General features: G+C 35.7%; 1 protein-coding gene across 2 annotated transcripts; it reads right to left on the bottom strand.

Moving 5' to 3' along the window:
* Positions 1-17,662: 17,662 nt before the first annotated feature.
* On the bottom strand, positions 17,663-56,683 carry LOC150093855 (uncharacterized). Of its 2 annotated transcripts, none has more exons than XM_090413207.1 (4): positions 56,065-56,683; positions 25,313-25,452; positions 23,163-23,294; positions 17,663-17,796 (listed from the first exon to the last, which is right to left on the bottom strand). In XM_090413207.1, exons 1-4 carry the CDS (start codon positions 56,075-56,077, stop codon positions 17,746-17,748), a joined length of 336 nt encoding a protein of 111 aa, XP_090269333.1. In that variant the 5' UTR covers positions 56,078-56,683; the 3' UTR covers positions 17,663-17,745. The 2 variants fall into 2 exon arrangements, with proteins under 2 accessions (XP_090269333.1, XP_090269334.1); XM_090413208.1 differs by lacking the exon at positions 56,065-56,683 and adding an exon at positions 25,843-26,057.
* Between the last annotated feature and the right edge of the window lie 15,406 nt (positions 56,684-72,089).

Raw genomic sequence — 72,089 nt, forward strand, 5'->3', positions numbered from 1 at the left:
AAGATGCCAAGCTATTTTAAACCCTGTTTTACCCCATTTCCCAAGTAAGCAAACAGACAAATAAGTCAAGTTTGCGCCTGCACGTAATGCAAGTCTAGGTTACCCCCAAAGTAGTGCAAGTCTAGGCAACTCGTGGTAAAGGTGGAATAAGCTCTGATCACTATTCTTGATATTTACCCTTAATGCAAAGCCCATCTCCTTGAGGAGAATAAGGTCATAGCACACCTTATGGTAACTCGTTTTGGTGAAATACTTATAAGCTCTGTATTACTTAACCTTGGTATTTCTAAGCCGGGCTCCCACTGGTGAGACCTCAATAAAGGTCGAAACCGGTCTGGGTAGTGGCCCCTTGCCTTTAATGCATAGCATCATAGATCTTCTCAAGAGATGTATGATGCTATGATCACTATTAAGAATAGTGATCAGAGCTTATTCCACCTTTACCACTAGTTGCCTAGACTTGCACTTCGTGCAGGCACAAACTTGACTTACTTGTCTGTTTGCTTACTTGGGAAATGGATTAAAACCAGGTTTAAAATAGCTTGGCATCCTTAACATATATTATACCCAAAGTAAAAAAAAAAAAAAAAAAAAATATATATATATATATGTGTGTGTGTGTGTGTGTATTTAATACTTAAATAAAGAAAGGGTAAAACCATCTTAAACTGTACTGTTTTACATTACATTTCTAGTTAATTCAAATACGAAATTCATCCTTAAAATGATCGATTTAATCTGTGCTGTTCCTGCATATCTATAGAGTGATATTATTTATCTATTTAATTACTCTTTTATTTTGCATTCAGTAAGTGATTTTGTGGTTTCCAAGTAAAAATTAGATAATCTGTCCTCCTTTTTTGCACTTCCGAAAATATTGACAAATAAACCGATAAAATGCTGCCTCGAAATGCTCGCCAGATTTCTCCTCTGAAAACCAACAGTCGTGAAGAGATTAATCCTATCGGAGTTATTTCGTAATCCTCATATCTCCTACAATGTGATTCCATAATATATTCCGACATGACAACTCACTTGACCAGACGTCGACACTTACGAAAACTTACGAGTGGATTCATTTGCAATGGTAGAAAGAGAAATAACCAAATAGCCTGTGGACAGGAACAGTGATGAAAAAATATCCGAGAAACCGATTTTCTGATGAAAGAGAAGGTGAACGAGTCAAACAAACATTCAGAAGAAAACACGATCCTGTTATGATTTCATCTTAGAAGATAAATGTTATGCGATTGTATATTTTAGGATAAGATTTATACAGTTTCGCAGAATAATATGGACGAGAGAAAAAGTGTTTCATGAATTACAGTCGATTGAAATCGATTCATGTTTAGAGCACACAGTTCTAACAAAGAATAATTGAAAACGCATTAAAATTGTAACAAAGTTGTACAGCTGTTTGAATCGTACTATCATTTGCTTCTCTATATTCTTTGGTTATCATTTGAATCACTTTTCCTTAAAAAATATAATGCATGTAACAGTAGTGGTATAATGCTGATTGTTATAGTGGAACTAGATTGTATTAAGCTGGTATTTTTGCGTTACTTTTTTTTTGTTATTGTTCTTAATTATTACGGTATTACTTTTAAAGGATAAGAATTCTTTGTTCTCTGGGGAAAAGTCGAAAACCTTTAACTAGTGTAAAGTACTTTACGCAAGTTCCTCCATCGTTATTAGAATAAATGTCCAGTGATTATTAATTACAATTTATAAGAGTAACGATTCACAATAATTAATGAAGTATGTTAATTGATTTTAAGAAAGAAGCTTATAGAAGGAGAGCGACAGCGAAAGTATTCACAATTTACACTACGAGATACTTTGAATAATTTTAACAATTATAAAAACATTATTTTAATGCTTAAATAACTATACATTATCTTAATAATAGTCTATTGAACTGAACATGGAAATTAATAATAACGTATTCTCTCAACAACATCCAAATACGACGATTTCTGGAGTCGTAGGAATTTGGAATAATGGAATTAAAGAAATTTACTTTCCATGGCTTTTTCAACAATTATTTGAATGGCATTTAATCTCATGCTTTGAGCGTGACACATTATTCGTGGAGAAAATGACATCAGTCCGATAATGTCGAAGTAATGAAACATCTGTAGATATAGAACAGCTTCTTCAGTTCATTACATTTCTTAGATCTGGTTTCCGAGATATTTGTTCTGATTGTAATATCAATGATGTTGTTTCTTGGTGACCGATTTCAATTTCCATTTTATTTACATCATGAATTATTATTATTATTATTATTATTATTATTATTATTATTATCTGAGACCTCCAGGGAGTCAAGGACTCATCGAGGGAGGCTTTAAATTATCCAACCCAACTATCATATCTTCCCTTAAATTCATTTACACTAGATGCACTCACTCCCCCTAAGGGCAAATCATTCCACTCACTCACTACTCTCTGAGAGAAAAACCTAGCTCTTAACCCTTTCTTGACTGAGAACAACCTTAACTTCCATGGATGTCCCCGTGTTCTCTCTTCGCCTTCCATATGATGATGAAAAATTTCATCATTTGAAATGCTGTAACACCCATTCAAAAGTTTATAGACCTCTATCATATCACCCCTCTTTCTTCTGTTAACCAGAGTCTGTAATCCACATGCTCGCAATCTGTTCTCATAATCTAAATCCCGTGATCCGGATATAATCTTTGTAAATCTTCTTTGCACCCTTTCCACAGCTTCTTTATCCCCTTGGATCCTGGAAGACCAAATCTGCGCACAGTAATCCAAGTGTGGTCTTATAAAAGCCTTATAAAGAGGCAAAATTACTCCCTTCTCCTTACATGTCAAGGTTCGCGTCAGCATAGAAATTATCATTTGAGTTGTATTTGCAACTTTTGCTATGTGACCTTTGAACTTTAAATTCTTATCCACCAATACACCAAGATCCCTTGCCTCTTCAGTTTCTTGTAGCATAACCCCGCTAATATCATATGTCGCTGGATCTCTAATCACGCCAAAGTGCATAACTTTACACCTACTAACATTAAACTGAGAGCCATTTTCGTTTGCCCAGATTTCCAGTCTATTCAAATCATTTTGTAATTGCTGAATATCAGTAGCATCGCTGATTGCCCTGCCTATCTTCACATCATCAGCAAACAATTGCAAATCTGATGATAGACCCTGCTTGAAGTCATTATTTTATAGATTGAACAATAATGGCTCAAGGACTGAACTCTGAGGTACACCACTGGATACCTCAAATCTGGCAGATTCACACCCACTGTATATCGCTTTTTGTTATCTGTCTGTTAACCATCCCCTGATCCAAGTCAATAGATTATGTTCCAATCCCATATTCTCCAGTTTACGCAACAGCCTATCGTGTGGTATCCTATCAAATATCTTAGAAAAATTTAACATTATCATAGTATATCCATTTCCTTTATCCAACTTGGCAGTAACATTGTTATAAAATATGAGCAAATTGCTAAAACATGACCATCCTTTAGTAAACCCATGCTGTTCCCTGCAGAGTATAGAATGCTTGTCTATCCATTTCTGTATGCGAGTTCTTACTAACTTCTCTAAAATCTTCACTACCACACCAGAAATACTAATAGGTCGGTAATTAGACACATCAGTTTTTGCACACCCTTGTGCAATGGAACTATATTACATTCCTTCCATTCCTGTGGTATCAATCCCGAACTGAGACTCAAGTTATACAAATGTGTGAAAGGCCTAGCCAATTCATCTGAACATTCCTTTAGCAAACGGGCTGATATTCCATCTGTCCCTATTGACAAATTCCTATTCAAGTTATGCAAGAGTCCTTCAACCTTATTTTTATGAATCTCTAACTCTTTGTCCGATGTAGCAGTAGCACTGTGCAACATGCTACATACACCTGGTTGATATATCTTAGCAAAGTGAGCACGCATTAACTGAACAATCTCCTTAGCTTCCGACACTCGTGTAGCATCTGCATTCAATAAAGTTATTCTTCCACATTCATTCTTTCTTTTGCTTGCGGCATAACTATAAAATTCGTTTGGATTGCCTATAGCTTGCATGGCCAATTTCTTTTCATACTCCGTTTTAGCTTTTCTCACAATACTCGTTATTTTTCTGGCTTGAAAAATTAGTTTTGACTCTTTTTTTCTTTTATTGGGTACCAATCGATAATCTCGCTGCGTTTCACCTGTCACTAAACTATAATTATACAGAGCAATACAGGCTATGCCATAGATACAAAATGAGCATGACAAAGGAGAATTTATCCAGTCGTACATCTTGTAGATCTTTCGTTAAGTTTTGCATGTAAGAAGCCATTGAAAGTATGTTTGCTTTCTGATACCATCTCAATTTACGGTCTAAAAGGTTTCTGATGCACTTGGCCATCTACAAATCAGGACCATTCTCCTCTAATAGTGTAATGCTACTTTTTCGTTCAGATCGAATTTATAATAATAAAATTGTAACGAGGGAGCAAATGCATAGTATTGTATAAACGGAAAGGCAAAATAAATTAGTATCTTTTTTAAAAATTAATTTGATCTAAAAAGGGGTTTTACCAAAGCTCATGTTAGTTTTTCGCGATCTTACGTTTATGAAATTAGAAAATAATTCATTAATATCTAATTAACCACATACCTTGCTCTCAATAGCAATTTGGCGGTAAAATCATTCGTCTTTTTTCAGGAATACTTCATCTGGTATTTTTTTTTTAAATTTTTAATAATAAAATGATAGTGCGAAAATGACAGCTTCCCATTTGCTCTGCTGACAGGAATTATCAGCAATATCATTGGAGCAATACTCAAATTTTGGAATGATGTTTCAACGAATGTAAGTGTGTCATAAGGATTATGAAATCATGTATTGTATTTTAAAGATGTGTAGTTCATACAGTTCGAATGCATTGATGACCACATTATTCCTTAAGATAATAGTTTATCTAGATACTCTTTTCACTGAAAGCTGCATAAAACAATAATAAACGGAACCATGGATCACAATACTTGATATATCGCTAGTGTAATGCGATTTTAATTACAAGGATTGATTAAAAGGAAATTCGGTAAAATTTGCACAAAAGAATGCATTATTCCAAAATAACTAATTGAGCAAGGTTAACTGATAATTGATTCTTTTTTATTTATTTTATTTATTTATTTATTTATTTATTTATTCATTTATTCATTTTGGATGTTTCTTAATTTCGGTAGCAAACTCCTCCATTACTTATCCCTCTTACCGTGTTGCACCGGCCCTAATAATAACAACGAATGAATGAGGAGTTCTAAAACTTGCACCAAGTCCGTATATAATTATACAGAAAAGCACTGAATTCACAGAACCTCCGATAACTGTAGCGTTGCTTTTCATTGCTATAGTTATTGGAGATACTATAGTTATATACATGAGTTTCATAATTTATTTTTCAAATTAATCTGCTACAATTGCTTTGAAAGAAGTCAACAAACACCATATGATGAGGAAAAAACAGTCATAGCTCCCACCTTCATAAGATATAGGACCTCTTTTCACCGCGATGACGGTAGCAATCCTGCGGTGTATACTTTCCACAAGCGTACGATAAAGATCAATGAGAATTTTGGACCATTCTTCCAGTAAGCATGTAATGAGGTCATGGACTGTTGTGCGAAGAATGTCCTTTGATCTCCCCCAAAGCTCCAGTTCATCAGATATTCAATAAGGTTGAGATCAGGGCTCCGTAGAGACCAGTCCAGTGTGATGACAGTAATGTCCACAAACCACGAAGTTACAGCAAAATCTTTTGACACGGTGTATTGTCTTGCTGAAAGAGACAATCACATTTCCGTAGAAACGTCACAAAGTAGAAAGCATTTCAGTGTCCAGAAAGTTCAGAAACCTCTCGGAGTTCAATTTCGTGGCACCACAAACGGAGTTCTAAGGCTAAACAACGAACAATAGGGTCAAACCATTACACCACCACTTCCGAATTTCATAGTTGATGTTATGCCTTCTGGTATGACACATTCGCTGTTCACCTGTCATCTGCGACACCCATCCATCTGCTCGACAAAGGGTATAACGTGATTTGTTGCTACATATTCCAAGTATGCTACAAACTATAGTTTTCCAAGCTTCCACATCTTACTGTAAACGCTTTTTTCACCACTGAAGATGACGCTGCATGTTGGTTCGGATAATGTGCAGCTTGTATATTGCGGTCCTATCATGAAAACCCATGTTGTGAACCTGGGGTCTGAATGTTTTTATGCAATTTCGTGTTCCAGTCAATGCCCGGAATATCCAGCAGTGGACGATCCACCTTTCGTTCGTGGGTCGTCCACTGCTGATAGCACTTGCAGTCGACTCCCTACGCTTCCATCTCAGTATGGTATCAATGATTGTTGTACTGGGATGAACCAATTTTTGAACAATTTGCAACAACGAGAAGAAATTCTGGACCTTGCTCATCACTTCATGTAAACGCTACTTAAAGTTCTTTAATTAGCATTGAAACCTTCTTCCCGTATCTTACCATAGAGTTTGTGAAAGAACAAAAACAAGTTATTATCCACTTTCCGAAGCGATGATGTCCTTCGGTTGGAAAAAACATGAATTAGAATTTCGTTTAGCAGGCGAAGAAACATTTATATTAAGCTTCCGATCTCGTACGGAAGTTTTACAGTTTTACTTATGCATGACTTGATCAAAAATGAATAGAATCAAGCAGAATACAACAACAAGTCTCGTAGGTTCATCTCCTTTTGCGTATGCTAAATAGTCATCAAACCCATCTGTTTCTAATGGATAAATATTTTTGCAGGTGGACCGTCTCCATTATCTATGGCTCCATCTAATCGACTGTTATTCAGGAATACAATGACCAACGCAGGCTATGAGATGAATAGATCATATCTATTTAATACATATATTCTCTAGTCCCAGAATGACTTTGGTATGACAACACGACGTGAACTCAGTAACTTTGAGTGGAGTGTTATCGTGGGCTCTCACATTGGTGGCACGTCCATAAATGCCATTGCCGCTCAACTGGAGCATACAAAATCAACGTTTGCGATTTGATCAACAAATGGAGACGTTATGGCATCACTAGTGCAGGAAAACACCCAAGGCGGACGTCGAAAATGACTGACAGAGACAGCACGGTGTTAAAACGGGAGGCAAGCAGAAACTGGCTACAATTGGCACAGACCATCCGTGATGAGTTCCAGAACGCCAGTAACACCATGATGAGCAATAATACTGTACGAAAAGAACTCCATTTACGGGATTTACCCCCTGAAGAACAGCGGCACACAAGACGAACAAGGTGGCTCGTCTGGCCAGGTGCAAAGAGCGTATGAAATGGACAATTGACCAATGACAAACGGTACTCTGGAGCGATTAATCAAGATTCACCTCTTTCTAGTCTGGTGGCAGGGTGTGGGTGTGCAGGCAACCTGGTGAAAGCTTGATTCATCGCTCCAGAGTACCACACTGTGTTGTACCCACAGTAAAATTTGGTGGTGGAAGAGTAATGGTGTAGGGTGCATTCAGCTGATTTGGAGTGGGACCAGTGGTCGTTGTTCGTGGTTCCATGAAGGCATCTCAGTTCCTTGATATTCTGAATAAACAGGTGCCGCCTACACTGTGAAGTTTTTATGGAACGAATCCGTGTTACTATCAATGCGACAATGCCCCATGCCACAAAGCTGTTATGGAATGGTACGAAGAGATGGGTGTTAAACGACTGCCCTGGCCTGCTCAGAGACCTGACCTCAATCCCATAGAACACCTGTGGGAAAAAATTGGAATGGCGATTGAGGTCCAGAGCAGCCCGTCCTCGATCTGTCGTTGAACTCAGTGCTGCTTTGATGGAAGAATGGAGAAAATTTTCACCTGATGTGTGCCGCATATTGGTTGAAGGCCTCCCTCAAAGGGTGCAGGAGATGATCAAAGCCAAGGGTGGACACACCCGATATTAGATTTCGTCTGCAGATATCAATTGTAAATTGCTGATATTAATCCAAAGAGTATAATATCTGGGTTATGTTGTGTATAGAATTATTATAATAAATATAACAATAATAATAATTATTATTATATAAATAATAATAGAGTTTAAGGATCTATCGCTGGAGCACTATACACTACACATCTCACACGCCGTCTACACTGCTACTCTGCCTATTCCACCATCTATACACTACATAACCCATCATCATCATCATCACTGATTCATCTACCGTACTTTAATAGTAAATTTGCCTGTTAACTGCATGTGTTCTATGGCCGATTTTCTCCTATGTGGGAAAGACTTCTGCATCCGTATATGAAATCGGTTAACTGAGCCTCAGTTGTAAAAGTTTATATAAAGATTCCTCTCTCCATGATGAAACCGAGCTCAGGTCGTTTTCACTCAAAGGGCATGGTCTCCGTGGTTGCACGGCATTGGTACATTAACCTTATTAAAATTCGCTAATTATTATTAATTAGGTCTATATGCATATATTAGAACTGTTCATTATGTTAATGAATTATAAATAATAATCTTCACTCATATATACATTGGATTGTCTGACTTATAAATGTTAACTGTCAATGCAAAAATATGCAGTCATAAGCGGACAGAAATATTCATCCATAGTAAATATTCTGTGCATTCCTCATTAATTGTGTATTTTGGCAATAGATCACAGTACAACAACAACGATTCCAACAGGAATGTATTAAATACATCGCTTTAATGTATTAACCATTAAACATTCATATGAGTTCTGAATCCCATGTGGATGAGACTTCTAAAAAAATCATTCTTTACAACATAAGCTGATAACTTCTGTTGTAAAGGATATAACATTTTGTAATAGCTTCTGTTGTAAAAAGATGATTATAAAGAAAGCGGAATAGTTTAGAAATGCTTCTAAAGGAAGATAATTATTCTTTCTTCAGAATAATTATCTTCTTAAAGAAATGAATTTTAATTGTTCAAGTAAGTCCAGGGGCTAGTACACTGATCTAGTTGTTATATTAGCAAATATGAGTAGTCAAACGTGTTCTCTATCTTTTGTTGGTATAAAACGCAATCCTGAGACTTCTCTGATTCTGATATCATGCATTTCGGTTACTTCCATTATTCTTTAAGTTGGAATTCCGTCACTATTCTTTTTAGTGACGGAATTCAATTTAGCTAATTAATGTAAAGATGGATGTCTCAATCATTAAAACCATTTGATTTCTCACGCTGAGTAAACTTGTGACCACCCTAAAGCAGAAACAGAGGCATTAAGTTAATGGATAATTGGAGAAATGGGTAAAGATGAAGGAAATCTAAGCAGAGTGCAGGGGGGGAAAATCAAAAGAGGAAACAAGATAATTTGGCAGAAAAGTATGAGATAAAAGGTAGTAATATATTCTAGGATTCGTCTTAGAATTATGCAGGACCATTCCATCTCGCTTCAAAAGTCTGCATAAATTCCATAATGCATGAATAATTCAAATCTTACTTTTTCTAAGGTGACATTTGAATTCCTATTCTAAGGCCACCCCTTAATTACATAAAGAGTACCTCATAGCCTTAGCTCCTTTGGCTGTAATTCCAAAACCACAATCATGTTTAAAGTGAATCTGAATTTAGATAACCAGATTCTTTTCTGATATATGATTTTTACTTGCTGTAGGTATGCAACCATTCGCAAGTACTATGCCTATGAAAATCCGTTAATGGAAGCAATAATGGACGCAATAATAAGGGTTTTGATAGAGTACCTCATGATAAATTGATAGTCAAACTAGAGCAGATAAGGTTGGATATTAGAATTAGTGCATTGGATTGGAGACTGGCTATCTGATAGGTATCAACAAGTTGTGTATGGGGAGCGATCTCCAGGTAAAGGAAAGTCACTAGTGGAGTGCCTCAGGGGTCTGTTTTATGGCCATTACTGTTTAACTTGTATATTAATGATATATTTGAAGATTTGGATGGAGATATTCAGTTGTTTGCAGATGATGTAAGGTTGGGACGAATTATGAAGAGTAGTGAAGATGTTGTGGCCTTACAAGAAGACTTGAATAAATTGAGTGGTTGGGCAGGAAAATGGGGATGTGAGTTCAATGTTGCAAAATGTAAGGTTTTAAAATTTGGAAAACAAAGATGGGAGCAGAATTTATGCTTGGTGAGGATATATCACTGGAGGTGGAAGACATAAGAGATCTGGGGGTGATGGTCGATAAGGATCCGAAATTTAGGGTACACATAGCCAAAATTGTGAAGACAACACAAAGGAATGATGCGGAGGACACTGACGTGTAGAAGTAGGGAGATTCTTGTTCCGTTGTATAAGGCTTTGATTAGGCCACACATGGTGCCCAGATTTGGTCACCTGGTTTTCAGAACGATGAAGAGATGTTGGAAAGGGTCCAAAGGCGATTGAAGATAGTTTCTGATCTCCGGAATGTATGAGGAAAGATTGAGAAGATGTAATTTGCAGAGTCTGGTGGACAGGAAGAAGAGGGGAGACATAATAGAGACCTACAAGTTGGTAAGGGGTTATTATAGGATCAATGCTGGAGAAGTTCTACAGAAAATAGTGGGAGATCAGGGGAAAACCAGAGGTCATCCCTGGAAATTATATAAAGAGGGTGCGAGTAGGGGAGTGAGAGGCAGGTTTTTTTCGTGCAGAGTTGTAAATGATTGAAATGCCTTGCCTGAGAGTGTGATGTCTGCAAGGAGTTTGAATGTGTTCAAGGTACGGTATGATGAGCTGTGTGTGTGTGATAAAAGGACCTCCTAGATGAGTCTTTGACTCCATGAGGTCTTGGGGTACTAATAATAATAATAATAATAATAATAATAATAATAATAATAATTGTGGAGCTTGTTTTGCAGTGATTCGCAGTGCAATTATTAGTTCGGAGCCTGAAAAATATCAAGTTTATTTTGAAGTATTTTTTTCCGTATCCATGAAAGAAAACCGTTTATTTATTTATTTTTATAAAAGGGCGAATTGTTATGTAATTCAATTTGAATATTTCTGCAAAACATCAGCGACAGAATATTTCTAGAATGTTTAACGATTGGCATATGGTTCAATGAATCTTAGTTATCTTTACCTGGTACACTTTATACCAAACATGTGAAATAATATTGTGATAATACATGCATATATAACTACACAAAACATTAAAAAACGATTCGACATAGAATAAACAATTTGACAACTGTACACGTCTTCGGTTCACACAGAAACAAACAAACAAAAAATACATGGTCTTCAAGGAAATAAATGAATAGAACTTCTCCAGAAAAGCATTTGTATAAACATCGTTTGATCTCTGTTGTGCCTTAAAACGATTTTTCTAAAACCATGTTTCACTTAGGATTTTCCTTCATTTAAAGAAGTTAATGCAAATATTATGTTAAAAACAAACAAAACAAAGAATTTTGCCGTTCTGTGTGTTTATTTGTTTGTTTGTTTTTCCCATTCAGGAACAAGCGAAAATGATTCTAAATAAAGCAATGATCAGTCAGATCAATGAGAAGTCCGTTCTTCTTGAAAGAAAAACAGACTCCTACCTTCTTGGTCTGTCTTTTCCTTTCATGTCATAGTGTAAATCTAACTGCATTATGTTTATTTTGAGCTTATTAGTTAGCCGTAATATTTATCAGATACTGATTAGTTAATTAAAGGTTCTGTTAGTTCTACTTTAGTACCAGAAACGTCTAATTCGTTTATATTTCAATGTATTATCTTTGTTATTCCTAATTTGACTTTTATATTCAAGGAAAATCACTGATTTGTATTCGCTTGTGCTTGTTTATTTCGGGTCTTGCCACAGACAGAAAGACACGAAAATGCAAAATGCAAAACACGAATATGCAAAAACATAAAACTTCTGATGTTAAGAAATGAAATTCATTGATCAAATAAGTCAAGGGATCAGTAATATACTGATCTAGTTGTCATATTAGCAAATATAAGAAGTCAAAGGTGTTCTCTACCTTTTGTTGGTATAAAACGCAACCCTCAGAGACTTCTCTGATATCGTGCACTTCGGTTACTTCCATTATTTTTTAAGTTGGAGCTGGGTAAACTGTTTTTTTTTTTTAGCGACGGAATTTAATTTAGCTAATTAATGTAAAGATGGATGTTTCAATCATTAAAACCATTCGATTTCCACGCTGAGTAAACTTATGACCACCCTAAAGCAGAAACAGAGGCATTAAGTTAATGGATAATTGGAGAAATGGGTAAAGATGAAGGAAATCTAAGCAGATTACAAGGGAAGAAATCAATTATTGAAATGTGGTTTCATTAAAATTTAAATGTTATTTAAAAATCGAAAACATGTTTCAGTTAATTTCCCTTTTTTTTCTTTAGAAAAAAAAAACATTCAGTGATTTAATGGGTTCTCCTGACCGAAATAGAGCTTATTCGTGACAACAGCACATCAAAAGTAACTAAATTTCATCCTCTAGCATTTCTTTATTTTTTTCTTCTCTTCCGGTTATAATGTCACAGATTCGTTTCATGCAGTGTATAAGCTAACCAGGTTTGATGGTGAGTAAACTATACAAGAGGTTTAAGAGTTAAATACGTATATACGGTTAGGAAAGCATATAAGTGCTAAATTGGCAGCTTGATTAGCTGAATGGTTACCGTATCCGCTCTTCGACCGTGAAGCGGCGATTCGAATCCTATTGGGCATGGAATTGCCATTAAGAGGTAGATAAATTTCATCACCGATGTGAGAGTACCGTCCCGCTTATCGGAGACTTCAAGCGGCTTCAAAATCTGTTTGTTCTCTAGAGCAAGATTTCTGGGTTATATAAACGATAAAAATATATAAAATTAATAGATAAAAAATTTATCCCGCTCATCCAGTATTAATGTACTATAGCTTTGCAACCTCTCGTGGGGAGTAATCACATAAAATTTCTAATTAGTCCGAGTGCATATTTTTCATCTGCAACGATTAGAGAAAAAGCTTCGTCCCCTAATAGCACTGTTTCCAAGCGATATCCTCGTATTACTTTTTCAGATAGACTTGGAATTATTTTTACAATCCAACTTTTATTATAATTCAATTTGCATCTAAAAACGAGTGCTTTTGATTTTCTACACATCTACTTCATAAAATATTAAGCTTTATTGTAAATTAAACATTTCCTAAGTTATACATCATTTGCTAAAGAGAAGATTGTGTGAATCCCTTATAACAGATACTCTTCATTTTGTGCAAATATTTTGCGTTATCAAAACGGTAACTAAATTGCAGTTTAATGATTTTGCAGCTAAGGTTTCAGTTTAATATCATTTTGTTGATAATTATAGTCTTTTTTATCACAATGTATATTCATTGTTTTAATTTTCTCATTTGCCTAAGTAATCGGTTAGAATGAATATTCCACTGTTTAATTATATGATGGTTACATTAATTTGTAAGTTTTAGCATAATTTGTTCAATTATTTGTTTTCCTCTGGAACTAATAGATTTCGCGATATTTCATTAATATTCGAGGAAATGAAAAATTGTTTTCTCCTGATTTTCCTGAAAATTTCGAATTACGTGATACTTCAACTGTACTTCAAATTTCTGTGGAGGTATTCTTTATCCGATGTCGATTATCAACCAAGTTTGATTTTTTTAAATGAAAATTAATCACTCTTGTTACTACCGTGGTCAATTCTTTTGATTGCTCTGGGGAGTAACGAATCTCTCAATTATTTACTCGAAGACTGAATCAGGCTGTGATCACGAATGGAAAACTTGATCGTGTGTGGAGGGTAAAACGTCAAAAGGAAGTGTGAATGCGGTGAATGGTTGCAGTCAGTTTGTAAATGAGAAAAAGGAAATTTAGAAAATAAAAAAAAATATAAAGAATGACCAGTGAAAGCGGAAGCATTAGCTACAATTTATAAATTTCTGATCAAAAATAAAAAAAAGCAAAAATCCTACTGACTGCGCCTGAGACTGGGTAACTCACCTCCAAGTGAAAAGCTCTGATAAAGGAATTTCAAAGGGTTTCGTCTATCCCGAATGAGCTGCTATTAGCGTTCTACATTTTTAATCGTTTTATCACAATCCAACCTACCAAAGGTTGGAAACCTTAATAAAGATTAGTACCATGGATGAGCCAAGAATGAACTAGTTTGAAAATTGTAGACACTAAACATTTTTCTCTTTTCATATTATTTTGGGCCACTAGTAACTAGATAGTCGTGTCACACCACGCGGTGAAAACTTTTCTCTGTTGTGCTGAATATCGAGAAACTTGTTTCATATTTTAATTCAGAACTGTAATTTACCGTTTTTAGGATAAAAAAGGTCCTTAAAGTAATGCTTTAACACCATTGGGTGTTAAAGCATTAAAACTTTCATTGGGTGTTCTGTATTCAGGACAACGAATTAAGTGACTGGAAGGAATAGCTTGCTCACTATCTTCTTGGTATGTCTTTCGTGTATTTCGTATGCTACTTTGCACCCGACCCTGAAAGAGCGGCATCGTCAAAAATTATTAAGCCAAGGAGCAAATTTTAATTCATCCTTGCTTTTTCACCCGATTTTCAAAATGCATGTAAAAACGCTGCATGCTCATTTATTTCAACTCGTCTTAACTTTTTTCTTGTATAAATAATTATATTTTTCGAAAGTTTTTGATAATTCAATGGGAAAAATGAATAATTTTCCACCATGTTAGAATGATCCCGCGTTGAATGGGGATGTGTAAAGCAAGGATATACTTTACAAAGTAAAATCGCTCTTTTGTATAACTGATGTAAATATTTTCAAGGTTGAGTTCATGAGAATCTACTTTGCTTTCCGCTATCTATGTGGGTTCCGTGAGGTGTCACACAGTGGCGCTGCGGAGTACGAGAAACGACTTAAACTACGAGCCTCGAATGAAGTGAGACAAAATGCAGCCTGGTCACTAGCCAATTCCTCGCACCGCGAGAGGGTGACGAGCAGTAGCGTGCGCTGGGTTCATTCTCTTCTGACTTCAGTAGTATTGGTTACGGTCCGAACACTACCGCTGCTGACTAAAAGTGTAACGTAGGTTCGAAACAAATGAACCTTATTGTTTCATATTCACACAAAACATTTACTCTTAATTAGCAGCGGATTTTGTGTAATTGCATTTTATGTAGAATATTTCATGTATATTAATTTTTTTTTTCGATCAGCGAAAAGAACGAGAAAGTACCCTTTAATCATAATGAATGCTTCCTTTAGTAGACTTATCAAGTTCGAGGCTATGTTTCACGGGGCTACCATGCTCACATCATTTCCTATACACGTTACTGTGTTGAAAATGAAGCTAATAATCTGTGGCTGTCAGTTATTTCTACTTGGTGGATTTAGTTTTTGAATGTTGCGCAAAAAAGTACTGAACAGCCGATAATTGGAAGCAAAAGCAGTCAATTACGCGGTTGAGGACGGGGCAGATTTTTTTTTTTCACCTCGTCTTCTAAATTTAAAATTATCTTTCCTTTTTTATAAAGTTTAGTATTCTTTGTACTTGTGTTCTTTTTCTCCTCTACTTATATTTAAAATTGCTAGAATAGAATACAAATATAAAATGTGCACATTTTCAATGTATATTCCTAAATAAGCAATGCTGTTGTGAAAATTTGTTTTCATCTTTCATTTCATCTTTAATTATTGAAGAAATTAGTGACAAAAATAGACTGGCTGCGAAGTGGTTTGCATAGAATTCAGCCAAATTTGGCAATGTTCTCCATTAATTGCTCCAGCACATTAAACTGTCCCAGTTTTACTGTTAATGATCATGTTAATCACCATTAGGTTTGCAGTAGGAAAGCAATTTGGATTCACTTGTCAGGAATATATAGGCTGAAGGTTCAGCTTTTTGTTTAAATATAAATTGCAATAAATTCTCCTTTATTTGATGATGATGATGATGATGATATGAACATGAATCTGAACTTCAGTTCAAGTCAATGAGGAAATGCAGAGCACAGAGGTGCATTCTGCAATTAGCCAAACAAAGATCTAGTAGGGGTGCAGAAATAACATACATACGTATCTGTAAATAAAAAAAGCTGGTAATTCCTGTAATAAATTACAGGAATCACTAGAATTTTTTACAGCTTAATTATGGACTGTTGGGTTAACGAGTATGTTAACTGGGAACTAAAATTCAAAACGGAGAATTGCATGTGTTTGAATTATGTTACATGAGTGATATTCAATTCTTCGTTCAAGAGTTCATTATCAGATTTTGAATTCCAGTCGACAATGAATTCACTTTAAGAAAACCATATTGGTTAAACAACCAGAAAAGCTCATAGTATTACTAATTTAAATGAATGTAACTTCGATCAGAGCTTTTTTGGACATGAGAATTGTCGCATCCTTCTAGTTTGCTTATTTGGTATATATTGGTAGCTTAGTATTGGAATGAAATTTATCCTATACAGTGAAAAGGTCAACATACACTATAATGCATAGTCGCAAACCAAACAAAGCCAAAAGTTTTATTATAGCACTAAATACAGTCCTGGATGTATGAGAAGAACCTTGCTCGAGATAAAGCTTGATGTGAAAGTATTGACATACAAATACGAAATTAATTTAATTTTCTAAGATAAGTTAAAATTCTATATAGCAAATATCTTAACAACAGACGTAGTGAAAAATGAATACTAGATATTCATTTTTCACTACGTAAACGTATAAATAATAAATGAATATTATAAATTTGTAAATGCATCGAATCAGTATGTCATATGTATCTGTAAATAAAAGAATAGTATTAGAATATAAGGGATGATGAGAGGCATGGGGGAAGAGGATATGTGTTTAGTATGCAGTAGCCTAAACTAAGGCATAACTGCTGTAGTTGGGTCAGTCTTCTTGCTAGTGCTCAGTTTTCACAACCATAAGACTAGCTTAAATTTCGTCTTCTGGTTTAATGCCGTTCAACTCTTCTGATATTTTTTCAATAAAAAAAAGTAACTGATTCATGAACTTTCAGCAAATATAGTTGACTTCGACGCCTGCTTTGTAGCAAGTTTATATGATCGTTTACAGTGAATGTTTCGTTTCGTTTTCATAGTACATACATCACGCAGTTGCGCTTAGTGTTTGACTGTGAAAAGCCGTATAGATCCACTTCGTATGATGTTGATTCGTACACGGTACACGCTATTTTATGCATTGTCATCTTATTTAGTTTAACTCTATCCAGAAAGAATAATAAATTGTGTATCATGTCTCTGTTGTGACAGTATCATGGCGCCACTTGTATTTTATAGTTTCAATTTGTTTTAATTAAGGAGTCCTTGAAAGGCCACCTGGTTATTTTCTAAATCTATAGTTCCATTTGATCGCCGAAATGGATAAATTCATATTATGCAAATTTATTTTTGTGTGTAATTCATTTTCAAGGTGTAAGAATTAAAAAAATTACGAATCATATAAATACAGCTATTTATGTAGCTCTAAAATGCTACAAAAACATAAGACGTTTTTTTCTTCTATTCGTATACGTGAAGTAATTATAGTACACCACTGATTTATTACTGGTAATCCATAATATGATGACATTTATCATCTTTTTAATATTTGTTGTCTCCTTTTGTGCAAAAAAGATCTCTCTTTCCCCCCCCCCCCTAACTTTTCCCAATCCAGTATATGCAAGATGAGGATGAGGAAAGCAGCTTCAATCACTTGCCTGACGATACTTAACATTTATTAAAAGATTGATAGCGTTGCACCGAATCAATATCCTTGATTCTTCGGATTGTAGTGTCTGCTTTTTGCATGATTATCCTGAAAAGATAAAAACACATGTTTTTTAGCATAAACAGTGTTTTTAATTGCAATAGCGTAATGAATTTCAATTTGACATTCAACACTTATTGAATTATACATGAAACTTTTAATTTGACATTTTAACTGGTAAAAGTCACGCCTTAATAAGTTTTGCAAATGTGATAATGAATAGTAATAACAATTAATAGTAATAGCACTATTGCCTGTGTTAAAAGCGCTTATATTGCAAATTACGGATAAAAAGTTAAAATTATGGATAAAAAGTGAAATAAAAATGATCACTTGCATGCGTCATGAAATGACCACATTTTCATTCCACTGACTAAATCTAAATGCTGAAAGGGATGCAATATCTAATTCGTTCATACATCTCTCTACAGTCAATAACTAGGAAAGAGTTAACTTTAGATAAAGAAACAACTGAAAGGTTTGCAACTGACTATTGATTAAAATGTTTTAAGATGTTGATAAGAATCCCACATTCGAAGTCAGTGTCTCAAGACAGTTCACTGTGAACTTTTGAGTCGTTTCTTTATCTAAAGTTAACGCTGATGGTTTAAAGGATAAAGAGCTTATAGTAAGGAGACTATTCAAAAGAAATAATGCACACTTTGAAGACAGTTGCAGAATACTATAGGCCGACAATGTTGTCAAGATGGATAGCTTCATAGAGGTTTTCAAGGTCATTATTTTAAAGTGAACTAGCCGATCAGAACGTACCGATAAAACGCAGTTTGGTAAGTTTGTTGTGTGATTATTTCATGAACATCCTTCTTCGAGTGGGAAAAAGAATAACAATCTAGATGTAATCTTCATCTTTTTACACAGTGTGTGTGTGGGGGGGGGGTGTAGATATATATATATATATATATATATATATATATATATATATATATATATATATATATATATATATATATATATATATATATATATATATATATATATATATATATATATATATATATATATATATATATATATATATATATATATATATATATATATATACAATGGATAAACAGATATTTAGCGTCTGTCTTTTCTCAAACTCTTGTAAAGCTCGACAACCAAGATAAAACTACAACCCAAAATACCACGAAATTCTCACAGTATGTTACCAGAAGGACATACGAAAAATTCTAATTTACTTGACACTAATAAGTCTCCCGGTCCTGGCCGCATCCCTCCAGTTCTGCTCAAAACTTGTGTTCCAGAATTAACACCCATCCTGCAATGCCTATATGAGCTATCATACCCAACAGCACGGAAGCAAGACTTTATCGAGACTGTACCTGAAAAGGAAGATAAAGTCAGCCTTAAGATTATCGTTCCATTGTCTTCATCTTATATATGTCATGAAGATTGCCTTCTCCATTATATATGATAACGAAGAAGGCAATCATCAATCAGCTTCAAGACCCATCAGTTAAATAGTTTGTATTGTAGAACGAGAATGATGGAATATGAATCTCACCATTGTCGTTAGTAGAACGAGATTGGTATTCATATTCCACCATTCTCCTTCTATAGAACTGCTAACCTTAACCACTTTTGGACACAGGCGTTGAAAAAATTTGGAGAAACTCGTATGGTCATTATTTTTAATCAAGTTATTAATTGTGTATGGCATCAAGGCCTTCTCAACAAGCCACCATCTTATGGTCTGCCTCACGCCCTTTGTTATCTCCAATGTTATCTCCAATATCAATGATCTTCTCTCTCTCTCTCTCTCTCTCTCTCTCTCTATCCAACTTAAAAATCCTGTTCATCCTGTTCATAGTTTGTTAATAGGGTGCTCTTCATTCGTATTCTTATTCATTCGGGAAACTGTACTACTGAAATCATTCAAGATTAAACGACTCTCCTCGCCATTCTCAAGATAATCTTATCCGGATTGGAATAAAGTACTGAATTTCAATACTATCAAGACTTGTTTGTTTAATCGATTTCACTGCTTTTGATAATGTTCCAATTTTCACTTCTTGGGTTGAGTCATTTAGCTTATCTTAGAATAAACCTATCGAATCCATAACCGCTTCGGTCTTCAAAACTTCTTATTTGTTTTTGTTCAAAACTCTACGTCTCTTCTGTTCAACTCTTTAGGCTTTATAAATCCAAATCCCAAAACCCCAAATGTGCGAGAAATAAAATATTTCTCCCACATTTGAGATGGTAGCACCCAAATCTCCCCTACAAATTTTTGAATGTGTTCAGTAGCAGAAGGCAGTGAACCGTATAGGTCAGCGCTTCCCAAACTGTGGGGCGTGGCCCCCTTGGGGGCCGTAAGTTTTGTTGAGGGGCCGTGAAATAATGAAAACAAATTTAAAATGTTTTAAGACTAAGTAGATTTTTTTTATTTTAAAAGAAACGTATTTAACTTTTATTATTTCTTTTTTGTTATTTTTTATATTTTAATGGAAAAATTCACACATTGGTGTTGGTTCACAAACTTTGATTCCTGCGTATTTCGGCGCTTAATGAATATTAGTAAATATTGTTTATTCATATGTTTCATTTCAAAGCAGTGGTTAATTGTATTTACTTCGAATGCTCTCCAGGGAAGCTCCAAATCTTCCTATCCCTTTCATTAGGCGTTCCTAATCAGGGACTGTTGATATTGACTTTATATACATATCAAAACTCGTTTTATATTATCACTGTCATCCGAGCTAGTTTTCTGTTACCAATAAAAGTTTTGCATATACTTCACACATGAAAAAAAAAAAAAGCTTAAACAAGTTCATGTGGGGAGATAGTAACTTTGTAAGCTTGCAGTGGTAAACAACACCCTCTCTAACAGCCACTATACTGCAGAGGCAATAAAAACAAGTACTTTTATTATGCCCAGTGAATAAGGCATGAGGAGTCTGTGTAATATATTTCTCAACAAATAGTGCAATTAGAGACAACTGGGATAAAAACACGCTAATTAATGAATCACATGTCCCCTCATACAGAAACTATGCTGTATAGACTGAAACAAAACCATATGTTGCATAGGCAAACACAGTATCTAACTAAAAACTATTGTTATTAATTAGATATGTGTGAGTTCGATTTCCCAAGGCAGCAAATAAGATTCAAACGAACGTGTTAAAATTCGTAAAAGTGTTAAAACTAAGTAATATATATATAATGAATGTTATGGCAGTTTCACATAGAATTCGGTTGAGGAGAGTTAGCATTTCAACTCAATTGTCAGCTATGCTTTTATCTTTCGGTTGCGCGATCTTTTGTTAATACCGCACCAATCATATGCATGTTTTAATAACCTGCCTTTGCTGTCTGTTTCGCGTTAGGCTTAAATACCTTAAAGGGAGAAACGTCACAAAAGAGAACAATGTTCCTGGTCCGGGGATTCCCTTATTCAGGTAATATTCACTAATTTCATGTTATCAGTCTGTGGCGTGCCAGTATTGGTAAGTGGTGATATTATTTGATCTACTCTACGTTAAAAAAATTAACCCTGAGATGGATAAGTGGCTGATAAAAAAATAAAAAAAAATTCCCGCGAACAATCAGAAGAAGCAGAAACAGACTCAAAAAAAAAAAAAAAGGACAGTATTTCCTATTTTACCAGAACAGCCCGCATCGTCTTCAGAACCAAACGGTAAGAGGCAAAAAATGTAATATTTGCATTTGATTTTTGCAATATTCGCTGTGTATGTTTTGTATTGAATATAAATACAATAAATATTATAATAATATATCTTTCTATTACGATTTTTTTTCGAGGGGTGGGGGGCCGTGAAATATTTTAATTTTTGGGAAGCACTGGTATAGGTGACCTCCAGAAGAACCTGTTAACAAGTTTCCTTGATAACAGGTTCCTTTTTTCTCCTTAACCATTTGTCTACACACACACACACACACACACACACACACACACACACACACACACACACACACACACACACACACACACACACACACACACACACACACACACACACACACACACACACACACACACACACACACACACACACACACACACACACACACACACACACACACACACACACACACACACACACACACACACAGCATTGCAGAGAGTATATATTTTCTTGTATAATGAAACTTGTGGGGCATTCATGACTAAACATACACACGTAACCACAGTAACAAGATATATTTACTAACCAAATATTTCGTCCTAAGTATCATAGGACATCGTCAGTACAGTTAATTCAAACACTACTACGAATCACTTACAGTTAGGGAGCATGCTTACAATGGAATCCCTCTACGCGTGCATTATCATAGAGTTATAGAGTTAAATTAAAATATATCTGAAAAAAAGGGGGTTACATTAAATGAGATAACATATATAAAATCATTTTACACAATTAAGGATGACTTAATAATGCACGCGTAGAGAGATTCCATTGTAAGCATGCTCCCTAAATGTAAGTGATTTGCAGTAGTGTTTGAATTAACTGTACTGAAGATGTCCTATGATACTTAGGACGAACACACACACACACACACACACACACACACACACACACACATATATATATATATATATATATATGTGTGTGTGTGTGTGTGGGTGTGGGTGTGTGAAGAAACAAATGACTAAAAGTTTCGGGATAACATCAAAATAGAAAAAAAAACTACATATTATTTTCAACTTAAAAATAGTTTCCTTTCTATAAGACTTCATCGGCTGACAAATATAGGAGTGAAAAAAGAGAAATAAAAAAAAAGCTGTAATTAAGTTTGGAATATTTTCCTTATGTATTTCCATCAAACCATATATTCGATGAATGAGAGGATGAAGTGATCGTGGATATAATCTTAAATCTCTAGGAAATTCTGTAGTAGGTATGAGGAGATTGTTGGTACAATTGTGGAGTTCACGAGTTGGATCTCTTTGGTGAATAGAACAAGTATCTGTCTGCAGTAATTATGAAATTTTGTTGTGGTATTCCTCGGTGTCTAAGATAACAGTTGCATTTCCTTTATTTGCTGGGAGATTTATAATATCCTTTATTTTCTTTAGAAATTTTAAGGATTGACGTTCTTTCATAGTAGAGTTACACATTGGAGGTTTTGCGTTGTTAATTGTTAAGCTGGATTCCTTTCGTCGTAAATTAGCTTCTTGAGATGGAAAGAATACGTATTTCTATTTTTGCAAGTACGAATTCATTAGGAAGACGAGTATATCTCGGGGATTAAAATTTTTAGTTAGAATATCTTTTTCAACTTAATATAGATCGGAACTAGATTTGTTAATAACAGTCTTATCGAGAGGAAGTTGATGTTTAGGTTTTATAGATAACAACAAAATATAGATAACATTATGTATATTTCTGTCATTTGAATGTTCTGACAAAAGAAAAAGGCCTGACCTGAAATTTGTTCATTATTTGCAACCACTTCTCTGTCACCGGTTCCGTTTTGAAAATTTCTGGAAGTTGACGATCCCTTAATTTGTAATGCCGACCCAACTGTTGGCGTTTGGTCCACAATAAAGCGTCCAGCTATTGAAACAGGAGGAAAAGAATTATGTTATGTTTCATTATAAAAAATCGTATATTATGTATTAAATGTCTGAATGGCACGAACTTAAACAATACACAAATCATAACATGCTACTTTTATTGAGAACTGTACATCGGCAATATATTCATTATTAAACTCGGAAGATTTTGAGTGTAATACATGCCTTCAAGTTGAAGCTAAAACAAATCTCCAACTTGAAAGCATGTATTACACTTAAAATCTTCCTAGTATATCTATTATGATAATTGTAAAATAATAATGAATATATTTTAATGCAATACATTCATTGGTATTTTGCGATATAGTATTATTATTTTATTTTAAATCGGAAATTTAAAAAATGGTTAAAATAATAAACGATATATTGCAAATCCATCTAAAAAGAAAAGTTCTCACATTTGACGTCCGTATGTGAGACGCCTTATGGTCACTCCCCTACCTCACGTGGTTTTGAAGTCCTCTGCTATAACAATGGTAGGGTCGCAGATCTTTTTCATCCAAAGTTAGTAGAACCATCACAACATCCATACCCATAGCATGATTCAAACCCGCAGTCTCTTTGCTGTAAAGCGAGCACTCTAACCACTCAGCCAGCCAATTTATCCCACAGGACAGATCCATTTAACAGTCAATAATGACTGTTAGATGGATCTGTCTTTTTTTCTTTTCTTCCACTATACTGTTTTAATTAGACTACATTTGCGTATCATCATCATTGTCATCATGAAATTCCTAACATTTACCCTTAGGGCACGCGCATGATATAGTGATAAGACCACATGACAAAGTTATACCTTTACTAACTTCCTATCGACAGTTTTTTTCCAGATTAATCTAGACTGTCTAGACTCCGATATTATCAGATCTTATATTTCTGCCGTCTAACGCACTTCTGATCGAAACAATCCATCTTCATCTTGGGCTCCCTCTGGCTCTTTTTTTCTGGCATCCTAGCAGGAGCATAAAATTTTTTTTGCTAATCTTTCCTTTCTCATTCTGTTTAAGTAACCAACCCAACCAGAGATTAGCTATGCTTATATATTCTTGAATGCATCAAGAAAGCATTCTTTTCTTTTCTATTCTCACTGATGCGAGTCACTCCCCTAATATTTCCCAGAACTCTTTCCTAGAAATAAAGCACTTTGGTCAAGTGTTTTATTTCTAACCCAGTTCTCAGATCATAAATTAAAATTGTTTTGAACGCTGTTTTGTATATAGCTAATTTAGTGTTTTGACTAATTTCGCTCTTATTCCATATAAATTTAGACAGTTGGCTTCCTACCATAATCAGCTTGGTTAATTCGGTTGTCTACTTCCATATGTAATTTGTCATCTTTGCTAAAAATTGTGTCCAATTAGCTGAAATGTTTTACTTGTTTTTGAGGTTATCTATTCAGGAAGAAGTTGATATTTTCCATGTTTCTGCCTGCTTTCTTTGTTTATGTCTTTTCATACCTTATTTTCATACCATACTCTGGTCTACGTAATTCGCAAAAATTAACTGCACCAATCTCTCGCTATCCTAATCAAAAAGACGTCTCCATTTATAGATTTTTTGCTCATTATCCTTCAAGAAAAATCTGACTTCAAATCTGATCTATTACAAACAGATTGTTTTGGTTTTTTAAATGTCTGCTTTGAATGTAAGTTGTAATCCTATTACCACGAGGTGCTCTAGAAAACAAACAGATTATTTTTCAATGCAAAATAAAATTTATCTATAACCTAAACACACACACACACACACACACACACACACACACACACACACTGCTGATAAATTGCATTATATTCTTACTGGCTTGGTGATAATGCCACAGAAGACTCCATCTAACTAGCTGAGAATGATAGCGGAATGCTGCAAATAATCATAATTTATTTCACTGCTATACCGAATGCTTTAAAGGATAAATTTTAAATATTATTTGAAAATGAAATAAACTTAATTCCTTATTCGAGTATTACAATTTGCCGTATTACTTTAAGGAATACTTACAAGGGGAGCAAATTCCGGATCAGTTCTTCTTCCCATTCTAGGGATGGTTTTAGTAGTCTTAGTGAAGAACTGTGCCCTAGTCGTATCAGGCGTGATAATCAGATAGATCAGACACAAAGGAACTATTAACCTCGTAATTACTGAAAAAAAAAATACATTCATATAGAAAAGACAAAAAAAAATTGTTGTTTAATTTAAGAACAGTTTATTGTGCGAAGAATTTAATCAAACTTTGATAAGGTAAGGAAAATAAATATTTTACAGACAACATGCATAATACACAGGTTTGCCCAATTATAATGTTTGCCACATGTTTTCATCAGGAAACTACGACCGTGTCTGGATTATTTACGCAGTTGTTTATTACCTAAATATCAACTGAAAGTTAAACAACAAATAAACAAACAATGAAGAAGGTGCTGGCTCCTTAACTAATTAATTATGGTGTGGACATTTCATTATCGACCGTACATGATAATGATGATGATGTGAACGTTTTTAGGAAACCAATAAAGTGGTAATTTCCTTACATTAGGAAGCATTGTCTAGAATGGTTGCACATTCATTGATGTCCATTTCACCATTCCATGTACTACAACGAAGTACATTTGGGAAGTACAGGAATCCCTTTCTTAACGCGATTTTGCTTAACGCGGGACTTGATTAACGCGGCTAAATTAATTGCGATAATCCCTTTATATACGCGGCAAGAATTTTAATTACCGCGCCTTTAAATGTACCAAAATCCCACCAAATACATCATTGCTACAACCCATGGACATACGTTATTGCAACTTTCAAAGCCTATTTTCTTAAAAAAGGCAGTAGAAAGAATAACGGGAGAAAAAACGCGATTAGGCTCCAAGAATTTTAGAACATTTTAGCATTAAACACTCAGTTGAAAACATTCATGATTCGTGGAAGCAAATGTCTTCTAACTGTATGAGAGCTGTTTGGAAAGCCTTTTGCAATAACAACAGCATTCTGCAAAAGAATAAAAATGTTTTGCAGAATGCGCTAATGACGTAGGTGGATTTCAAAATCTTGTGAACAACGTGGTTGAAGAAATCGTTGCAATTAGTGGTTTTGATGTTGATTCAGAAGATGCTAAATAATTATTGGATTCAAATTCAAAAGATTTCAGTTACAACGATCATCTTGAAATTTGAACAACAACGCACATATAAAGACAACAAACAAATGGAATATGAAGATGAGATTCCAATGGAGATAACAATTAAAGAACTGGATGCAATATTTCAGTTTAGAATCGCTTAAGCAGTAAGTAATGGATATGGATTCAGATGTTAATCGAAGAATGCTTGTTTCTCGAGGTCTAGAGAGTCATTTTGCTTGTTATCGTAGAACTTATGCTGATAGGAAAAAACTAAAACTGTTCAAACGACTCTCGATAACTTTTTTGATACAAAAAATTGCAGTAACTAATGTAGGTACAAACATTTATTAAACATTTACTTTGCATTCATTTTTTATCTTTGCTAAAAGAGTGCCATATATTATATGGCAGTCTTTTAATATATTAATAAAACGAATTATTAATATAGTAATCTATCATGGACGATTTATAATTTTTACCATTGATTATTAGATTTGATTAACACGAGTATTAACAGATCCCTTTTGATACTTGGAAATTCTAGTTGATCTTTCTATGCAGTTCTCTTGAGAGTTCAATATCATATTTTGACCCCTTAGAGTTAGCTTTATGTTTTATGTTTTAATTACATTAAAATAATTTAAATGAATTAAGTAAAGCAATTTTGAGAGGTTCAAACATTCGAAAATAGCTACTCTTTGAATGGTTCTGCGTATTCAGTTTCTTGATTAAATGTGGCTCCATCTAACGAACATTGCAGAAAATATTCCTCTGTGTGCTAGAATTTTATCAAAATTATTAAAAGATTTCAATCAGTGAGCATCCACTCTGAAATGTGAATATTTTCGCTTTCAAGAGTTTTCATACATCAATTATTACACATATTTCTTGGAAGTATTTTCATGATTTTGAGTTTCTTTATGTGTAATTATGTGACCTATTATTTTCTAAAGCTTGAATAACATTAATATAAAAATAATTTGTTCTCTTATATTATTATTGGAACAATAGCATGCTTATAGTTCTCGTATTTATTAATTATTCTTAAAAATATTATGAATATGAGTAAATGTATTTGTTATTCCATCTATTCGCACTAGAATCCAGAATAGCCGACAAATTTTGTAAGTCACTTTTCTTCTTTTTTTTTTTATATAAAACAGATCAACATTTGTCAGTATATAAAAATAGTACGTACGAGGGAATATCTTTGATATTTCAGTAAAACCCTCAATATCGAAGATGGGCAGTAGATGGCAGCACAAACTGGACATAATCGTAAATTTAATAAGCGATTTTTGTCGGCTCTGGATAACATTATCTATACAAAAGTCCTTAGCGCAACATGCATCACACATAGGTTATCTTTGCACTTCAGATAACTGAGTTGTTATAAGCGTCAACACTTAACTCTGCAACTCTGCTATTAGGGTCATAAAGAAGCTATTTTATAGTCGATGAGTGCCGCTGATACCGCCCTTCGTGACTGACAATGTAATAACATTTTGAAAGGTTTATGACAAAGCCGTTGACCCATTCACTGGCAGGAATTGTCAGTCAGATATAAATAAGCAGTTAATGAAAGTATCATTGTATTAAAACAGAGATATATTATTATTCGAAAACTTACTTCAAACATTTGGAAAGCGTTAGTGATCCTTGAATGAATCACTGAGGGTGAGGAACCATCACATCGATAGTTTCGCACCCTCAGTGCGATATTGACTTTAATAAATAACTCCAATTAACTGACTAAATAAGTCCTACAAAGCCATTTCTCCAAAGAGATGAAGCAGAACTCTTTAAGCCTATTTTTTTGTAAATGATTATTATGACTACTAAGAGTGGTCGTGATGACAGTTGTCATCACTACAGTTGAGAGCTGATCCCTTCCTGGGCTTCAAAGTCTACTAACCCTTAGTAAGTATCTTTGTAATCCAACTAAGTATCTTTGGCGTCTGAAACCTTAATTTAGCAGGATAAGGTATAAATAAATAAGGTCTTATGGCTGTTTAAAAATATTATTTAAATGCGTGTTCTTCTGGTCGCTTTACACGTTTGAAATTCCTACCTTCCGGAATGAAAATCTCACTCCTTCCTTAAGAGATAGGCAGATAGGCCTACCTTATCTTCCATCTTTAGGAAAAAAATTTCTCAAGAATCTTCGCCTCCTCCTAGACTGCAACCATATTATTATTATTATTATTATTATTATTATTATTATTATTATTATTATTAGACACCTCCAGGGAGTCCAAAGACTCATTGAGGGAGGGCACCTGCTCTACAACTCTGTCTCCACCATTCAATCCATCAACTGACCGCAACTACACCAACGCCATCTACCGCCGCCCACCACTATTAGTATATGCATAATATATGCGTAATATATGCAGTCCTTTGGTTGGAATCTATGTCTTTCCAACCAAAGGACATTATTTTTCCCAACTGTGCTACAGACATGCACGTTCCTAATCCTAGTATGTAGTCGAGTATTGTATCACAGACATATGGCGAGGTAAAATTCACAAACATCCATGCTCAGTGCGGGATTCGAACCCGCTGCTAGTCGGAGGACGGACACACTGTCGATTCGTCCAACCACGTAGATACTGAAATAAAATTTAAGAAATGATTCAAGATTTCGAAGGACAATTATCATATTAAAGAACATTTCTTTATGTTTTAGAGTAATTTAATATTTCTCTTCTAACTCTTGATCAGGGAACATATTTGCAGTTGCTTTTATAAGGTACGATAAAAATTATTCTTAGCTGTTTTTCAAGCGAAACTGACATATTTGATAACTTTTTAAAACCGCATATTCTTCTCTCCAATCTTTAAGCTTTAATAAGTCTCAATCTGATGTTGCTGGAGAATATTCTCGTGATCTCAACAAACAGGAGTTTTTTTTAATTTTTTATTATTTTTTTTTCTCGGTTTCTGTCCAAAATGTAGAACAATATCTTGATATAATTATATTCGTATTGTAGCTATTTCAGTTACATTTCATTGCGTTTTTATCGGTAATAAGTAGATAATAACACGCACAAACCTTCAATGCTAACATAAAGCCAAAATAACCATTCTAATGTGGACAAATAGCGTCCTTGTTTCTATGAATGACAGCCTAGGTTGTTCACGGATCTCTGAATTTTTCCCAGCTGTGGAAAATTTTTCCCATTCGTTTAATAATAATATTACTATTATTATTAAACGAATTGACGCATCTCGCTAAATTATTAAATCCAATTATTAGATAAAATGTTCTTTTTTAAGAATTACAAGATTGAGACTTTTCATAACACTTAAAAATTGTGATGAAGACAGACTTTCTGGTAATTTTTGTACATTGGTTTCTTTTTATCAGCATTTCTATAGGCGAAAATACAATCAAGTTTGAAATAAAAATTCCTAAAGAAAACAAAAGCTGTTTTTTGCATGTACACATCGATTCAGTTTTGAATACTGAATCAGTATTCGGTATCCAGTACTTCATCTACAACAACACCTTAGGAATTAGAAGTAGTACTTGGAATTAGAAACTCCACTTAACCACTGTTCTCACATTTAACTAAATTAACACATAAATGCATATGTCGAGATCGTCCGCCATTCTGTTTTTCCAAACCAGACGTTGCTTAACGTATTCTAACTATACTTGTTCACATACGCTTGTTGGCGTAGAATCTCTGCAAGGTCGATGGATCAATCGTCAATCTAATATTTAGTTCATATATCTATCCTATCCTATTCTATTCTCTCTATCGTTCTCATCTGTCCCTTAGGACGGGTTGAGTCCGCCCCTAATGAGGGGCTTATGACGAATTAATGCTGCCGGTTCGTCACTCCTCTGCTGCATCCCCTAAGGGCAGGTATTCATCAGTGCAGATCCGTATGTTCAAGGGACCTGTTTGTCTGTTTTGGGGGACAAAAACCCGAGTTTACAGGTGAAAAAAACCTCTACCTCCGTATGAGAGCGGCAAACTCACCTTTAGTCGAAAGAGACCAGATAAATGTTTGTGACGTCAAGGACGGTAATCGAACCCAGGTTTTACAAACCAAAGGGAAAACACATACTTTGGTTCGCTTTCTTAGATATTCTTTCTAATCATTACAATAAAACAAAATGTTGTGATTTATCATAAAGTTTCATGCACAATTTACACGCTGTTTCATTCATCAATATAGACTATAGGAAACTAAAATTATCACACATTAAAAAAATAAGGACATAGTACTCTATTTTACGCTATGTACTAGATGGCACATAAAATAATATCTGTGGAAAAGTTATCGAGCATCTTCAACAATGTCTTCTGTATACAGCAGGAGAGGCAACAAAATTGAGCAACTTTGACATTCAAGTTGTTTTTGCATCCATCCAGTCTACAAAGTCTACGATTCGTTAAAAGTATAGAATATACTAAAATCTCCATATCATACCTTAGTATCCTTCTTCTTTTTCTTCTCCTTCTTTCATTTTTCTTTCTAGTAGTTCAATCCTACTCTATCTGAGAGGCAGAACATCCTCGTTCATTTAAAGATGTAGAATGTGGAGTCCTTTTCAATAACTATCACATTTTTCATATATTCCTTAAATCTCTTTTTTATTTTGGCCCCCCCTTCTGGAGACGCTTTCCTAATTCGGTTTTCTTTATTTCTCTTTACAGACATGTCCAACCCATCTAAGACGATTTTCTCCTGCTTTCTTCTATTATCTTTTTATAAACCAACTGAGCTCCTTCATCCCCTCATTTCTGATATGAGAATGTGCTCTTTGTAACTTACGTTGTCTATCTAAGCATTTTTTCCATCTTCTGTCAATTGTTCTATTCATCTAAAGGTTCATCCCCGTAAAACGGTCTTATAAGTGTTTACTTTCAGGTTCATAGGGAGCTGTTTATCACACATAACTCCAAACCCACTCGGATTTCCATTTTGTCCAAACTATACTCACTCATTCCATTATGTATTTTCTCCTTTCCTTTACCATTTGTGCCATGATTCCTAAGTATTTAATTTTTTTCTATGTTTTTACTGGTAATTTCCATGGTTCTCCTTTGATTAATCGTCATGGCCTCAGTTTTCTCTACATTTGTTTCAACCCTACTATTTGCAGATATTATTGGGATTTCCAAGAAAACCCCGTGAAGATGTAAGAAATGAAAAACATCCCCATATCTCAGAGTTATCCAACTTCAGAGTGGGTATTCTACGTTTAAATTGGACACCACTCGTTTACTCTGAGATATGAGGATGTTTTTTCATTTCGGAAATCTGTCTCCTAGTCAGACTTATTTGCTTAGGTGGCTCAAGATGTTGGTTCGAATCCTTGTAGCAATGGCATTGTTTCAGGTGATAGACAATTTTAATCTTCTAGTGGAAGAAAGGAGAAATGAAGAAAAAATTGAGGAAGTCAGCAAGTTCGAGTGCCTGGGATCTATTATTAATGTGAAGAATTGCTGTTCAGAAGATGTCACAAAAAGGTTATGAATGGCTAAAACAGCAGTCAGAGACCTGTATAAAATCTGGAAGGATGGATCTATCTCCATGGGAACAAAGTTGAGGATTTTAGATGCAGTTGTTTTTCCAACAGCGACTTATGGATGCGAGACTTGGAACCTAAAGAAGTCTGATAAGAAACGGATATCTGCTTTTGAGATGGTGTTACAGAAGGTTGTTGAGAATATCATATACTGAAAGGCGTACAAATGAATGGGTGTTAGAAAAGATTAGTAGAACTTTAAGGCTCCTTAATGATATTTACAGAAGAAAGTTAAAATATTTTGGACACATAGAAAGGATGGAAGAAGGACTTCTCAGAACAGTAATAGAAGGTAAAGTTCCTGGAAAAAGAGGCAGGAGTAGACCATCAATGAGATGGATGGATGGAGGATGGTGTGTGTGGAGTGACTGATCTTCAGAGAGTTGAGGCTGCCAGAAAAGCAAACAACAGGACTACATGGCGAGGCCTGGTTGGAACATCACCGAGCATCGGAGTGACCATACAGCATCTGTAGATGCCCAGTGAACATAGAGAGAGTGGAAGGGCACTTGCTAACTTACTGATTAGATGCATAACGATATCGGTTGCTGGATGGGAAAAACATCAACAGTGCATGGAAAGCGTTTAAAAAATATTTCAATGATGCAACTTCAGAATGTGCCCCGAGAGTTCGAAAAATAAATTGGGTAGGAAACAAATGGATGTGTAATCTTATTAAGCAAGATATTCGTTAGAAAGCGATGATGTGGAAGGTAATATCGTGAGCATAAGGATGACGTCTGTTATGAAAATTATAAGCAGCAGGCTAGAATAGTCACAACTGTTGTACGGAAGCAAAGTCTGAGTATGAAAGAAACTGGCTCTGCGTGCTAAAGACAACCCACAAGAATTCTATCGATATGCTGCAAGTAAAAGAGAGAGTGAATATCAAAGAATAACTGTTTTGAATGCAGGTGGTGTGAGGGTGACAGATGCAGAAGAAGTTTTTCAAATAATGTGTGCCCATTTTACTAAAAGCTATCAACCTGGGGTTTGCAATATCGTGCACACAACATTGTGATATCTCTTCCTTGGTAAAGAACTCAGGTGTATGAAGAGGAGGTATTATCTGTTGCACAAACTGAATACGAATTCAGCAATAGGGACTGATGGGATATCAGCATGGGTGCTAAAAGAGTGTTCAGCTGAACTGGCCATTCCTTTGACCAGGACGTTTAATATAGTCTCAGAACAGGGAAGATTCCGCAGGAATGGAAAGAGTGTATGGTAATCCCATTGAACAAGGATGGTGCAAAGACCGACGTATCTAACTATTGAGCAATCAGTAGCTCAGGAGTGGTGAAGATTTTGGAAAAATTAGTTAGGGCTCTCATTAAGAAATGGGTTGACAGTGAATCTCTACTTTGCAATAAACAGCATGAGTTTACTAAGGAAAGGTCATGCCTGAGCAAATTGCTCGCATTCTGTAATAATGTTACTAACATCATGATACTTTTGGATTTTGCTAAGGCTTTTGGCAGGATACAGCAGTGGTTCTGAACCTTATGCCCGCAGGTGCATTTGCGCCCGCTGTCAATTATTAAATAAGGAAAAAATAAAATTAAAATCGGAAAATATGTCTTCTAGTAAAAATATTTATTCTCCTAGTAATAACGCCAAAGACCACAATAATCTAATTCATTTGGCGATATACAATATTACTTTTTTATGCTTTTATAATTTTTAACTACGTTTCTATATATTTTAAAATAAATCTGAAGAAAAATCTCTTATGCATGAAATTGTGTTTCGCTTGAATAACAATTAATTTTTAATATAATTAATAATACTTATAATGACAAAGAATTGATTATCACATAATTTAGTTGTATAATAAATGTTACATGTACTTATCCTATTTTTATAGAGAATTAATTTATTAATTGCTATCATTTGATATGATAAGCAAGTATAACTTTTCATAGAAATTGTAGAAATTCTCATATTTTCATAGAAATTCTATGTATATAAATACATGGAATTTGTAGGCTGCAAACAGGAGAAACACTGGTGATATGATTGAGACTTACAAACTTCTGAAAGGGTCATACAGGATTTCATTTGATGGATTTTTCAATTTATGGAGAGTGGGGAAAGGACGAGAGAGCATCCTTGGAAAGTAAGAATGATGGCCGCCAAGAAGGGTGTGAGGCTACATTTTTCTATCAGAAGGTTGTGCGTGATTGGAATGGATTGCCATTGGACGTTGTGAGTGCAAGCATCGTGAATGAATTCAAGAATAATATGATAGCTGGTGCGTGTATTAAGTGGCCTCCCTCGATGAGTCCCTGACTCCTTAGAGGTCTCTCTTAATAATAATAATAATTTTTTTTTATTGTTCTTTCAAATATTTACATATGTACAATGATCATCTATTCAGTATATTATTTTACAAGGTTCAGCACTTTGTGCTGCATATAATGAGATTTAAATAGTAATGATGATAACAGTTTTTTTTTATATAACAATCATAATAATAATTTACAATTATATTGTTCGGAGTTACATAAGTTGTATAATATTACATGTTGTGGTTTACTATTTTTTTTCAAGTTTGAAAAGGTGTGATTATACAACAGTATTTACACATATGCAATCTAAATATTATGTTTCCTTATTTTCACAAACATACAGTGTAAACTCATGATTTACTTTTAAACGAATTTTTTTTTTACATTGCATACATTTGTTACAATTATTATATACATTACATTCATTTGTTTTACGTATGATACATTACTTACATTTGTTTACATGTGATATTTACATTACGTACATTGGTTTACATATAATACATACATTGGTTTTTCATGTGATATGTATATTACATGCATTTGGTTACATATGATACATCTTGGATGAGAACTAATTTTTTTTGCTTTCATCCTCGAAGCTTATATGTAAGCTTATCTGAGGATGACACCAGTTGGTTATTATGTATTGTTTTTTTTTTGGTTTTTTTTTGCTGTGTTGGAATGCTACGAAATCTATGATTGAGAAATTCGCGCGTAAGCACTCACACACACACACACACACACACACACACACACACACACACACACACACACACACACACACACACACACACACACACACACACACACACACACACACACACACACACACACACACACACACACACACACACACACACACACACACACACACACACACACACAGTAACTTGGAATGTATTGATGCGTCGCTGAACTGGAAGCCTGAGCGAATATATTGTTTCATTAAGTTTGTATGGTATTTTGAGTGCGTGTTTCTTGTTCATAGTATGTCTTTAGAGCTCTTTTCCGGCTGTTGTAGTTTGTAAGGTTTCTGTATTCAAAAGGTAATTTGTTTACCATGTCTGGGATGTAGAAGTTTTGCGTGGTCTTTCCGTAGTGATTATTGTATTTATATGTGATATAATTAGTAGTCTGAGGTCTTGTTATACGTTATGTTTTAGCAAGGCTGCATAGTGACATAAATGTTTTGCTGTCAGTATTTTGTGTTCTGCCATTGCAATGTTTATAAGGTCGTGATTTTCTCTTTGTTCCCAAAAGATCAGTTTTTTCATTTTGTACTGTAGCGACATTAATCTATTTAATTTGTAGGGTGCACAGAAAGCATACGTTGTTATAGCGTATCTTAGTATATTTTGGCATAGTGCTTTGTATATTAGTATATTAGTGTTTTTAGGCGTATGGGAACTATATCTTTTAACCTGTAGAGTTTGCCACTTATTGTTCGGAGTTTGTTGTGTAGATGGTTTATGTGGCTATTCCAGTTCATATCTGCATCGAAGTAAATTCCAAGGTATCGTATTGTTTCAACCTGAGTGATTGTAGTGGTTTTGCTGTTCTGCGTGTTTTTTGTGTTGGAAAGTGGATGTTGGATAGTTATATATTTGCTATCAACTGGTCGAGTCAGTGGATTTCTGAATAATAATAATAATAATAATAATAATAATAATAATAATAATAATAATAATAATAATAATAATAATAATGTGGGTTTCAAAATGTTGCTATATTCAGTCTCTAGAGAAGCATTTTTGATCATCTAATCATAACCGTACCCAGGATAGTTAAATTAAAAATTACAGACCCCTACTTTGGGACGGTTCAGTTTTCACGAGCTTTTTATTCTAACGTTTAAATAGTGAATCAGCCTTTTTTATATATAAATATCGTACTTTAGCTTATTAATAAATTTGTATATGAATCCAACCCCCTTAAGGTTGCAAAGTGGGTTAATAGTTAAATAACCGGAAACCCTTGTGTACATACCGAACACATCGAACACGGAACTTTTTTTTCCAAGATACTTCAAGTACTCAACAGGATAGTGATGGTCTCATATTAAAAGACGAAATTTATCTATCGAATAAAGATAAAGACATTGACAAACATTTACATCCACAGTGGAATTTGAATCCACGGCCTATTTCGGAGAGGAGAGAATTGACATTCGACAACCTTCTTGTTACATATTCAGTCCTTCCATGACAATTAGTTATGGGATTCTGTGCATAATATTTCGACACAAACCTTTGCCATTTGTATATCCTAAACTCTTGATTGATAGAGTTCACTAATGCACCACACGACCGTAATTAGGCCTGATTAAGATTTTATAATCTAATTATAAATCGTGCAAACTAATTATAAAATAATTATACTTTCAAGTGTATTCATAATTAACATAATATTCGGTGAAAATCTATCATAAGAAAACCACGCAAACGTTCTAAGATTTTTTACAGTTATTCAGCGTATATCATTTGGCCTTCTCTACTAATAATGTTTCTTACAAGTATTAGATGACGTTATCATACTTTTTTGTTGTCAAAAATCACATATGCGTTCACTTATCAGACGTCTTCTCAGGGCAATCGTTAATAACAACTATCGACACAGTCAAATGAAATATTTCTACTTTTCTCAGCGTTATTTCCATCTTCGAATTGGCACAGTGAGTAACAGTTTCTTCTAATAAGGTCGTGTTTTAGCAACTCGCTCACATTCTATAACAATGTTACCATTGAACTGAACAAGGGGAATGGATACACCATGACAGTTTGGGATTTTGCAAAGGCTTTTGACAGAATACAGCATGGAAGACTGTTGCATAAATTGGAGAAAATGGGTTTGGGTTATACAATATTAGCATGGACAGATATCAAAAAGTGGTATACGGAGTATGTGAGCCTACAAGGTTTGTGGTAACCACAAGGATCACTCCTTTGTCTACTGTTACGCAGTCTGTACATTAATGACATTGGACACGATTTGACAGATGACATACAGCTATTTGCTGATGATGCAAAGATAGATAGGGTAATCAGGAATGATGTTGATATGCATAACTTGCAGAATGATTTGAATAGGCTGGAATTGTAGGCATGGGAAAATGGATATCAGTTCAGTGTCAGTAAATGTGAAGTCATTCACGTCGGCATGATTAGGTATCTAGTGTCGTATTATATTGGTGGGATTAGGCTAGAAGAAACTGACGAGGCCAGGCATCTTGACGTTCAAGGGGCATGTGGCAAAGATTGCAAATACAACTCAAAAGCTGATACGAACGTTCACACGTAAATATAGGATGTTATTTTGCCTCTTTACAAGGCCTTGATAAGACCTCACTTGGGATATAGTGCGCATGTCTGGTCTTCTGGTTTCCGTTGTGATTCTAATATATTGGAGAGAGTACAAAGGAGAGTGTTAAAATTATATCAGGATTGTGGAATGCTGCGTATGAAGACAGGTTGAGAATTTGCACTGGAAACACTAGCAGAAAGGAGAAAGAGTGGTGATATGATTGAGACTTACAAACTTCTGAAAGGGTCGTACAGCATTTCAATTGATGAAATTTTTCAATTTATAGAGGGTGGGGAAAGGACGAGAGTGCATCCTTGGAAGCTAAGAATGAAGGCCACTAGGAAGGGGGTGAGGACTAGATATTTTTCTCTGATAGGGTGGTGCGTGATTAGAATGGATTGCTATTGGTTGCTATGAGTGCAAGCAGTGTGAACGAATTCAAGAATAAGCATGATAGCTGGTGTGTGTGTGTGTGTGTGTGTGTGTGTGTGTGTGTGTGTGTGTGTGTGTGTGTGTGTGTGTGTGTGTGTGTGTGTGTGTGTGTGTGTGTGTGTGTGTGTGTGTGTGTGTGTGTGTGTGTGTGTGTGTGTGTGTGTGTGTGTGTGTGTGTGTGTGTGTGTGGCCTCCCCCGATGAGTCTCTGACTCCCTGGAGGTCTCTCTTAATAATAATAATAATGTTCATTTTTGTCTTTTGCATTATACAAGAAATACGAGTACGAGGGACGTTCTCGGCCTAACAATGAAAAAACGAATTTATGATTCCAAAATTATTTTTATTTTTCAACATACTCTCCCTTCAGACTAATACATTTATTCCAGAGATGCTCCAGCGCCATTATCGCGTCCCTGTAGTGGTTCTCAGTAAAATCTGCAAAATACCCCTGTACAGCTGCAATCACCTCTTGATTCGAAGAAAAACGCTGACCAGCGAAGAAGAGTTTTAATTTTGGAAAGAGACAGAAGTCAGAAGAAGCCAAATCTGGGGAATAGGGTGGATGTTGCAACAATTCATAGTGCAGATCCCTTAATTTTCCCATTGCCAAAACACCTTTGTGGGCAGGTGCATTATCCTGATGAAAGATGAGTTTTTTCTTCTGCAAACCGGGTCTTTTCTAATGAATTGTTTCGTCTAGTCTGGTTAAAAGATCGGAATAATATTCCACTGTTATTGTTTTAAGATAATTAATAAACAATTATTAATACCAAAATCGTTTAGCAGGTCATGGAATCGGTCCCAAAAGATCGATTCCATGACCATTCTTGCTGATGTAACCGACTTTGACATCTTCGGCGCTGAACAACCGACTTCTATCTACTCGTCTGTTTTGACTGCTGTTTGGATTCTGGTGAGTAATGGTGAATCCTAGTCTCATCCATAGTAATAAATCGACGTACAAAATCAGTTTTATTCTTGTTAAAACGCTCTAAATACTGTTCAGAGATTTTCATGCGAGTGCGTTTTTAATTGTCCAAAACAAAGGAGAAGAGTGCCCATAAAATGTTTATGAATTTCGAATGAATTTCTTTTGGCTTAAACCTTTTTCTTTACAAAGAATTTTGTAACTGCACGATAATCAATTTTATCCATTTCGAGGGATACAGACAACACTTTTGCTTCAGACAGTTGTATAATATAAATTTCACGTTGATGCTTTTGACAGATGTACCAACTTAGAAAAAAAATCTTCCCGATAGTGGTGTCATCTATGATCGAGCCGAGAACTTTTCAGACCACACCCTCGTTTAGGCATATAAATATCAAAAATTACACAAAACAATTTCTCTTTATTCAGGAGAAAATGCTCGCATATTAATTATTCTCGGCCCTTCTCCTTTTGTGAAACCTCAACCAAGGAAAACTGTCTCTCATTTGGAGTAAAATATTCCATTAAAGATAAGTAAGTATGAATATATTCGCTGAATACTTTACATAATTCATAAAGATGTGAAAGATGCATTGCTTATGGTAACAACGATTAAGGTAACAAATTGTTTAGTTTTAAATTTGGAAAGTGTATACCTTCAGCGTACAGTACAAAATTCACCGACCAAATAAACATTTGCTCAGTGCATAATGAACAGAACCGTACGAGGCTGTTTCTTCTCGTACCTATCTCGGTAAAGATCTTTTTCGTGGAAATCTTGCGACTGTTCTTCTAATGACAAGTAATTATACTAAGTTAAAACAAGCACAATTGAATCAGCTGACAAATTTGATTTACTCCAGATGAGTTTTTTTTTCCTTACTATTATTTATTTATAATTTATCCAGATGATTTATTACTCTAACCTTTTCAAGTCACGGAACACTTTTGATTATAAGAATAATTTGGTGAACACCAAAAGCATTAGGGTCATAAAACTAACAATAAAAATATACATGGACTTGCCTTTTATAAAAATGGAACCTGTTTTAATGCGATAATTGAACTGGTCGGCTTTTTGTAGGTTTCAGCAATATCAGGTCTAATATGTGATATAGCTACCCTCATCTCTTTGTCTATATCAGTAAGGTCTTTCACGCTTTTTAGTTTTTATCTTGGTTAATATTGAGAAACGGAGCTCACACAAATATGATGTTGAAAACTGTAACCAAATTTTCAGTGCCCTTGTGGAGGAGAGCTGGGTATTCGGCTAGGACAAAAATCCAAAATTCCTCCAGCGTTATTTCAGAGAATTTCATTTTTAGAATACGATTCTTTGACAAGGTAACTAATTGTTCTTCTTCTTGTAACGAAAATTCACAACTCGATGCATTAACTGTGCTAAATGGACTTCGTATGCAGTCATAATTGTGTGTATTTAAGGAAGGAAAGTAGCTTGAAATATTTTCTTCCAATATTGTTAATTGTTCTATTATAAAGGAAATAATTCCCTCGACATTTTTATTCAGAGTAGCCAATTACACTCAGAACTATGTCATGTGACATATTTCACAGGCGGAACATTTATAACATTTCGCGGAACACAACTGTTTCTGGAGAACACCGGCTAAGAACCACTGCATTAGAGAACCCCGTACATTGCTCGACATCCCACCCACGCACACATAGTTATAAGGAAGTATTAATAACAGAAGTATTAATAGTTTAACCTTGGCTGTTGTCAGCGAATGCTCGGAAATAACTTAGTGGCAACCAGTAATTCTTTGTAATCATTATATGTCACCATTTTAAAATTATTATTTTCATTACACAGTGCTTATTAAATGTAAACGATCCTCACATCCATTCTTCACAGCAGTATTTCTGAATATTTCCAAAGATATAATTGTCTTATGCGTGTACAATATTCTGTTTTACTGGAATCAAGTGCTCTCAAAAGTCTTCATTTAAGCGAAGAAGAAGTAGTCAAAGACAAAGACTTGATTACGATAATGCTAACAGTAATCGTAGTCATCATTCAGCATTATCGTAAAATCCTGCATCTCCTATGAATGTAATTCAACTTCCACCCATGGAAATATCCCAGTCAGAAAAACGCATACCCTCAGACAGGAGAGATTTGGATTCTAATTCCGTTAAAAACAAGGGTTTTTCGGAGATGAATTACCTAATAAAGTGATTTTAATTTAACTCAAACTGAACTCTCAATCTGTGGTCAGCATTTTGTGATAATGTTTTACGCTGTACAAATCCCAAATGTGTACGGTGGAATATTTGTTCCCATGAATAGGGTTGGTTGTTATGAATCGTATAGCGTCGCGACAGAACTAAAATAATATGGCATATGTCAGGGGTCTTCAACGCAGTGCCCGCGGAGCTCTTTGCGTGGCCCGCCGGCCATTTTGAAAAAATAACTGTTTCACATTAAAACGCAATTAAATAAAAAATAATTTCAATGAAGCCCGCGGGTCACTAAGCTATACTGCGGTATTTAGAATTGTAAGATGCTTTCCAGATTCACAAGGAACGCTATGCATTTGATGCTTTACATAAAATCCAACAAAAATAAATATTAAATAGGCATGCTTCTTCAGCCATCTACCAGAGCCAAGCGTTATTTAAGTACTAGTACTAACGTCGTAGGTAGATGGCTGAAGCAGTAGTTCGTTCGAGTGGGCTATCTAGTGCCTTCCAGATACATCTCGAAGGTTCTCGTTACTTTGTTATTTTCATATAAATACAAGAGGATCTCATCAACAGTCAGTCAGTCGTGAACGGTGTGAATATTCATGTATAAGCGCACGCAAGTTCGTCGTGTCAGCCATAGCCTATTGTGGTTTTATATTGCCAGACTTTTTTCATTAATGTGAGACATAGTCAGTAGATAATAACCGTTACACGGCCTATTTGGGTTCACCTCCCATCACTATGGCGTCTGAGAGTAAAAAGCGTAAATCAAGTGACTCTTGTCGAGTTTTTAATGAAAAGTGGACCAATTTGTACTTTTTTGTGCCGATCAACGATAGGCTAGTGTGTTTAATTTGTCGTGAGTCAGTGTCGGTATCAAAATAATACAATATAAATCGACACTATCAGACAAAGCATGCGCCCAATTCCGATCACCTTCAACGGCAGCTTCGTGTGGACAAAGTGAACTGTCTCCAAATTGATTTAAAATGCCAGCAGGATACGTTTAAAAGGCAGAGGGAAGCGAGCGAAGCGTGCGTCAAAGTAAGTTATAATAATAGCTGAAAAAATTGCTAAAAAATCAAAAGCCTTCTTGGACGGCGAGTTTGTGAAAGAGTGCCTCATCACTGCTGGGGATATTCTGTGCCCAAATAATATAACGAAGTGTTTAAAAAAGCGAATTTGTCTGTGGTAACTGTAGCACAACGTGTCGAAGAACTTGCCAATGATATTGAAGGAACTTGAAAAAAAGTGGTCGTCCGGATTTACGTCATATTCACTTGCTTTGGATGAGAGCACAGATGTGAAGGATACAGCACAACTGACTATCTTTGTCCTTGGCATTGATCAACAATTCAATGTGACAGAAGAACTGCTAGCGCTGGTACCTATGAAGGGAACGACGAAAGGCACTGAAGTCGTCAATGCCTTTCGTCGAGTGCCTTGAAGCCGTCGTTTCAACCTCAGTTTAACCAAACTCGAGAGTATGGTAACTGATGGTGCCCCTGCTATAATGAGAAAGAACGAAGGGTTTGTTGGGCTGCTACGGAAAGAACCAACTGGAACTAGAAGGAAATGATTTCGTCCATTACCACTGTTTAATCCAACAGAAGAATTTGTGAGCGAATTGGATTTAAGAATGTCATGAAAGTTATTGTGAATGTCGTCAACATTATTAGGACAAGAGAATTGAATCATCGTAAATTCCAAGAGTTTTCGAACCGAAAGTGAGAAGCTGATCACGGCGATGTGGTTTATTATAGTGATGTGCGTTGGTTGAGCAGAGGGAAGGTTCTTAAAGAATCTTTGACTTAAGGAGCGAAGTTCATGCAAACCAAGGGAATCCGATTACGGAATTTAACGATCCGAAGTGGATGACAGACTTTGCCTTTGTGACCGACATCTCGTTGCATATGAATGACCTAAGTACGCGGCTACAATCCAAAGATTAACTGGTGCACACTCTGTTTGCACAAGCTGACTCCTACAAGTACTTATGACAAACAATAAAAATGAATAATGATTTATCTGAAGAACTAGCAAAAATAAAGAAAGCTGCATGGCTATCATTCCATAGACTAAATGAAACACTTACTAATCCTAATCTTGACATTTCTGCGAAAGCAAATCTATTTAATAGTGATATTCTTCCATCACTCACATATGGATCAGAAACATGGAACACGACAAGTAAAGAAGAAGAGACTCTCAGAATAACTCAGCGTGCAATAGAACGCAGGATTTGTAACATCAGCAGAATGGAACATGTTAGAAACACTGAACTAAGAAAGAAATCAGGCATAAAAGATGTGATAACTGCAGTATATGAAAGCAAGATGAGATGGGCAGGTCACATAGCCAGACTCAGAGATAACTGATGGGCATATAGAATACCAAGAATAAAGAGAAAACGGAAGACCATATACAAGATGAGAAGATCCACTAGCAGAATCTATGGGTATAACATGGAAGAGAGAGAGAGGCTCAACATCGAGATCATTGGAGGCATCTTTGTGACCTGCACTCATGGAGAAATCTTGAGTGAAACACAGGTCCATCAAGGTAATCAAACACTCTGTTTTTTCACATCAAAGCTTTTGTTGCGAAGCTCAAACTTTAGGAGGCACAACTCGCAAAAAAAAAAGACTTAACTCATTTTTAGCTTCTCGCTGAGTCCAACTGTTCGTCTCTTGATGAATACGCTACAAAATTAGCGTTATTAATCAAGAGACGAACAGTTGCGAAGTTAGTTCGAGGAGAGATTTAGTGATTTTCATAACCAACAGTCTTCTTTAGATTTTTTTTCAATGCCATTCAGTGTCAATGCTGCCAAAATGCCAGGCTGAGTACAAATGGAACTGCTTGAACTCCAAAACAACTCTTCTTTGAGAGAAAAATTATTCCATGTGCTCTCGCTTACATTTTACAAAGACTACATTTCTGAGGACGCATTCCCTAATCTTCACCAGCATGCTTTGAAGATGTGCGCTTTGTTAGGAAGCGCATACTTATGTGAGCAGTTCTTCTCCAGAATGAAGTGTGTGAAGTCCAAGACAAGAACTCAGATTACGGACCAAGATCTCGAGAATACTCTGCGTATAGCGAATTCCAACATTGATACCAACATCGACAAGCTAGTCAAGGAAAAACATTGCCAAATTGTCCATTGACATTGTAAAAAATAAATGTTTTCTTCATTAAATTATATTTTTTCAAGTATTGATTGTATTTACTTATCATGAACCCGACTCCTACCCCTACGCTCTTAAAGCTGAGCTTATTTATTTTTATAGTATTTTATGTAAAGTATCAAATACACAGCGTACCTTATGAGTCTGGAAAGCATCTTACAATTCTAAATACCGCAGTATAGCTTAGTGGCGCGAGGGCTTCATAGACATTTTTAATGAGGCCCCACTGTCTGAAAGGTTGAAGACCCCTGGCATATGTGAATCATGTGTTTCAGATATTTTCTCAAACCAGTTAAATACTTTGTAGAAGGGAAAAAAACAGAGTTACCAAACAAATGAAATCTACTACTCGACTGGAGACCAAATTATCGAAGCTACGTTTGGATTATCTTGGAGTGGTCTCTAAGTCATCCTTGGAAACCGTTGTGTACAAAACAAGAGCAGTTATACGAGGATCGAACCAATAATTCTGTTCCCCTTTCCCTGTCTATTTTAACCGAATATGAAAAGTTAGCTTTGGTCTAACACTCTTGGAGAAGTCTTTACTGTATATGGAAAAACACGTTCTCTTTTGACTGGATCTGGGGTTGAATTTCATCACAAAATCAAGATATTGTACATTTTGGGATTTTGGGGAAACTCTTGGGGATTTTATAAGCGTAAAATATCCAAACTGGAAGTTGAATTGCCTTTAGCTGCGTTGGTTATTTGTAAACAGTTGGCTTTCTTTAGGAAGCTAAAAAAATAGGGAAGCTACCATTTCATTTCAGTGTTCAGCAAACAAATTGAAGCTATAGATGCAATTTCTTCTTTCTTTCTTTCTTTCCTTCCTTTGATCCACATAGAAACTATAAGAATATTTGTTGATTCTGCTAACATTCCCACATTGTAAATCAAAGAGGATGGAATGCTATATAATCAATGAAAATGCTAGTGTTTTTATTAATCATTAATTTTCCATTTCTTGGTGTCAGAATTTTCATTGAAATCAGGAATTTTCAAATAAATCGAGAGAGAGAGAGAGAGAGAGAGAGAGAGAGAGACCAGAGCAATGATGCTAAATTTACTAGAGAGATTTCAATGGCAAACAATTTGATTGCAACGCTTCTCAGTATTTCCATTTATTAAAACTCTCTCAATCTACCAGTCATTATAGGCGTACAGGGAAACAGGGAAAGATATTAAAGAAATGAATGAGCATCATAAAAAAATAATAGACACCCTTGTCGACTATCGACTGGGCACTCGTCGAACTAACCGATGATTTTGGCTGGATTGAAGAGGAGTTCTCTCTTTGGAAGTTCATACAGCGACAGTTTTTAACTACATTTTTCTATATATTAATGAGTATTCAGCAGTTGCAAAATTATGAAACTACTATTAATATTAAAACCTCCATGGAGTCAAGAGACGCATCGCGGAAAGTTTCACACACGATTTATCATACCATGCCCAAAACGTCTGCTCCTCACTCCCTTTCTCACACTCTCCTTATACAGCTTCCAGAAATGACCTCTTGTTCCCTATCTTAACCTAAAGCTGGTAATAACCTCCTAAAGCTTATATGTCTCAATCATATCCACCCCTCCTATCCACCAATTTCTGCAAATTGCATTTTCTCAATATGTCTTTACTCAACATTCAAGAGACCTGAAACTACCTTAGTCAATCGTCTCTGGACTTTTTCCAATGCATCTTGGACTTTTTGAAACTCAGGTGCCAAATCTGCACAGACCAATCCATATGTGGCCTGATCAAACCTTTATTCACTGGAACTATAATATTCTTAATTCTACAAGTTCATTATCCACTGTGCTGTCCTCACAATTTTAGCAATATGTCCCCAAAAGTTTAGTTCCTTATCCACAATCACTCTCAGATCTCTCATCTTCTTTACCTCTTCCAAGATACTGCCACCGAAAATGCACTCTACATCCCATTTCTGCTTTCCAAATTTTAAAACCCTACACTTCGCAACATTGAATTGATGTCCCCACTCATTTACCCGTTCATGCAGTGTATTCAAGTCCTCTTGCGAAGCCGCAGTATCCACTCTATTCCTGATAGCTCTTCTCAACTTTGTATCATCTGCAAACAACTGCATATCATCCTTCATATCTCTCCCAATGTCATTTACATGCAACTTAAACAGCAATGGACCCAATACAGACCCGTGGGGTACACCAATAGTACCTTCCCTCTTCTGGGATGTCGCTCCACCATAGACAACTCGCTGATACCTATCGGACAACCAATTTCGAACCCAGTGAACTAATCTACTGTTCAGCCCCATCCGTTCCAATTTAATTACCAGATTTTCATGTGGCAATTTATCAAATCCCTTTGAAAAACGAAATATACCACTGTGTATGCATGACCTTTATCCAATGCATTTATCGCTTTATTATAATAGGTAAGCAGATTGCTAAAACACCATCTTCCTTAAACAAACCCATGCTGGTCATCAAAAAGTATTTTACAGTTGTCAACGCAATTCTGAATCTTGGTCCTAACTAACACATTAACACATTTTTGACATTTTAACGACAACTCCATGGCCTATAATTCAAAGTCCTAGTTTTATCACCTCCCTTATGAATCGAAACAATTTTTCTCTTTTTCCATTCCTTTGGAACTTGGCCCAGTGCAAGACTCATGTTAAAAGGATATGTAAAAGCCATTGTTAACTCCCACAAACATTCTCTCAAAACACGTGGTGATATACTTTCAAGTCCTATAGCCTATTTACCTCAAGTTTATTAAATTCCTCTTATATACATCCTGCTCACTTACTAACCGTATTATAACAATTATTTAGAAAATTACAGATTCTTTATTTATGAGATGAATTTAGAAGACCTAAATATTATACTACTGACTGGCATTATTTTTTACACAGTGATGCAATTACCTAATCTATACGGACCTTTCCATGTAATTTTGATCAGTAATTATATTTTCCTCCCTCTGAAGAACAGGTTTTAAGTGAAGAATCATACTTTTCATTATATTCGTTTATTTTATTGAAAACGTTGTTAAAAATGACCTTCTGTCATTTTTTAACAAATCTTGCATATTAAATTAAACATTCACCCAAAATGAACATTAACTAGATATTTCTGAATATATAATACAATACTCTTCAAGCCGAGTTCCAAATAGTGTTGGAAAGCTCAAAAGTACGTATTCATAACATATTTTACTACGGTTTAATACACTTATTTCAGATCGTTCTTTGACCTTGAATTTACATGTAAAAATAGACGATCAAGATAAGATTAGTTGCACAATGTGTAACATCAAAGTTGCTAAAAGGCACTGATTCGTGTGAGAATTGTTGTTAATAGAGAATATCGCAAGATTACACGAAAACTAAAGGAATAGAAAACACCACTCCGCACGAAATAAAACACGCGGAATCGGACGCCAGAACCATCTTGATAATTTCTGATTGTAAATCGCAGAATTGCATTATATCTAAGGTCAAATGATCATCACTCTTTCTACCTGGGTATGCTGCAAATACTATGAATAGAGAGGAACGAGACAAACTTCGATACAAATGAAAAGGCTTCACGTTACGCTATGATAAGTTCTCTCGTACTTCGCAAAATCACCTTCTCGTAAATCCACTTAAATTGTGAAAACATCGGTTGTCGTTAACCACTGTTAACCACTGTTAACCACAACCGATTCACTGATACTCCAAACCATTTATGTCTAAACGACTGAATTGTTCGCTTTAAAGGAATGCAATGTGTTGACCACACACACACACACACACACACACACACACACACACACACACACACACACACACACACACACACACACACACACACACACACACACACACACACACACACACACACACACACACACACACACACACACACACACACATTTACACAGATAAATTTGTGTGTGTATAAAACATGGAAACAGCGACACATTTCAATTCATAATTAGCGTTGGTCCCCCATGAGTACAGCCTGTATTCTTCAAGGGAGAGACTCTGTCAGTGCTTGGAACTCAACAGGAGGAATTTTTTACCATTCTTCCAACAGAAACTTGATCAAATGTTCTTTGAAGGAGGGGAAACGTTTCCTGAGAGCTCTCTCCAAAATGTCAAATAAATGTGCTATAGGATTAAAGATATAAGATTGGGATGGCCATGGCAGACAGAATACTTCACCATCATGTTCCACGAACCGCTGGGTGACCACATTTTCTCGATGAATGGAAGCATTATCTGGTTGAATTGTGGCTGACTGCGTAAGAGAAACGTATGTCAACATGAGACGAAGATTATCACTTATGATTGGAAGGTAACGTGCAGCATCCATGTTTCCTTCGAATACAACAAGCGGACCTGGCAATTACAGAACCCCTAAAACCCTTCTCAGTTGGAAACGAGCACTCTCGATGGTAAGCTTCCTTCGACTGATGTGACACACGCATTCGTCCGTTTGCAACAAAAAGTGTGAACGCGGATTCATCGGACATATCACGTCCCTCCACTGTTGTGTCGTCCACTGGACCGCGTGCGGTGACGGGAGTGATCAAAGGCTTATGTAAGGCAACTCGACCGTGATATCCAACTCCCAGTGTTTCCCGGCGCACAGTGTTTGTTGAAATGGTTTCTCACAACCGGTGTTGATTTTTTCACGCAACTGCTCAGTAGTAGCCCGTCTATTTTTCGTGGTACAGCACATGAATGTTCGAATGTCCCTCTCTTGTAGTAAGCGCTTCGTCCACTGTTGCATTTCTCTGATTATGTTTGTCCTGTCGACTGCTATGCTGAACTAACGTTAGAGACTGTTTCTCGACTAACGTATGCAATTTCAGCTGTGCTGGTTTGGTCACAGATGCGCCTGCCAGTCCTTTTACAACAGTTACGTCCCTTTCATAGTCAGTGAGGTCCTCTCTGGATTCCATTCTAACATGGAATAACGGGGCAGGTCTCCGTTCACCTTTATACACACGTACCTAGGAACGTCGAGAGTATATTTGCGTATCAACTTCATCTGTGTTTGGTGCATTGTAGACGCTGCCTTGAAACTACCGTTAACGCGACCGGATAGCTAAGTGTTTCCATTTTTTGTCCATTGCCTGTATCTCATTATGGTATTGAAATTCTTTTTAATTTGTTCTTAAAGTTTAAGTCCCTTATATATTCGTCATACTATAAGCGACAGGCTACGTCGCAGTCGTCCAAAGGTATAAAATATTATCTTAACACAATCGATGGCCTATATATATAAAGTCAGTTAGTTTACAAATTTGCACTGTTAAACCTACGACCAAATTTTGCATGATCTGTTCGTTTGATTAGAGAAAGAAAACATCTGATCACAAAATTTTGGTAGTTCTAGGCTTATATCCTGAATTATTGGAACTAATAACATATACTTCAAGGAATCCACCTCTCACTGTGGGAAGACAGTATTCGGTCCTAACCTATGGATTTTTGGACAGCCTCTCTCTCTCTCTCTCTTCTGAAAAGCATTGATTCATCGATAGTTTGTACTCACTATCAATGAATGCTTGACGATTTAGAGTATAAGATTTCCCAACTATCTTCAAAATATTAGTACTAAAGGAGCTCTTCTTACTCCCTTTGAGGAATGAAGCGTGTCAGAGGATTTATTATTTTTTTTAAATTTTATTATTCATAAGAAATTTCTAAGAGGATGTATTAGTTTAAAGTGGAATTTTCATTAGGTTTTTTTTTCGAATTCGAAAAAATTATCCATATCGTACCCGAATAAATACCTCTGTGGGATCTGGATTGTATTTATTTCATCACATGAACAACTTGCGAATTCATTAGTGATGTGAAGGAAGGTATTTTCACTGAATGGCTCTCTGAAAGTTGCAATTGATTTTTTTTATTATTATAAAAATATATTATATTATTATAAAAGCCTGATATTATTGTTAATATCAGGCTTCGAATTAAGGAGTCGCCCAAAAAAGTAATAAGCCAGCATGGTTAGCCGAGTGGTTAGCGTACCCACTTTCAAACCAACAGGTTGCGGGTTCGAATCCCGCCGTGAGCATGGATGTTTGTGATTGTCTGCGGGGGGAGGGGGGGATGAATTTCATCATTCAATGGGAAAACACCATTGTTGGAGGCCTGAAGTGTGTTGAAATACATCCATGTTGGGACTTTAGAGCAGGAGTTCCGGACTATGTAAAGATTAATTTTAAAAATACAATATATATATATATAATTGATTGTTATATATGATATAATTGTGTTGTTATTAGATAAAAATATAAAAAATTCATCCTCCATTCACCCATCTTTCAAAATGTACTACAGGTTTGCAAATAACCTTTCTTGGGTGGGAAGAACATGAAAAAATTATTTAATGCAATATATAACTTATTAAGCTAGATTACTATTGCTCAAAGGTTCGTGAAAGATTCACTTGAAACGTGGATGAAGATTGGGTCTGCCTGCCTATATATTTAAACATAATTAACAAGGGCTTTTATTTCGAATCACATTGTTCATTTTAATTCATCACGCATCGTGTTGCTACTGATATGATGCAAGCACACTAAACTGATAGCGACCGTAACAGTGTGTGTCTATAGATTATGGCATTAATATTGTATTCTGACCTTGACATGTTTGATTACCGACCATAACCTAGTTGCTATTTAGCACAGTTTTATAGCTGATATTAGTCAGATGCATCTGATTTTTTACATACGAGTATATTTTGATTTCTTCATACTTTAATTATGACATAATAGACGAAATTGGGTGGAGATTTTTTTTCTATACACTGTATGGAAATTTCTTTTGAAGAAGTTATGTAAAAACCTCTCTTATGTTGTTTTTAGTGGAAATACAAAACAAGAAGTATGGCTGAGTATGTTGTTTAATTACACTGGCCAACAAAAATTTTTTTTTTTTCTGCTGATTATGATCTGACACTTGTTTTTTACCAATTTGGGTGCGCTGATTTCAAATATCAAACCCATTTTTCTCTATCACGTCAGGGTTTTCCTCTATGGCGTTTTCTTTTTGCTAATTTGTAAGTTTTTGATAGTTTTAAGGACGCAGTACTATTTAGAGGATCAAAAAATCGATTTTTTAATATTATTTTCTGAAAGTATGTACTTTTAAAAATCGGTTCCTAACGTTTTATCAAGAAATTCGAAAAATTCCTGAAGATATACAGTAGCCTATTATTCAAAGCGGTGCGCAGATCAGAATCGGAGCGCTCACCGCTCTCGCTTGTTAGTAAACGAATAAATGCGTAAGAACCTGCAACGGCACGCACTGGCGCTTTGAATGCGAGAGACGCCGATAACCGACCTGATACATTTAGGTGATGAAAAGTAGGCGATGACAACTGCCTAAAACAAATGAATGCTATATGCGTCATAGCGGACAAAGAACGATCGAAATCAGTCAATCGTTAATCGATCGTGAAAGTATGATGAGCGCTTAAAACGTTTCAATAAAGCCTCTGGTTTTTTTGTCTTGTTAATTGCATGTTAGTCGGCAGTGAAGAAAATTTATTCGTTTACTAACAAGCGAGAGCGGTGAGCGCTCCGATGCTGATCTGCGCACCGCTTTGAATAATAGGCTATATCTTCGGGAATTTTTCGAATTTCTTGATACTATTTTCTTGATATTATTTTCGAATTTCTTCATATTATTTTCTGAAAAGTACATACTTTCAGAAAATTTTTTTTGATCCTCTAAATAGTATTGCCTCCTTAAAACTATCAAAAACTTACAAATTAGCAAAAAGAAAATGCCATAGAGGAAAAACCTGACGTGATAGAGAAAAATGGGTTTGATATTTGAAATCAGCGCACCCAAATTAGTAAAAAACAAGTCTCATATAAAAGTCAGCAAAAATTGTGTTGGACTGTATTATTGACTTTATATAAAGTTCAGCAACGGGTTTGTATATTTGCATTTACAGTTACTACACATGTAAGAAATAAACTACATACTGATTTTGAGATCGCTATTTGTTACTGCTGTACAGTAACGTTGAAAAACCATCCATCATTGCGTACTTCTGGAGGGGAAAAATATTCTTAATAGCATTGATATCCCTTTTAAAATGCCTTAGGAATTATAGATGGATTCTTTAAACTCTTAATCTTCACATTGTAATAACCAAGTAGCCTCCATCAATTAGCATCGTCTGAGTTATTTAAGGCTTCTTAGACACTAATAGAATCGATACTAGGCCAAGTAGAAGCCTTAATGTTCTCATCCTTTTACCTGAACATTTAAAGCAACGACGGCGTGCTTTTCCTAGCGTATCAGCACCGCTTTACTTTATTTTTCTTTAGTAAAATAATTATAGTATTCATGAGAGATTTCGTATGTATGATATGTGATTTTGCTTCTTATCTTTAGCAAAGTTTCACACGCATTGTTACTATTTCTATGAGCTTTATTCATTAGCATAAATATTGCATTCAAAGTATTTCGTGAGCATGTGCTGTTCATCCACTAATTTAATTCTTCTCATACATTCTGTTCAGATTTTAAACTTCTCCCTCTCTCTCTCTCTCTTATTTTTTATTTATTTCATTAATGCTACCAAGTTTCCTAATTATTGTGGGTATAATAGAGATCTTAGTTTGTTAACAATTAAGGAGTTTTTTAAGTTGTCTTTTTCCAATTCATTTGAAAAGAAAAGAATATATGTTAAAAGAAACATCGGTTAGAACATATATTTTAGGAAATATATGTTTAACATCACCGGCTAAATCCTCTCTTTTTAGGCTCTAATATTTAGCTGGCCTCTATCCTTTTACATGGAAGGAAGCCTATATTTAACACATTCAAAAAAAAAAAAAAAAAAAGATAATATCACCTACCTCTGGACACAGGCATCGAGGTCTACTCAGTACACTGTCATCCTTCGATCTACTTTACACCTTCTGTAACTAAGTAGCCATTCTCGCTGACCGATTACTGTTTGTTATGATGGATGACTTCCTCTCCTCGAAGTTCTCCGCCACTGCAAGAGAGCCTCGGGGCCTTGTCACTACCCTCTTTCTCCTTCACATAATGACCAGTAATCATTTTCGTAGTTTTGCCCATGATAATACACTCTTAGTTTTTCTGTTCATTCGACAAGCTATGAAATGCATAAATATTCCAAGCAAACTTCAAAACCTTAAATACTGATTTCCATACTACTGTTCAGCAGAATGAGAAAAATGGGAAAATTAATAATAACCAGAAGTATTTAAAAGTCTTTAAAGCCAATAAATTGCTCTGATTAGCTTTTGTAATCATACCTTTTAGGATAAGGTAGTTAGTCGTATGCTTAAACATATATTTCGGTTTATAAATTGCGTGTGTTCTCTTGACTTGTTTGCCAGAACCACACATTTTTAATCCTAGTTTTTTAATTCCGTAACAGGAATTAAAATTCTGGTTTTAATCCCAGTTTTTTAATTCCGTAACAGTAATTAAAATTCCGTTTTTTCATTACGGAAACCCCGAGTTTCCGTAATGAAAAAACTCTTTCACCAACGCATAAGTAGTTCACTTATCTTTTCAGCTGAAACGACTTGGTAAGTTTCTTCGCGTTCTAGATGGGATTCTCACCTTTCCAAACAAAGGACTTTGGATGCAGTTTCAACTTAACAAAACAGTGTTGCGTTCTTTCTCACAGTCACATCCCCCTTATACTTAATAACACGCAAATCACCACAAGATCACTTCTCTTTTCTTTGACTGGTATTTACGTCTAGCTTTTCTTGGCATAACATTTATCACTTCCTCAGCCTCTGAAACACTATTCATCTTTCCAATAAAGTTACCGTTTGTATATTTAGCTACTACTAACTCTCAACAAATGCAAAATCTGTTCGTCCTTAGAATATTGTTTACACGTTTTTGGGGGTGGATGGGACGAGAAACTAAAACTTCTTGATTCTGTTCAAAGGAGGGCGATTTGGATAGTAGATGATCCCACTCTCTCTCTCTCTCTCTCTCTCTCTCTCTCTCTCTCGGGTTCACTGTCCGGTATACAAAGTAGTTTCCGCTTCATATATTTTCTTTTGGCCCATCCACGGTTTCTATGCCAAAATGCATCCATTATTCCTCGGATTTCTATTTGTCCTGTTAAAACACAAACACCAGCTGTCCAACATCTTTTGCAGTTCAACTGAAAAGTCATAGATCCTCTTTCTTCTGTTCGTGTTCATTCCGTTAGAATCTGTATTCCGGAATTTTAGTAATGATAACAAATTCCACCATCTTCCTGTGCACTACAAAGCCTGAATCTGAAGCCCATTGAGAATATATGAGTCCTGTTAGAAAAACAGATCTTGTGGTATAAAACATTCAAGTTTCTCATAGGAAAAACTATAACACTAACTTTTAGGCCAGATCACTCGCCTTCAGCTGAAAAAAGCCCTTACGAAGGTTTTTTTTCCATCCTTCACGGATATCGAAATAATTCCACTTCTACCAAAGAGCAAATATCGCAAGAGAGTGCAGGGAGATTGCGAAATAATTGCATCATATTGTGAAATAAAGCTTAAGGAAATACCCATTTTAGTTTCAATAGAATATCTATTCCAATTAAGGTCAAATAAAATATTTTTCATCACACTATTGCCCACTAAAAACGTTACCATAAGTTCGTCCGTCGAGTAATAAAAATTGTTATTTTAGTAAAGAAATTTATTGCGTATTAATATTGTTAAATATCTAAACCTTGCGTAAGTAACATAAATCTCTTTATGTTAATAATATCATGATTTTTCCGTACCATAAATCTCCTTTCTTCCTTTTTTCCTGATTTATTCTCATGCGTAGACCCACACTTCACCGTGCAGATATTCGAAACTAAATCTGACGGAAAAGGTGGTGGGCCAATCCTTATTTCCGAATTCCCGAAGTGTCCTTGTGTTTATATTTTGTGTGTTTCCAATCAGAGAGCTCGTCTAAACCAACTGAGCTACGGAGGAAAAATCTGCTGATAATTTTTTATTAAACATGCGATCGGAAAGTTCTTTTTAGATGGGCCTTATTTATTGAAAACAGCAATTTTATAAACTTTCATGAACTTGGAACAATTATATTTCAAATAATATATCTTTATCATTCGATTGTGAATTACAAAGATAAATTACCTGCCCTATAAGAACGATCTATTTAGAAAGTAAGAACCCATCTGCCATAAACATTATGCAAAACACAACGATCCTAACAGCAATTTGTAGCAAAATATTGTTCTATTGATGTTAAATGCTAACTATCAATCTTATTCTACTGGTGTTTTTTTCTAATCAGTATTTCTTAACTAATATTAAAAGAAAACAAAACTCTACCCATCCCATGAAAAAGTTGGCATCGAGTTTTGTGATTTAAAATTAAAAACAGTTGAGTTTGAAAAGAAAGAAAAAGAAAGGAAAAAACAGTCTGCATTATATTCTTTACTTCGCGACATAAAATCATAAAATTCTCCTAAAAATAATTTCGATAAAACAAAATAAAATAAAATAAATAAATAAATAAAACCCTAAAGTAAGGAAAGATTCAATGAATAATAAAAACGACTTTCGTCTTATTTTATTATTAAAACAAGTCACTGTCTTTATCGTACAGAAGAAACAAGGATGAATAACACTACGATACTGTAAACTAAGAGATTTTGAAGGAATGCTAATTTACGGAAAACTATTTAAAAGCAAACATATGTTGTAATGAAGGAACGTACCTTGGATATACATTGAAGAGTCGATTCTGTGGTATCCTTAGAAAGACACTTTTGGGAGCAGCCGCAGTCTTGCTCAAGAGGTTCCTAGATGAAGCTTTCTGTTCGTGTGATGTCCTGAGGTGGTTTGACGTCCCGCTCACACTAGTCGACAGTAGCACGGTCGCTTCGTATTAACCATTACCTCTCCTTTTAGTTCAACGGGAATTTCCTCATTAAAGAATCCCAAAGAGTCCTTATTATAACCTAATGGAGGCCTAATTCAATTTGTAACGTTAATAAACAAAGCTTTCGGGATAGCAAACCTATCATCGAGCATCATTTCTCCCGTAATCTGACACGCCACCGACCAGTTCATGAACATGTAATCTTTTTTACGGCAATTATAATAGGGTGTCGTTTGATGTTCTTTCTTCGCTACTCGTCTCTGGACTTTTGTCGTGCGGTTCTAGTGTCTCTCATCGCATTAGGGAATATTTTTCTACCTGCAGCATATCCCTAAAAGGATTTCAACGCGACTTCAAGCCTTACAACTGCATTAGCAGAACTGAAAATCAACCCCAGTGGACAGTGCTAGTGATATTTGCATCAAATATGAATTGAACACGACACCAATATTCTCTAGCACGCAGATGCGTGCGTTTCGCAGAAAATTGGTACAGCACACAACGGTGTCACCCACTAATCGTATCTAGGGCTCCAGAATAGAGGCTGGTGATAGCGGTCGAGTGTGGGTGTGCGTATGAAAAAAACACAGTAGGTCAGACATTCTTAAAATGTTCTCAGAGTTTGTGAAGTGCGTCATTATAGACTTCACAAGAGTGCGTTGATTTCATCATAGCATCAAGGTCTATTTTTAAGTGATCTACCAATTTAAGTCCATTTATTTTTAGAGAATCTTTTCTAGTTACTTATCTGAAGCGATATTTAATAGTCCGACTTACAGTTCTTCACCAATCAGAACAAGAATACCTTTTTTTACGCTTATATTTTAATACTTTACTCAATTATGGATGCAGTAGGCTAAGCACAGGTTAAAATCTATACTCCTATCGTCAGCAAGAGGAAGGAAAATAGAATTTGCGTGCGAGTTTGTTTTCGTGGAGTGGTTTTTAAAATAGGTACCGTATATAGGATTTAAAGAGACTTGAAGCTAGTGAGAATATGCGACTCTACTTTACTACATAACTTTTAACTTTTTTTTTTCTATCTTACTAGATTCAGCTTCGGTTGTATAAGTTACTGAACATAAATAATAACTTTGAAGCAATGAAGGCTGCCTTTATCGGTGTTGGTATGCTCTACTAATCTTAATTGAGCACACACAGATAACCTCGTTTTGGCTTGTTGTGCTCGTCACTAACCTTATTTCTACTCGTACATTTTATTAACCTTCTTTCGTGCATCTAACTAACTGTCTTATTTTTTTAAACACTATAATGGCTTGATTTGTGATCGAATACTTTGCTTAATTTCTGTTGTCTATCAGATAACTGTGTGTGTGTGTGTGTGTGTCTTTTCGAAGTATTTCCAGAAGAATATGACGTAACCGTTACTGCAGATATGTCAACATGATAAAGTAGGATGTAGTAATGGGTTTCTGATTTTGTAATACACAGCATAGTCTGTGTTTCATTTTATCTGATTATTTTAGTATTTAATAGTATAATATCTGTAATAACCTTCAAATGAAGGTTATTGCAGATATTGGTAGATTCAGATCAGCATTGTTTAGATAACAAAACGCGAGTGTAGGTCGTTTGCAATGTGGGGGGAAAATGACAGAAATGTCTTAATATATCCTTTTAAAACAAACATATAAACAGATATTTTTAAAGTAATTCGACACACAAAATGTTGCAAGCCTATAGTGCATTAGTCTCACTACCATGGATGTGCTGAGAGTTCGATTTGGTGCAAGAGTATAGGCTACTGTTCTAGAAACCAAATATCAAACTCTTTCAAGCGATTTTGAGTTTGCTGTAAGTAGGTTGACGGTCATGTACACACACACACACACACACACACACACACACACACACACACACACTGGTAAGGATCATCTATCGCCTAAGACCATCCATAAATAATCATGTACTCAGTAATATAGTTCGTTGAAAGAGGTTACAACCTTCACTCGGGTTACCAGGCCAGCGAAGTTTATCTTGTCAGAATGATATTTCTCGGATTATTAATTCATTATATAGTTGAAAGAGTTTGTTGGGGCTTTTTATCTCTGTCTGGTGGATTAATAATTTCTCACAAATTAGAAGATTTTAGCCCAATCCCGTATATGTGGCTATATTTACCCCATCGTTGACCCAAACTCGGATTCTCTTATAGGATGCAAATAACGTTATAAGGACTTCTCGAGGAAAGTATGTCATCAGTCTCATAGGGAGACGTGGTAGAATGAATTATTCTTAATCTTTAGCCATGACAGACAGTAGACTCAAGACTATAAACGATTTCAATAGGCTTCAATTGCACAACTAGTTTCAGCTTGTATCAGCTTTCTTCAGGTGCATACTAAAAAGAAATAACCAGTAAAACATAGAGGAATTAATAATTGTAAACATCACGGAAAGTTAGTGTATATATATATTCAACGTTGAAACGTTGAAGTCTGCGCATTCAAAACTGTTCTTCTCTCGTTGGCTTCAATGTTGGGCATATGCATGCGAATTGCATCTCGCGAACGCCAGTATTTGTCTGTAAGGTTGTAACTCAGGTTGTTGTTGAGATGTAGAGGGGTGATTCAGAATGATTTCTTTTGATTCTATTATCTTTCTTTTTAATTCATCGTAGCAACGGAAAATGTTATTGGACTTGTCCCATAGAACTGTATGGCTAAGGTTTACTTCATTAGAATCGACCGAGAACAGAACATGACTAGACAAAGCACTGGCTCGCGTTCTCCTGTAACTGACGTCTCTCTTATGTTCTTCAATGCCTAACTCCATCGATTTCTCTGTTTGGCAAAAGTATGATATATCACAGTTGCACCAAATCTGGTAAACACCGGATATTTATGGTTGTGATGTCTAGGTTTCGGACGGCTCACTAAGGAGCGGATTTTGGGAAGAGGAGTAAATAAAGTTCTTATGTTGTATTTCCTAAGAACCTTGGCTAATTTGGGTGAGACAGAGCTTATGTATGGAATAGAAACATTACCGTTCACCTTATTGGTCTCTTCATTATTTCGAGCGGGTGGATTGAATAAGAATTTGTCAATTGTTTTTTTGTGAATAACCATTTAGTTGAAAAGTAGACCTGAAAAAATTGAGTTCTTTATTAAGTTCTATCTCATCATCAAGAAGAGAGCGAGCACGATGTCCTACTGTAGAAAGTATTCCAAACTTTTGAGGAGGATAATGATGGGATTAACCATGGAGTTATCTGTTAGTGTGGGTAGCTTTTCTGTAAATCGAGATTTTTAATTTCTCTGAGGAGCGGGTCATTTTGATGTTCAAAAAAGGAAGAGAACCATTAGCTTCAAACTCAGCAGTAAATTTTATGTTCGTATGTTGATTATTTATGATGTTCTAGGAAGATGTTCTAAAAAAACCACATATCTCAAAAAATTGAACAATATCTAGATAGTGACAGTTTGAATCTTCTTAAAGTGAGAAGTGAATCTCAAGCTACCTGAATTCCAAATGACAATAAACTGAAACTTATTAGAAAATTCGAAGCCCTTAATACAAAAAAATACAAAGAAATTCAACTTCTTCATAACCACACCTCCATCCCGACAAAGTTGTTATTAACAAATCAAGTTATAATCTTTCCGATGCAGAGAAAAGTGTTCCCAGTAAAGGCCTAAATTTTGTTTTATCTCCCAGATCTATTCCTAACGAATTATTACTTACAAAGATAGAAAAAGCTACCTCCTTTCTTCCTGCCAAAGAGGCAAACCTACTTCTCATTGAATCCATTTTCGTCATCAATAACGCCAAATCCCCTACAGACAATATCTCTTCATCGGAACGACAGGCTATTAAGAAGTTACAAAACAACAAAAATATAATTATTCTTCCCGCAGATAAAGGCAACGCCACAGTTGTTCTTAACATTGATGAATATCAAAATAAGATGATGGAATTGTTACGGAGTGACACTTACTCGAACCTTGAGAGAGATCCCACTCGTGAACTCCACAATCGGACCAACAATTTACTGAGAACTACCTCTGAACTACCTTGAAACATTCGCCTTTCTCTTCGTTCTCTCCATCCGCTTATACCACGATTATATGGACTTCCTAAAATTTACAAGGCAAATAACCCACTTCGACCTATCGTAGAAGGAATTGACTCTCCAACATATAACCTTTTCAAATATCTGGCTAAATATCTCAAATATTTTTATGGTAAATCATTGTATTTTATTAAAAACTCTGCAGATTTAGTTTCATGTATAAAAGATATTATTATTATTAAGGAAGATGAAATAATGGCTAGTTTTGATTTAGTCTCCTTTATTACCAATGTTCCTACGGACAAAGTTCTTGTACTACTCAAAGAGAAATTATCTAAAAAGATCATGACTTTACTTACTCGTTATATCCACCCAGGATACTTTAATTTCAGGACACCATCTATAAACAAAACAGTTTTTAGCACAATTTCATATATAAAAAAATTGACCGGCATATTTTATTAAAAATCAACTAATTAATTAATTCCAAAATTCTAAATTAATTATTTCCGTTTAAAAGCAAAAAAATCATAAAACTAACAAGTAAAATATTATTAAATTACGTATACTTACGTAATTTAATACTTACCTTTTAAAAATGTATTTTTCTGTTTAATTTGTTCACACGGCAAACGAACTGGTCGCTGTTCACAACAGTAATGAACATTTTTTTCACAAATCAGAAAAAAATGAACCAAAAACGTGTTTTATTGCTGCAATAAAACACGTGTTCTATGGCTACTCCGCAGTGGGCTTTGTCTGTCTTAAAATTTTAAGACGGACAAAGTGTCCCATGGTGGAGGGTGTAAGGTTACATATCTCAATAACTTTTACGATTATAATTTGTGGAATTTTTTCTCGATCCAGGAGGAAAGTCCCCCCCCCCCCTCTAGGGACCACCATGACTGTATGATTGCATTTTTATCGATGTATGAAAGTTTTGAGAGGGCATAGCGCATCAGCGCTCATCTTAATTGGTCCAATGCAATTAATTGCAAAATGACTTTGATTACGTCTGCGTATTTCTCTGATTTGTGTATATTTCGCTCCGTTTTCCAAGACTTTTGTTTTGTTTACTCAACATAACATCCCTTCATTATCTGAATGATCCATACTTTAGGGAATCCTAAATTCATTAGTTTTTTTGGGTTTTTTTTTTAGTATCAGAAGGTCTTATCAATCTCACATATGCTGGTATTTTGTTGTAGATCAACAACGTCTTATAATGTACAGAAGTATTCATTTTTATTCAGAAGAGATAATTTTTTATTGTCTGTTTGTTTTATTGACAATTAGCTTTTTTCTCCTAACATCCATTTTCAAATTTTTGTGTAAATACAGCGTTTGATACAGAAAGCGCGAAGCTCATGACAAGTGACAACGTTCAATTGGATTGGTTGACACAATAACCAATCACAGCCTCTAGGTGCTATTGTCTCTAAGCTCATCCAGCCTAGCCTTCTGAGCAGTTTAAAAATATTAGAACACTAGGAATTGGACCCGCTGAGCCTTTTCAAAGGGCTCAAGTATTTTGAAAGCACATCCGGGCTATTAACGCGAATGTGGCGCAATGTTTACGCGTGGAAAAGTGTCCTCTTCATGAAGCACTAATGCTTTATTATCCTCGTGAAGAGGACAATGAAGCATTAGTATACTGTGTTTAATTTTAGGAATCACGCGAAATCCGCAAACAATTATGGGTGTCTTTAACGGGAATACATGCAAAAATATAATATCGGTGATACTGATATTTCGTGGATGAACTCCGCACACCCAGCACACCCGGAATATTCGCTCGTGATACATACACACAATCTTCCTTATTCCAGCCAGAGTGGCAATATGCATATACCGGCCAACGAATTAGAAACTTTTATTCAATACTGTGTTCGACCTCCTTTAGCACGAATTATAGTCCACGTGCGGTTTGGCATAGATTTCACGAGGTGTTGGAGTGCATCTACGTCTGTAACCTAGAAGGCGTTCACCAGACAGTTCTTTAACTGGTTCATATTTGATGGGCCTGTCATGTCAGCTAAGCCACTGCTGAATAATTTTTGCGCGATGGACAGTAGCAATGTCGTCCATGACACACCCTCACCTGCTGGATAAAAAATGAACGTTGCAGGACGGACTTGATCGGATCAACAATGTTTAGATATTTTTATTGCCACACAGGAAGTTCTGTTTGTCTATTCAAGCCTTATCAGACGACTGCGATCTTGTTCTTGACAGACTGTCTAACGACACGACAGTTACGCCTCTTAGAAAAGCCATGTGGATTATTTTTTCATGTATTAAACACCTTGGTTATCTCACCTTTTGAGAAACCAGTCAGCTCTGCTGTTTTCAAATTCTTGGCTCCAGACAGACGGGCACCCACAGTAAGACCTTTATTGAACTCTGAAAGATCATTTGTTTTTCCCATCGTGATCAACGCTACTGACGATAACTGACCAGCAGAATTCGTAAATAGTTGCTAAGATCATGTGGTGCCTCAATCTAAGCACCTCCTTTGTCAGTGGGAGTGATATAAAAAAAATTAAATTAAAAAGTCGACCGAAGACTTGAATTTGAACCTGATTTCAATATGTCGCCGGTGCAGTAATAATAAATGAATGGAGAAAGGCGAGTTTAATTCGCAAAATGAGTTTAATTCCTTTTTTGTTAATTCATAAAACGAAACAAGCATAGCTGTTATTACCGACAACAGTAAGATAAGATGTAAATATATTCAATGAAAACGTTACTTCCTGTTGCAGACGTCAGAAATGAGAGTAGAAATATTCAAAGCATATACCATAGTAAACATTTTTTTTTCAAAAGATATATTTCGGTGATTACACCACATTTTTTATTATTCAGTTATACAAAATACTGAAATAATAGTTCCGACAAGTTTCGTAAATCGTAGGATTTACATCTTCAGGGGGTAAATAGTATAACTTAAAGTTTAAACAAGAGAATTAATAAATACAAATCATAACTGTCTGGCTATTCATAAAACTCAAATAACAGAATGCAGATATATAAACCGTTACTGACGTTGAACAATACTGGACGATGTCACGTGTTCTTGTTCTCGTTCATACAGTCCGAGCTCAGATTGAGGTTAATTTTTTATTAGAGCTGACCACACTTGATGGAGAATTAAACCTTGATTTTTATTGCAGTGGGTTGGTTTTTTTTACATATTAGCAGCTTCTTTAAATTTTCTTTTATAACTGTTATTTTCTATGCATGATATCGTAGTTTTTTTCCAGAGTACATTGTGTCCAGTGGAAGTGGTATGGAAAGCAAGACCAATTTTTTGTTCTCTTTTGCATTGTACGTCTTTTTCGTGTTCAGCCATTCGTATTTCTCCAGATCTTCCTGTCTGTCCTATGTAGCAAATCCCGCAAGAGCAATGGATTTTGTAGACTCCTGATTTTTTAAGAGGATGATGAGGTGGTTTTGGTGGATGTAGGAATCTTGAGATTTTTTCCATAGGAAGGAAGGCTACTTTTATGTTGTGTTTGTTCATTAATTTGGCTAGCTTATGTGCAACATTTTTGATACAAGGAAGCGAGATTGCGTTTTTGTAATCCTGTTTTATTGTGTTGTTAGTTGGAGGCATTTTAACGATTCTCTTGATGGTTTTTGTTTCATATCCATTCTGTTGGAGGATTTGTGTTTGTGTTAAGTATTTTAGTTCTTCATTACATCTTTCTTGTGTGCTGGAGATATTGTATGCTCTGTCTCGAAGAGTTTTAATTAAGCTTATTTTTTGTGAAGGATGGTGGTGTGAGGTTGCATTTAGAAATCTTCCAGTGTTTGTCGGCTTCCTATATACTGAGAAAGAGAATTTACTTTCTTCATTAACTTCTAATAGAATATTCAGAAAAGGAAGTTTTTTATTTTCTTCTTGTTCTAAAGTGAATTTTATGGTTGTTATGCAAATTGTTGAGATAATCTTTGAAATTGATAAGTTCGTCTGTTCTTCCACTGAATATGATGAAAATATCGTCCACATAGCGTAGCCATATTTTTGTTTTTTTATCGTAATTCTTAAGGCCATTGTTTTCGAATTTTTCCATAAATAGGTTTGCTAATACCGGTGATAATGACGAACCCATGGCCAATCCTTCTTTTTGTTCCCAAATTCTATCTTGATAGGTGAAAAAAGTATTGTTTATACAACGTTTAAAAATATTTAAGATGTCGGAGGGAAAAGGTCTTCTAGGAGTTTCAAAATTTCTTGTATCGGGACGTTTGTAAACAAGCTGATAATGTCTAGACTTGCTAAGATGTCTGTTGGACCAATATGTCTATCTTTCACTTTTTCTATGAAATGTTTACTATTTTTTATGAAGGAAGATGTTTTTCCTGTATGTTGTGAGATCATGTTGGTGAGGTATTTCGCCAAGTTGGAAGTCGGTGAATCTCTTCCATCTACTATTGGTCTTAAAGGTATATCTGTCTTATGGATCTTTGGAACACCACATATTCTTGGTATCAAAGGATGTTTTGATTGTGAGTATTTTTTTAAGTTCTTCCGTCCAGAGAGGCACGTTTTTATTAGATCATTCGTTTTTTTGTGTGTATGCCAAGTCTGGTCTCTGTCTAAGGGTTTGTAGGGGTTTGTATCTTCCAGGAGACTTTTCATTTTGTTATCATATTCTGTAGCATTTAAAACGACAGTTGCGTTGCCTTTATCCGCTTTGATTATGACAATATTTTTGTCATCCTTTAACTTTTTAAGGCAAGCGTATTCATTTTAAGGTAGATTATATCCAGAAAAACTTCCTTTTCTGGATATTCTATTAGAAGTTAATGAAGAAAGTAAATTCTCCTTCTCAGTATATAGGAAGCCGACAAACACTGGAAGATTTCTAAATGCAACCTCACACCACCATCCTTCACAAAAAATAAGCTTAATTAAAACTCTTCGAGACAGAGCATACAATATCTCCAGCACATAAGAAAGATGTAATGAAGAACTAAAATATTTAACACAAATCCTCCAACAGAATGGATATGAAACAAAAACTATCAAGAGAATCCTTAAAATGCCTCCAGCTAACAACACAATAAAACAGGATTACAAAAACGCAATCTCGCTTCCTTATATCAAAAATGTTACAGATAAGCTAGCCAAATTAATGAACAAACACAACATAAAAGTAGCCTTCCTTCCTATGGAAAAAATCTCAAGATTCCTACATCCACCAAAACCACCTCATCATCCTCTTAAAAAACCAGGGGTCTACAAAATCCATTGCTGTTGCGGGCAGACAGGAAGATCTGGAGAAATACGCATGGCTGAACACCAAAAAGACGTACAATACAAAAGAGAACAAAAAACTGGACTTGCTTTCCATACCACTTCCACTGGACACGATGTACTCCGGCAAAAAATTCGATGTTATACATAGAAAACAGCAGTTATATAAGAAAATTTAAAGAAGCTGCTAATATGCAAAAAAACTAACCCAATGCAATAAAATTCAAGGTTTAATTCTCCATCAAGTGTGGTCAGCTCTAATAAAAAAATCTACCTCAATCTGAGCTCGGAGCTCGGACTGTATGAACGAGAACAAGAACACGTGACATCGTCCAGTATTGTTCAACGTCAGTAACGTTTTATATATCTGCATTCTGTTATTTGAGTTTATGAATAGCCTGAAGGTTATGATTTGTATTTATTAATTCTCTTGTTTAAACTTTAAGTTATACTATTTACCCCTGAAGATGTAAATCCTACGATTTACGAAACTTGTCAGAACTATTATTTCAGTATTTTGTATAACTGAATAATAAAAAATGTGGTGTAACCACCGAAATATATCTTTTGAACCAATTAGCCACAGAAGGCTACGCCTGCAAGTTTTGTTTTTTATTTTGTTGAATTCGATTGCTTCTAATTCAAACCAATCAGATGTGAATCTTTGCGCATGCGGCATGTATCGTAATAGGTATGAGTGCGTATTGTTCTAGCTTATCCACATGCGCATGCGCTAGCATACGTAACGTAACAAAAAATGGACACAATTACACCGATTATAATTTTATAAATGAAGCACGAGACATTTCTGCTTTCTAAAATCATTTTGCGTGTGCGTTACTGGCCATATCTCCCGCTCATAAATAATAAATCTTGTCTTATATATTCCAATTCGCGTAGGCGTTTTATTAGGCTTAGTTTTCAATTATTCGTATTGCCAACCTTTATATTCTAGCGATTAGGCGGTTAACGGATACAAAAGAGAGAAACTACATGACGTGTATAAGTTATTATCTGTGCCCTTCTACCCTTCAAGTCCCATGTTTTCATTGAGGATGATATATACACACACGCACACTTAGGTCTTAATAGAAAAGTTGTTTCCATTGGATGACTACCCATTGCATGGTCACATTCAGTTTATTTTTATCGTACTATATTTTATACTCTGGTATTTTTGGTATATTAAGAAGCAGTAGACAGAGGAATGGTATATAATAACACCCGTTTTAATTTTTAATGCTGCTTGAAATCCTGGTGGGTGTCTGCGTGTGAACAAATCATAAATAAACTTTGTCTGTTTACACTTGAGCAAAGATTTAAATTTGAATATAATTACTTGTTAAGTATAATATACTTCTTGAATAAATAATATTTTTTGATAAAAGTTTTCTATTTCATTATATTTTAAAAATATATCATACACCATTATTATTTATGTATAGGAATGTATGACTTCTACGTTAATTCAATCGTATTTTTACTGTTGCATGATTGAAATTTGTGCGGAGTTCATACAATGAAAGTTTCTTATATGTGTGTGTGTGTGTGTGTGTGTGTGTGCAGGCCATAGATTGTAATGCTTAAAAATTATAAATTCATTATTGTAATTCTGATAAGATTGTGAATAGAGGTCAGACGTGTTATGTTATTTTTAGATTAAGCCTGATTAGATTTTATTCAAGGTTTTTCGGGAAGCTCACATTGCACTGGCACTAACACAGTCTGAAACCTACTGTCTCCCTCTCTGCATGAAAAATGCACGAGGTTTGATGGCCGCATAGGCCCCACCCGCAACGAGGACCACTGGTGAATGTATGGTACTTTAGGGAGGTAGGTTTCCGCACTGTGGCCAAGTGAGTTCTTGGCCTTTTCCCAGTTTTTAGGGCATTTTAAACTATAATATATTGTTTTTCTGTACACACACACAAGTAGATACCTGTGTGTGTCTACGGGATTTGCCAGTGGACCCTCAAAAGTCCACAGGATTATCTGTAATTTGCTAGACACCTGAGTGATCTTTATTCTTTCTCTATTTGTGTCTTTACACATTTTTCACTTATTACTATCATCGCAAAACCTCTGAATGTGACCATTTTCGAGAAGGTATATAAGGAATTCCGCAGACTGAGAAAGTCTGCTGAATGAAAACTGGCCGGGAAAAGTTAAGCTTTTTGATACATTTCTCCCCTGAGCAGTCATAGAAGACAAAATGGATGATATAAGTGACGAATTCATTACACACACGCAATCAGACTTTGTACACTCCCCAAGGTCTGACAGTACAAAGTACTGTCAGACCTTGGAAACACCTACAGAATTCCAAACAGTCAAAAAAAAAAAAAAGAGAAAAATCTCTACCACCACAGAAGAACCCAAAACAACAGAGATGGAATCAGTCAATGTACCTAAAGAAAAGGTATCACCAGTCATCTTAAGGGATATAAAAAAAGGATCCCTGTCTCATCAGCCCTCAGAGAAATCATCACATTCTCATGGGCCAAAAACTCGGATGAAGGAGTTAAAATTCAACCTGCCACAGTCACGGACTATAGACAAATGACTAGATTTATGGACAATGCAACTCTCCCTTACCACACCTTCGCTTTATCCAGCGAAAAGAACCTGAAGGTGGCTCTTCGTAGGGTTGCCGAGGGTATCACTCCTGATGATGTGATCACCAACCTCTCCAGACAGGGCCTGTCCCCAGTTAAAGTGAGCAGGATGCTCAGATCAGATAAAAGACCAATACCTTTGGTGCTGGTAGAAATCAGCAATACACAAAAGCAAATCTATGAACTGACAGTTGTATGCGGACTAAAAATATCAACTAAGCCGCTCAGGAAGAAAGCATCAGCAGGACAGTGTCATAGGTGCCAAAGATTCGGACAAGACCAAAAATTATGTAAGGCAGACTACAGGTGCTTGAAGTGCGGTGAGGAACACCAGATCAACACCTGCACCAAGCCACGATCTACTCCTGCCTGCTGTGCTAACTGCAGAGGACCTCACCTTGTCAACTACAAGGGATGCCCTTTCAATCCAAAAAAATCAAGGGTCAGCAAGACTCAATCTTGTTCCTCCTCGCAAAGACACCATAAGCAACCAGGTAGGTCGTCCCCCAGTCGGAAACACCTCAGGAAGGAACATTATCCACCAACTACGACTAAAACATATGCTGAGGCTGTACGAACTAAGATTCCTACATCTCTCTCGAGCAAGCAAGCTCCAACCTAACATCAGTTTTAACTGCTTCGCTTGTCACCATGCTGCAGGAATTCAGCAAAACAAGCTTCACCTTCTTCCAGAAAGATATTCCTGCAAGGCACTCAAACCATTATAACAGCCATCTGTCATGAGTAAAAAATTCGAACCAAAGTCACTCATGATAATAGCATGGATTGATAAACAAGGTCCTGGAACTTCAAGAATTTGCGACTGGTCTCAGTGCTGATATCATCTTGATTGGTGAAACACACCTAAGATCAGCTAATAACCTTAGAATACGTGGCTACACAATATTCAGAAATAATAGACTTGGCGCAAGAGGTTGAGGCACAGCCATATATATCAAGAGTTACCTAAATCTTAATACAATACCCAAACTGTAAACCTGGAGGTGATCGGCGTAGAGGTGCATACCAGCAACGCTGGCAGTCTCAAGATCTACGCTGCTTATAATCCTCTGAGCATTCCTCCGCTGACAACATGACTCCATAATAATAGCAGGAGACCTCAACTCAAAACACATAGCTTGGTACAGCTCTTCAATTAACACCAAAGGCTACACTCTATTCAACTACCTAATGCTCAACTCTGCTGTAGTGGCCGGACCTACTGAACCCACCCACTTCAGCCCATCAGGCAGTTCGGATGTGCTAGACATCGTTATTTTTAAAAATATAAGATACCAATACAAATTGGAAACAGTTAATGAATTATCTTCTGACCACAGTCCCATAGTGCTTAATCTAGGTTCATCAGATCAATTCTCTCTCCTGCACACATTCATACCATGGAACAAGTTAGCCAAGGTTCTTGTGGATTATATTGTTCTGGTGCCCAACATCAGTAAAAAGGAAAAGAGAAACTCAGCAGTAAATAACTTAACCATCCAAATTCAGAAAACAATAGAATCAGTTAGGCAAACCACTGTCTTCCACCCAACCAACTGTATCCCAGAGGAAATCATGGACCTAATTAGAGCAAAAAACAGAGTCAGAAAGAGATTCCATAATACAAGAGTTCCATAAGACACAACAGTACTGAATAACCTAAACAGACAAGTTCGTGAAGCTCTTGAAAAACACAGAAACCATCAGTGGGAAGCTAAATCGGCTAACATCAATGCTGAACATCACTCCGTGTGGAAATTCTTAAGGCCCATCCGCAACAAAAAGCAACTCATACTCCCTATAACTCATATCAAGAAAGGGATTGTTCATACAGATAAAGAGAAAGCTGACGTAATAATAGATAACCTTGAATCACAGTGCAATCCATCTTATGCAAATCTAAATATTAACTTTGTATACAAGATTCACCGTCATGTTAGGACAACTTTACGACAGCATATTGATAACTCAGAACATATCACTCCCACTTCTCCGGCAGAAATAATAAATATCTTAACTCATCTAAACAGTAAAACGGCTCCAGGCCCAGATCGCATAACCAACCGAATAATAAAACTACTTCCAAGAAAGTCCATCTCGTCAACATTATCAGTGCCATTTTTAGATACCAGCATTTTCCCACTGCTTGGAAGATAGCCACCATCATGCCATTGAAGAAGCCAGGGAAAAAACCCTCAAATCCCGGAAAGCTACAGATCTATTAGCCTGTTGTCCAGCCTCGGAAGGTGACAGAGAAAGTGATCCTCACAAGGCTTCAAGAGCAGAAACAAATAAGTTAGGAATTTTTCCCAACGAGCAGTTTGGCTTCCGCAAGGCCCATTGCACAGTTCAGCAAGTATACACCGGCTAGTGGAGATCATCACAAAATGCTAAAATTGGAAACTCCATACAGCTGCCATCTTTATCGATGATGCTGAGAAGGCGTTTGACAAAGTATGGCACGAAAGCCTTTTTAACAAACTCATAAAATTTAACTTGCCAATCAAGTTAACAAAAGTAATCCACTCATACCTGAAAGACAGATATATGCAGATCAGGGTCGGCGAAACGCTTTCGTCCAGACGCAGGGGTACTGCCTGCAGCCGTACCTCAGGGCTCTCTTCTGGCCCCTCTCCTTTTCTCAATCTACGTAGCAGACATTCCTCTGACCCCAAGAACAACATTCACTGCATTATATGCAGACGATACTGCACTGATGACAAGATCTCTGAGCCCAAAACTGGCAAATAGAAGACTTCAAAACAGTATACATATACTAAAAAAATGGCTAGAAGACCGGAGGATCCAAGTAAACCCCAAAAGAGCTCATCCATACTGTTTTCTAGAAAGAAAATCCATAGTATGGAGGACATTCATCTTTTGGGAGTTAAGATTCCATGGCAGACTGAAGTCGAATATCTTCGAGTGATACTTGATAAAAAAAAAAACTCCAATTCAACAACCATATACGACACATTGCCTCGAAGACATCCAAAGTAATTGCACAGTTCTACCCTGTGATCAACAGAAAAAGCAAACTGCATACACAAACAAAGTTAATAATTTGCAAGATGTTAATAAGATCGATCATCACTTACGTATCCTCCGCATGGAGCCACACCGCGAATACAAATATTCAATAACTACCGAGATTACAGAATAAGCGCCTGAGGATGATTCTAGATGACCCTTGGTTTACTAGAAACTCCCAGATCTATAGAGAAGTCAACATTCCTTACATCTCTTTCCTTCTTCTAGCTCTAGCTAAGAAGTTCTTTACCAAGACAAGCAATCACTCAAAGCCGTTGATCAAGGAAGCTTCGGAATAGAATGAAGCGGAAAGCTACAAATATAAAAGGCCGAAGTCAATCTTACGTCCATCTGAACACAGCTGATTTCACTGCCCTCACTGGGCGAGCTTAATAGCTCATAAACACTCCGTTCAAAGTTCTTCCTTTACAGAAAGGGGAATATGAAAAACATTTTTGCTTCATCCAACTCGCCATAAACGTTATTCGTCAGTGCTTTTACCAAATTTGGTTTCAAGTGTTTTTTCACGGAAGGCCACTTCACTGCTTGTCGTATGTTCTTCTCGGTACCTTTTGCCTCTCATTGAATGGAATCACCGCTGAGTATCTTAGAATGACCATATGTTAAAATGATCCCTCGTGTTTCTCATTAAGGTCAGAGTGATGAGAAGGAGATCCGCGTCTTTGAAGACGACCATTGAAATAGTGTATTCCTTTGAGTGTTTGTTTGCCGGTTGCATTGATAAAATGTGAATACGTTACTAATCAGGATTTCTGTCTTTTACCATATGTAATAGCGAGGCAACTCCTTGCATCCGCTAAGCTGTATCTACTGAATTGTTGGTACTTTGATTCCCTAGTAAAACCTTTCTTTTACCTTAGTTTAATTAGCAGATTTTGATGTGATTGTATCTATAGACT

Source organism: Typopeltis vanoorti, chromosome 23, assembly GCF_054136105.1.
Source record: "Typopeltis vanoorti isolate ZY-2024b chromosome 23, IOZ_Tvanoo_1.0, whole genome shotgun sequence".
NCBI lineage: Eukaryota > Metazoa > Arthropoda > Arachnida > Uropygi > Thelyphonidae > Typopeltis > Typopeltis vanoorti.

Coding starts and splice junctions, on each gene's coding strand:
- LOC150093855 (XM_090413207.1), bottom strand. Junction 23,295..25,312: donor ATCCGGAATTTGCTCCCCTT/GTAAGTATTCCT, acceptor CTGTTTCAATAG/CTGGACGCTTTATTGTGGAC. Junction 17,797..23,162: donor AAATAATGAACAAATTTCAG/GTCAGGCCTTTT, acceptor TTATCTTTTCAG/GATAATCATGCAAAAAGCAG.